Here is a 72,089-nt window from a genome sequence, read left to right on the forward strand (position 1 = left end):
TCCTACCCCCCCCAACATATATAATGGAGCTTCATTTCCAGAGGGACAACTGCTTCGACCAAATGTTTCAACAAGTTTACCGTCTCGCATAACTTCAACATTTCTAGAAGTGCATTATGACAGCAGTATGACAAGTGTCACACATTACGCAAATCTATTCTGCATACACAAACTAATAACACTAACGTTACTGGTTACACTGAAGAGGCTCGATCGTACACTTCTTGTACTATTCTATACAAAGGCAAACTTCGCAGAAGTTTTATTAAGCAACATTTTAGGTTTTCAACACTAGAATTTAGTAAGTTATAGCTAAAATAGACAAACACTAGGTCTACTGTACAATACATTTCATCGTACGTGCTGAAGGTCTTCACATAAATATTTTCAGTACAAATTAAACCAGTATGTCCATTAGAAACATCGTGACGCGCTCTAGACGGTTTTGGCAAAAAACAATCTGTCTGGATTTTATATACCAAACATCCAGAGACCCACATGTTGGCATTCAATGTGTAACTGTAGGTCAGTTATATTCAGAATATAACGTGTTCGGAGAGCTCCTGTTTTTAGAAGCTCAGATGCTGCCTTGACTGTTCCATTTATGTGACGACGATGATGATGACGACGACGATGATATTCCAAACTCGTCAAGTCACCTGAATATACACAGACCCGTGCCGGCGTCATGTATGGAACAGTTCAGGATGAGAAAGGCAGGGGACTTTCAGAGCTGCAGCGTGTAAGTTATTCTGCTTCCTAAAAGTTAAAGGAGACACTGTTAGCGTTCGTTATCAGATACATGCAGCTATGGGGTTTATTCACTAAAGGGTGTGTTGGAAGAAGAATTGTGGTTTCCACTCTCTCACTTCACTATTCATTATGAAGGGCCAACACTGGCTAGTCTCTCCTGCAAGAGAGGCTGAGGTGGCGCTGTATAACGTATAAGGTAGAGAATGAAGAAATCGGAAGGATTCATTATATACTATACAGCAGAAACTCATAATGTATAATAAAATCAAGGCTCTGAAACACTCTCCTGCAAACTCTCCCAACAACCCTCCATTTAATTATATAAAGTATGTATTAGTGTGCCGTAGATTTTTGTGAATTTTCCCCAAATGTATTTATTCAAACATAGCAAGAGTGTTTTACCAATTAGTTCATTATAACTGAATTACATCCTATTATCTTTATAGGTCACCTGCCATCATAAATGCCATAGTATCCTTTTATGTTATATACATTTCAATGTAGATAGAGTGCTACCCAGACAGCTAGCAAACATTCAAATGAAAATGTACCTAATATTTATCTTCTTGTAAGATATAAAGCTACAAAAAGCTTCCAAATGGACTGTGTTTGCATTTACTGCGGTTCCATAGTTTGTTAATGTTATAAATGTCGTATTGTAGCTGGAAATAGCTAATTTTTAATGGAATATCTTCATAGGCGGACAGAAGCCCTTTATCACTCCTGTGTTCCAATGGCACATTGTGTTCGCTAATCCAAGTGTAAGAGGCCAATTGATCATTAGAAAACCCTTTTGGAACCGTGTTACAGCTACAAATGTCCTTGTTGTCAATAAAGACAGCTTAGTGACCTCAAACTTTTGACCAGTAGTGTATTGATCCTCTCAAAGCATGCAGTTTGCGTGACTGAGCAACACTTAACTCCACAGAAGTATTCCGGCCAAATTCTCAAGCCACTCAGTAGTAGTCGGGGGGACACCTAAGGCTAGGAATTTAGATCAAAAACGTAACTGAGGCTCGGAGCAAATAGTTTTGTAAAGCTTCACATCTTTGCTCTGGGGCTCAGTTTAAACAAAATGGGAGTTATTTCCAGTAAAACTGTTTATCACCTGATAAACATTCCTACTTAACCAGTGCAGCACGTATCACAAGGATTGAATAAACTAAAAATATAAAACAACCGCAGACATATTGTATGCGAAGTGCCCACTGAATTCCAAATACAGAACGTGTTATAATTGGCTGCGTTTGTAGCTGCGACAACGTAATCGGCCATTAACAGGAGGCATCAATCAGTACTTTCGAGATCAAGAAGAAATATGGAAGAATCTGGAACTGTAGAACATATTAAAAATAACACAAAGAGATTAACTGGAGAGAAGGGAAAATAAGAAGAAAGATGATCTACTTGGAGCGTGTTTAGACCAGAATTGGGTAGATTAAGAGCAGACACAGAAGTCTGTGGGGTTTTTAAAAAGAGAACCTCTCGAAAGAACCAAACTGATTTATATGAGCCGATGTCAAGTGGGATTAGAGGATAGCGGGTTAAGAGGAAACACGATCCAGCCATTGCTTCTGGTTTCATCTGTGGGAGATGAAATGGATGAAGCTCGCTGTTCTTAAAACTAAATACATTCAGTAAAGGTAATTTAATAAAATTACAAAAAAAATGTATTGTGATTAGTCGACTCCTAATGTTCTCATACATGTGTTTCACATCAGCAGCATTAACCTGCAAGACTGCACATGCGTTGACCCTCTGAGTGCCAGCAAGGTAGAATAAGAGAAAGCCAGGTCTGCTTTTTAATAATCTGTTTATCATCTCAGATGGTTCATCAATCTCTTTAAAGATATTCAAATATTAAAATTTCTAAAAAGTTAAAAATGATGAGCTTTCCCCATCTTGTTCCATAACTGATGTTACCATTTATTCTCAATAATACAGCATCCTTTGAGAAAAGACCAAAGAAGTTGATTCATTTGGAGAGATTATGTGTAATGGATTAAGTCGCATCACCTGTTTATCATCTTCGGTGTCTCCCTGTTCCCTTGACTGCTTCCCGTCAGATGGATGTCCGGCCGCCAGCAGTAATGATTCCAGGTTTGTAGAAGACTCCAAACTCAGAGACGGTTGCTCATAGGTCTCCCCGCTCACATCGTGGTCGCTCGACACGTGCAAAACGCTTGGCTCCTGGGTCTCTGTATCTCCTAGCGTAGGCCCCAGATACGGCTCACAGACGGAGCTGCTATCTCTGCCAGATCTCTGCATTAAAGGCCGGGTTTCTGCGGGATCTCCGCAGGCCGGGTGTGAAGTTGATCCAAGAAATGTTGGAATCATTCCTGATACAGAATCTACATTCCTGGGGAAAGAAAAAATAAAATTGAAAAGATGTGGCAAAGGAATGGCTTAATGAAAAAAACAAAGAATTGTTACACCAAATGAACAAGGCTGTATTATACATTCACTGCCTCTCGGATCCCACTCCTCATGTAAATCGAAGGGAGCACCGGCAACCTTTAGAGCAAGCCCAGTATTGCCATTTGTGTACCAGTCCATTACAAAACAGAATTACAGAAAGGAATTAAACTAGAATACCCATAAATGGGACATGGAAAGGATCCAGCCTTATTAATCACATTACATGAATTATGCTACCCCCCCCCAAATCATCAAGCCACCCTTATATACAAGTATTCTGCCATATGTCCATTTATTTGTAATCCATATTGGTCTAAAACGTTGCATAGGGATCCCCAGCCTATATATAATATTTACATTTTACACAAACCTATGTCCATCAAAACTTCGCAAAGGTTTAAAAATACCTCTCATATAAAGTGCCGTGGGAGCGGAACATGCAGCCATGATCCACGCTGTCTTCACAACACAAGGATGGTATCAAGTGTACAGGGCCTAAGGTGCAAACATTATTATTAATAACTTTTATTTCTATAGCACCATTCAGTAAAACATCATATCGGCTTCAACAACCGAAGACTCCGAAGCAAACTCTTCTCAGTCTATGCACATTTTCTATTTATTAAGCATTGCACTAAATACGCTTATTCTTATTATAACTAAAAAACACGTCATCAGTCTGTGGTGTCAGGGGCTTTAATTCAGTTTTGCTGATTATAATGTAACAACGTGAATTTTTACTTTGTGTAAAGAGACAAACTATAATCATATGCACCGTAACACAGACAATAGCCAAGCTTCGTGATAACACATGTAACACATCAATTAATCTGGAACCAGCGGAAGCCATCAGAAGATAAAAATTGCTCCAAAATATATTAATGTACTTTTCCTAGTTTGGAAGCCACATCTTACGCACGTGATTTCCATCCTGCATAGCTTGCAATAACGCAGTCAATTTCCTACAAAGGGTTTGTGCAATTGCTGGAATACAGCTATACCTCACATGAAGAGGACGCCAAAACCAAGTCAAAATTCCACCCGTTAACTAAACTATCCTCATTAATCTCAGCAAACTCAGAATTCTGAATCCCACCAAACTCCAAACACACAAAAAAATAACGTTAGCATAGGCACATATATAATTTATATTTAACTTTTGATATTTCTGACTTATTCTGCTTGGCCATAAGTATAAGGCAGGGAGAGGATCAGATGATTGTATGCATTGGTCCACATTAGAACATCATGCTAACTTTCTAATGTGTAATCAGCCACACAGTCTACATTGTAAGTAAAACAAGCTATACAAGTAAGCGTGCAAATAAATAATACAATAAACAAAAACATCTTACCGCACGTCTGCGACTGATCTTGCTTGCACCGGCAGCACATCCTGTGCCTGTGTTCATTAAATTGCGCTCCGTCAAAGCACGACAGCTCTGATCCAGTGTACTGGAGCTCCTGTGATCTGTTTGACCCTATATAAAGCGTCATAGAAAGTATATTTCCGTGTTACGAGTTTATTCTTCATGTTCATTGAGTTTCAGTGCATTTAAGTCCTCCTCCAGCCGTCTCTGCTGGAAGCAGGATGCATTCCTGAATATGCTTCCACCCTCAGTAGAATCCCATTCCAATCAACAGGAGCTGAGCTCCCTTTGAAATGAGTGGTATTAGCAGCAGCCAAGCCCACGTATGCCAATTGAACGCTGATGTTTTGCTAGCACATATGTGGCAGGCTGCTGGAAATGCATAAAAACACATTATCGAGTATAATACTTACAGCCTGGCTTCTTTTCCACAAATTGTCTTTTACAATAAATGACAGACAGGATCAGCAGGGCTAGGAGGACCGTGGCCAAAGCACTACATATCACCGCAGCCAGGGCCGTGTCCCGGGGGCTCGATGCTGTTGTGGTGATCTTGTCGACGATTGGGGTCCTCTCAAAGTTTATATTACCTGTAGAAAAACAAACTTTGTAACTTTCACTCCATCTGTGTTACCAAAACAGGCTGGTTATTTTCACTACTGCATTAGATGGCCAAACTCTGTACCTGCGCGTTCAAAATCAGTGCAGCCAATTAAAACTTACAAAAATAGAGGAGATCACGTCTCAACCACATACAGATATCAATCTTAAATAAAATGACACCCATCGCAACATGTACTCAATATTTTTTATAATTAGCTGATTTTTTAAATACAACAGATGTAACTTGGCATCTTTTTTCAATACAAAATGTAACATACATGCCTAAAGAAGCAGAAGTTGGGGGAAAAAATGCTTTAGAAAGCCACATTTCTTTGTGAAAGAAAGGAATTAAAATTAGACACTTTTTTTTTTAAAATCTCAAATCCAGTATTTAACAATCGCGGTTGCAGCAGCATTTACTTCCCAGCGCCATTTGACGTTTTTATCTACCACGTAATAAGCAGCTTTGCTGAGACAACACAATCGCTTCGGATCTGCAATCAAATACATATTTTCAGATGTGGCCAAAATCCAGGGTTCACGGGAAAACCACAGTTTCCAAAGCGTGCTCTGAAATCGAACTATAAAAATAAGCGGCGCACCACCGTGGAAACCAAACACCGCGCTCACAAATCCACTACCAAGTAAGCACATTCTCCTTCCTAACACTACATACTTTAACGGAGCCGGTTTTTAAATAGCCAAGTGAGCCGTGACAAATTAATTTGCAGTCCAACATGCTGTTATTGTGCACTGAAAGATGGGTTTTAAAGGTATGCAATAAAATAAATGAGCTTTGATCACGGTCACGAGCATCAAAGCCAGAAGCAATCACTTGAAAACCGGTTGGCTGATGTGAAATAGCGTGTTTCTTTAGGGGAGGCCATTTATCAGGCATTCCTGTCGGCTGTTCCACACGGATACTTTCGATATTTGTTTAGTTTGGGTTATAATCCAGCGCCTCGCTTCATCTCTCTTATGAAGAACTTCACAGAATTAGGAAATGAAATTCAAATGGGGTTACAAACTCTACTGACAGGCATACAGTTCTTTCCAAATAAAACTCTGCAATCACATTCTAGGCAAATACACTCCAGCCATCACAAGCGCTTTAATGGATTTGGTAGCCGAGTGGCCCCTTTAAACAATCGTGTTGTCCTCCCCCACTTGCAAACGGATGGAGGGACTCTGCAAAACACCTCCATGTTTGCCTTTTCCCCAGCTCTTTGGCCAGTCATGTCCATCACAGGCTCAACAAGGGTTCCGAGAAAATTCCTTCCTGCTGTTAAATGGCCGCTTCCAGCAGCCAATCAGCAGTGCAGAAACGGGACCACAGAGAGTTGTTGCACTGCAGCGCTAAAGCTTCAGCTTTTCCTAAAGCGAAGTAATTTTATTTATTTTAGACATTGACGAATGCATATGAAAGTACTTAAAAAGTAGTTGAATAGTTGATCGTTTATATATTTTTTTGTAATAATTATATATATATATATATATATATATATATATATATATATATTACAAAAACAAACACAGTATAATAATGTTTCTTTAGTAGAAAACATACAACTTCATAGTAGCAAAGCTTTTGATTAATAGCAGCAGCAAAAAGCCAAACACAAAACACATGCACCATGTATATATAGTATATTATTCAATTTCCACACTTGAAACGGTTTGGCGGTAACTTAATATAGTTTGTGCACATTACTAACTTAACGCCGCCATCAGTCACGACAACCTATACTACGTTTGAAGAAAATCTCGGTAGGTCAAAAAATAGCTTTGAACGTCAAAAGTATAGATTTTTATGGCCAGTGACATGTGGGCCTAAGCAACGCTAAAAGCTTAGGTTTGTTTAATAAATTCAAAATTGCATATGAAAAACACCAAAATTTGTTTATTATCTGTAATCTTTGAATTATAAAATGGTAACAAAAATAAAGCAAGAACAATGCTAAAAAGGTATAATAAATAATAAATGCTTGCACCCTGGGAAGAATGTCGAACTCAAGACTAACACTGATCTGAAGAGACAAATCCACTCCATGATATTTCCAGATCATTATTCCTGTACCGGAAGGGTACCACGGGACACAAATCGTGGCATACCGCTCCAATCTGTGTTACACAAAATGCCCACGGCTCCCTGGCAATTGGGCAACACAGTGGTGTACAGAATTAAAGTGAATACGTAGTCCTTTAACACGCTGATATTTCATAAGCGGCGTATAGTATGGCCATCACATACACTCGGGGAAGCACCCGTTCCCCGAACCAGCGCCGAGCTTACTGGAGGCGAGATTATCACGTGCTGAACACATCTCCTGCATGGAGAGCGGCTGGGGTGGGGGAAAGCAGCAAATGCATATGGGGGGATTCTACGGAAAAAGGGCCACGCAGCCATCGCACGCATTAGAGTTCACATGATGGCTGGCGTGTTCCTTTCATTAGGAGGGATAATCTTGCATAGCCTGAAAACAAAGTTAAAATGACTGCGCCCACAATACACATAAAGTACGTTTTTAAACACACTTATTTAAACCTGGACACAATGATACACGTTTATTTCGGAGCATATGACCGTCATACATAAGATTTGAGGAAAAAGCGACGGGTGCACTATTTTCCCCTAAACAGCATATGTATGTTATGCCCACAGCATATAGGTTAAGATGAATTGCTAAAATAGCCGCGGTTAATCGTTAGAACACAAAGGCCTGATAGATGTGTTATTTTTAGTGAATCAAAGTGGTTCTTACTATGTTACATGCAGGTCCCGGTTATGAGCGAAACGATTCCTTTACACAATCACAGTGCCCTTTCCATTCTAAATAGAAACCACAGGCCATGCATGATACGACATGATCAGACATACGCTGCAGAATTATTAGCTTAACCAGAACGCGATACACAATACCTAAAGATAACACATTGTTGGTCTTAGATTATTGATTAATAAAAAGGTCAAAATAGGATCAACCGTAATGAAAATATTTAGATTCGAGATAAAAGCTTAGATTCAACAAATATTGATTCTGGATAAACAGATCATATTTTAGCAAAAACCATTGTTCTTGATGAATATAAGATAAAGTTTGTCAAGTTTTATTCTTAGACATTTTTAACCTTGTACTTTGAATCTTGCGCACATTTTAACTCTTTCACTCTTTCCATAAATATGTTGCACAAAGTAATGCTGTATATACATACATAAAATTATATATATATATATATATATATATATATATATATATATATATATATATATATATATATACACACACACACACACATATACATACATATACACATACACACACTGATTTAGTGTATATATGTGAAAACGGATACTATACACAATTGCAAGCTTCTAAAGTGTATATATGTGTGTGTGTGTGTGTGTGTGTGTGTGTGTGTGTGATATCACACACATTTTTTTTATAAATTTGAATAGAAGACATGGTATGGTAGTCATTGACACGTGCATACAAAGAAATTAATAATTAGATATTATTGTAGTTATACCAATTTATATATATATATATATATATATATATATATATATATATATATATATATATATATACATATACATATACATATACATATATATATATACAATAATAAAGCTCCAAGCATTTTTATGAAAATAGAAAATAACGTTTTAGGGCTGGTTTCAAATCCTTACCACAACATCTGTGCAGTAGGAGAAGAACCCAAATGGCTTTTGTGTTTGAAAAATGTGAGTTTCCACAAGGATTATCCAAGGAGGCTGCCAGCTGGGAGTCAGAACAAAGATAGCAATCAGAGGGCAGAGATTCAGACTGCTCTGTTCAGACTCCAAAACATTCTTCCAATGCTCTGATCCCTGTAACTGCAGCCTTATAAAAAAAAATTACAAAGGACGGTCTACATCAACAAGAAAAGCAAAAAAAAAAAATCCAGTAAATAGCATTTTTAAAAACGCTGTAAAGGTGACAGTAACATTACTTTCCAGCCTGTAATCGGCCATCGGATTTTAATCTGTCCCATTAAAAGCTCATGGTGTTACCACGTCTCAATATCATAGACATAAATATCCATTTTATTTTCTATTTTATTTGGCACTATATTTTATTTACAGAGCGCCATAAGGTTCTATAGCGCTACTACAACAGAGAATAAAAAAATTACAAAAATATTCGATTTAAACACACATTGAGACAGAGGTTCAGAATGAGAAGGGGTGTCTGCTCTTACAAGCTTACATTAAATATTTCAATGTTTTAGGGATCAAAAAACATGATAACTGGCCCTATAACTATAATCCTTGGGTGTCTAGGATTGTTCATTAGCATGCGGGGGATCAGCCAGCTGAACTGGGCATATTGGGGAGATCTGGAGGTCTGCCTGGAGCCCCCTTTTTTGATACCCCATATAATGAATTTAATGATTACAGTTCCGTGTAGAATTTGTGCCTAATGGTAAATTAGATAACAAAATCTGGTTAAGCTGCTGCTATTGGGAAGCATACCTGGGAACTCCCCAACTATGTAAAGGGCAGGGCTACACACAGAGAGGTGGGGCTTGCCGTGTAAGGGGTGGGGCTAGCCCTAAATTAGCTGAGGGTAGAAGAGCAGGCATGGCCAAACGCCTCTCCACTGTCCGGAGAAAATGCGATGGTGACCCGGGGAAAGCATCACTTCACCCAGAGAGTTCCCAGATGCTTTGTGAGAAACCCATCCTCTGGTATCCCAGCAGAAGGTCTTCCCCATCATTGAGGTCCTTCACCATTTATAACATTGGACACAGATATCCAGACACCTGGACGGCACTTTAATAGGCACACGCAAGGGCCTGTTTCCTTAAACAGGACATTATTGTTTTCTACATATCCCCATTAGCTTATCCTCATAAAAGTCCACTAACACATTAAGATGCTGAGCTGAAGTATGTGCCAGTAAATCTCCTCCCTCCTACCTATTCCCCAAGTTATGAATGCTTGGCACACGCATTGTTTGGCTTGACATTACATTTATGGCTTTTGTAATTGGATAAATACACACAGCTGAAGGAGTCACAGAAGCACAAAGAAGCTCTTTAAAAGCTCATTCTTTCGAAGGAGAATACACCGATTGTTTTAGAGCCCAAGAGGAGATCAGACATAAAATGAAATGTGATTCCCCAAACCTCAGATACTGAACAAATACCAAAATGCTGCGACACATGCAAGCAGTTTCAGGCTGCCCTGATGCGTCCGATGCACGACTGCTCCTGCGGTGTATTAGAATTTAGTAAAGAAAAAAAAAAAAAAAATCTTTAACAATGATCAGAAAACTTCTACAGAGAAAACGTGGCTTTCGTATACACAGAGCCAGCGAAAATAAAGAAAAAAAACAAAACTTTAAACGCTAAAAGTGTTAAGCCAGGTTCCTGTCTTAGATAACATTAACAGAATCGCACATGGTATGTTTTTGAACGCAGAAACTTGGCGTATAATACAGTTAGTGTAGGATAGAAATGCAGCACATAGTTAATTTGCCATATGCTTCATTTCACTGAAATACAAAACCATTGGAAGAAGGGGTGCGCGGTATGACAATTACTGGTTACGAGCTGACCAGCTGTATAATGTTAGAAGTGTAGTGTTAAATGTGTAGAAGTCATTTGGAGATTCCAGAGTTCATTGTTGGGAGTGATCATCATCATGCCTTTCTAGCAGCCAACTCTAAAGCTTGGTCCAGTTTTGGTAATCTCTACCAAGAAGGAGAATAAGACAAGCTCCTAACCATTTGGACCTGGGAAGCGGAGATCTATGGAAAAGAGGTGGTTTAAGTAGTAACTGAAGTTCTCTCCCTTCTCCTCACCCCGCCATTAAAAGGCTGTCTTAACCAAAACAACAACAATCAAAGCAACAGCGCAGTGATGCTCAAATGTTTAGACTACCTCTACGCTGTTAATAGCTGATAGATAATCCCCAATTTTAATGTACTTCACTAAAAGAAGGATAAACTAGGAAAGCATCAGCACAAACAAATTTCTAAAAGTATAAAAAATGTAAATATATGTGCCAGCACATTTATTGAAAATGTTAGGTTTGTTTGACAATTAAATATTATTTTTGTGCTATAAAAGGCCTCTGAACGCGAGAAAAGCTTTGTCTTGCAATTTATCTTTCAAGTCTTTACCAGAAAGCTAATAAAGGGATGGAGCAGAGAGGAGGACAAGGACATGACAATGTTTACTGGATTCAATATCCATTGGAAATATTGCCAGGGTCGTAAAAAAACGGAAATTTTTTACTCACCGTAAATTCCTTTTTCCTTAGTCCAGTGGCAGTACAAGTGGGTAGTAATCTTCCTCGGGACAAGTAGAATCTAAAGTGAATAAATAGTTAAAATGTACGCAGCCCCTCCTCCTTACCCATAAAACCCGGCACCTCTCCAGAGATGGCAGTTAGTAACAAGAAACACAGAAATGGATGCAAAAAATAAAGTTTATTATCAAGGAAGGGAGGGAAATCCGTACTGCCACTGGACTAAGGAAAAAGGAATTTACGGTGAGTAAAAAATTTCCGTTTTTCCTGTCATCCAGTGGCAGTACAAGTGGGATGTAACAAGATCCCGGAGAAGGGGGGGAAAAATGCCTAGGAGACAACAGCTCGAAGCACCTTGCGCCCGAAATCCGCCGCAGAGGAGGAAAAGACGTCTAGCCGGTAATGTTGTATAAATGTATTAAACGAGGACCAGGAAGCCGCCTTGCAGATCTCTTCAGGAGAAGCCGAAGCCTTTTCTGCCCAAGAAGCAGACATGGCTCTAGTGGAGTGAGCCTTGACGGGACATCTAAGCAACTCGCCATTGGCCTGGTAGGCCATACGAATGGTGTCAACAAGCCATCGGGAAATGGTAGCCTTTGAAGCCGCCTTACCAGCCGAATGACCAAAATAATTGACAAAAAGGTGGTCGGTGGTACGGAAGGATGAAGTACGCTTGAGATAAATGTCCAAAGCCCTTTTAACATCCAAGGAATGCCATTTACATTCGTCCGGGGAGGAAGGAGACGGAAAAAACGAGGGAAGAACCAATGGTTGATTGATACTCGCCCTGGAGATGACTTTCGGAAGAAACGAGGGTTTTAAATGCAACACAACCTTGTCCTGATGGAAAACAGTGAAATCCGCCGAAGACGAGAGGGCTTGAAGTTCCCCCACTCTCTTGGCTGAAGTAATTGCCACCAAAAATATCGTCTTGAGGGACAGGATCTTCAATGAAACTTCCTCCAATGGTTCGAAAGGAGCCGAACAAAGAGCCTGCAGGACGAGAGTAAGATCCCAGGTAGGAAAAGGAGACCTTGACGGGGGACGCCGAATAGTTGCGGCTTTAAAGAAACGTCTCACCAGAAGGTGAGAGGCCAAGTCTGAAAGAAAAAAATGGTTAAGTGCCGAGACCTGACCCTTTAAGGTAGAAACGCTGAGACCTGAATCCAAACCATCTTGCAAGAACTGCAGAATAGAGCTGACATTCTGAGGGAAGACCGACAAACCTCGAGCAGAGCACCACAGAAGAAATTTTTTCCAAACACGAAAATAGATCCTGGATGTAGAGCGTCTGACAGAATTCAACAGGAGATCAGAAAGGTCACCGTCAACACCTTGGTTCCGCAGAATCATCCTTGCAAAAGCCAGGCCGTCAACCGAAACATCCGAAGGAGGTCTGGAGGAAGCTCCCTGTCGTCCATCAAAGGCTCCGACGTCGGAAGTTCCCAGGATGCCAAGGTAAGTTGTCTGAGAAGGGCAAACCAACTTCGACTTGGCCAGCAAGGAATGATGGCCAAGACCCTGGCCCTGTCTGAGCAAATCTTTTGGAGAATTCTCGGGATCAAGGCCACCGGAGGAAATATGTAGGCCAAATGGAAATTCCACTGAATTGAAAGACCGTCCAGAACCTGAGGATAATCCAGCCTGTTGAGGGATGCAAAAACCGGCACTTTCCTGTTTTTTCTGGTAGCCATCAAGTCTATCTCTGGAAGGCCGAATCGTGCTACCAAGATGGAGAAGGTATGAGCGGTCAGGGACCATTCCGCCTGAGACCACTTTGCCCGGCTGAGGTCGTCTGCAATAAGATTGTAGCAGCCTCTGATGTGGGTTGCCGAGATGTCCTGCAGATGTTGTTGGGACCACTTCATTAAAACAGAGCACAGAACCTGAAGCTTTTGCGATCGCGTCCCTCCTTGCTTGTTTATGTAAGCCACTGACGTAGCGTTGTCCGACTGGATTCTTACAAAACGACCCTCCACATGGGGCCTGAAAGCCATGAGGGCCAGAAGGACCGCCTTTAATTCCCTGTAATTTGAAGACTGATGAGAATCTTCCGGAGACCAAAGTCCCTGTCTGAAGAGGCAACCTAAATGCGCCCCCCAGCCGATTCTGGAGGCATCTGTGGTTAGAGTTATCCAATGTCGGGGTTGGAATGAGACACCCCCGGAAAGATGGGTTGATTTCTTCCACCAGTTCAGCTGAGATAGAACTTGGCGTGATATTGTGAAGATTGCGTCTAAGTCTTCTTCCCTTCTTGACCAGTTGGAAAGGATCTGCCATTGTAAGGGACGCAGCTGAGACTTTGCCCAATGGACCGCAGGGATGGACGCTGTAAGAACACCCAGGACACTCATAGCCCTTCTGACAGAGCCGGTAGGATTCCTTTGAAGAAAGGAAATTTCCTGTCGTATCTTCCTGATCTTTGATTGCGGGAGGAAGATGCACTGGGAAACTGAGTCCACCATCAACCCCAGGAACTGAATCCTGGTGGAGGGAAGGAGATTGGATTTCTCCTTGTTGATGATCCAGCCATGTTGTTCTAGAAAATGAACCGTGGTGTCCAAGTCTGCCAGAAGTTTTTGTGTAGAGTTGGCCTTGATGAGCCAGTCGTCCAAGTATGGCACGAGAGCGACACCCCGGAGCCTTAGGCTTGCTGTCAAAGGGCACAGGATCTTGGTAAAAACTCTTGGAGCCGACGAAAGACCGAATGGGAGGGCTGTGAATTGAAAGTGATAAAGTCTCTTGTTTACTTGAACCGAGAACCTGAGGAACTTTTTGGACGCTTCGGCCATAGGCACATGAAGATAGGCGTCTTTTAAATCCAGTGTAACCATAAAGTCTCCTCTTTGAAGAATCTGAGTGACCGATTTGATGTTCTCCATACGGAAGTGTTGATAGCGTATACAACTGTTGACCCTCTTTAGATCCAAAACTGGACGGAAGGAACCGTCCGGCTTTGGAACCAGAAAGAGACGAGAGTAGACACCCTGGAATCTGTGACGAACTGGGACCTTCTCTATGACTCCCTTCCGTAGCAGCGTAAGGCATGCTGAAAACAGGGCTACATTCTTGCTTCTCGCAGGATAGGAGGAGATGAGAAAACGGCTCAAAGGAGGTCGAAAAAACTTGATTTTGTATCCCTCCGCAATGATCTTCCGAATCCAAAAATTTTGAGTGGTCTGCTCCCAGGCGTCTCTGAACCATAGCAATCTTCCTCCTACTCTGTCAGAACTTCCTCTTTTCTTGCTTACCAGGACGTTCTTGGAATTTCCTATCTCCGTAGAGAGCGGGAAGACTGGAACGGTCTGGCATTCCGAGAAGGGTATTTACGATTCCATTTGGGCCTTCTATCTTGAGGGAGAGCTCGTTTGGTATCCGACATCTGTCTGATCAGGTCTTCTAGCGGAGCTCCAAACAGCTTCTTCCTCTCAAAAGGTAAATCACATAAAGAGGCCTTGGATGCTGAATCCGCTGTCCAGGATCGTAACCACAGGGCTCTTCGTGCCACTGAGGACAATCCCATAGTTCTGGCCGATAATTTAAGAGATTCTTGTGATGAATCCAACAAAAAACTATTGGAAAGCTTCAACCTATTAAGGAGTCTGGAAATCTCAGAATCTGAGTCATCGGAGAGACATTCTCCCAAGGCGTGAATCCAAATATTCTGGGCTCTAGCCACCGCCGCGCTGGCCATCGTAGCCTTGCACTGCGAACCAGCAGCCTGAAATATGCGCCTGCACGAAGTTTCTGCCCTTCTATCCATGGGGTCTTTAAGACCTGACACCCCTCCGATTGGAATGGTCGTCTTTTTGGAAAGTTGTGCAATCTGGAAGTCCACTTTAGGGGGATCATCCCACGTGTCTTCCCCTTGCAGTTTAAACAGTTGTCTGAACTGTTTTGAAATAAAGGCTCTTTTACCCGGGTGCTTCCATTCTCTTTCCATAAGCTCTGTAAATTTCGGAAGAACCGGAAAACCTTTAACCTTCTCTGAATCTTCCTCTAGCAACAGACGTGAAACCTCCTTAAAAAACTTACGAAGCTCCTGAGGAGGGAAAAAAACCTCATCTTCTGAACTATCACTTGAAGTAGAAAGAGATGAGTGAGAGATTTCACCGGAGGAAAGGTCTGATCTAGATGATGATCTGGACCTCTTGCGCTTATGCGAACTTTCCTTCCTTTTTTCCTGGGAATGAGCAGCAGAAAGTTGAAAAGCTTCAAAGGTCTGGGCCAAGTTCTCCTGGAACCAACCCAGGAAGGAATGCAAATCTTTTTGCTTTTCAGTAGCAAGTTGTTCCGCTGAGCATGAATTACACAATTTCTTACGACAACCATCCGGGAGAGGAGTAGCACACTCTGAACAAGCCATATGCTTGGATTTAGAAGTAGCTTTCCTGGGAGCTGGTGGCCTTTTATCTTTCTCCGGAATGTCGGTAGGAACCGGGCTAGACATCTGATAAGAGAAAACAGAGGTTAAAAAAAAAAAATATAAATTTTTTTTTTTTTTTTTTTTTATATCCGAGGGCAGAGAAAGTATAGAGCCAAGATAAAAAAATCTTACCCTAAACTCCTCTGAACCGTGTGGGGGGGCTGGTGACACGGTAATCCTGTACTGGCAATGCCCCTGCAGTCAGACAGGAAAAAGCGCTTTTTATAGCATTCAAAAATGCCGCCCTCCGGAAGATCCGATTCGCGCATGCTCAGTAGCGCGATCGGATCTTCAGTGGAACGCAACGACACCCGGGCGTGCGTTCCACAGTAATGCGCATGCTCCCGCATCCAAATACAAAAGGATGCATCACAGTCATCTTCCGTAACGCGAACCGCTACGGAAGGAAAAGCCTCTCTCTGCTCACCACCCGGGGAGCAATCGGAGGAAGAGGGACCCCCAGGCAGCAACCCGTGCGCCTCACCAGCAAGTCCGTCCGGAACAGAAGATTCTACCGTCCGTCCCTGAAAGGGACAAGAAAAAAACTGCCATCTCTGGAGAGGTGCCGGGTTTTATGGGTAAGGAGGAGGGGCTGCGTACATTTTAACTATTTATTCACTTTAGATTCTACTTGTCCCGAGGAAGATTACTACCCACTTGTACTGCCACTGGATGACAGGAAAAAACAAAAAACTAACGACTGGACATCTGGGGTCTGAGTTAGACATAATAAGGTGGGAAGTCATCGTTCCAGTGGAGAAAGACAAAAAGCTTTATTCACTAAAGGGAGCGTTGTGCTTTCAACCTCCTCGCTCTACTATTCATTATGAAAAGACAACAGTGGCAAGTTTGCCCAACAAGGAGGGCTAAACCGTGCCTGTAAAATGTAAATGCAATGGGCAAGGAGACTAGAGTTAAATCAGAAGATTTCTTCAAATTACACAGGACCAGCCAAGGGTAATATTTACAGATGTCATTTTCAAACGATTATATCATGATCATTGCAGTCAGGAATTTGGTAGATTTTCACTCACGTTTAGTAAATGATGAACCTTCATCTGTTGCATCTTGACATTTTATGCAACATTTATTTTCCAACCTCAGTAAAAGATTCCAAATGTCAATAACCACTGAACAAAAAAAAATAAGGCCACAAATAACTTATATAAAAACATACAACTAAATCCCCTTTAAAAGGAGATAAGAACCATTGAGCCCATCTAGTTTGCCCATTTTACACCACATCATAGTTTGAAAAAAAAAAAAAAAAAAAACTTGTCTGAAATAAAGCCAATCCAAATTACAACGGGGAAAGGAAGTCCAACCTATTTCACATTTCCTTTTCTGAGCCTTCCAAGTTCTTGGCCTTATTTTTAGAAGGAAAAAAAACAAAAACGGACCGTGCAATACTTAACAAGGACGGCAAATTAGCAAACACTCTCATGGAAAGTTGGCCGCGTACGCTCAGCATTTGGCCACCATGTACCTCTGACTCATCCCCAGCTCCCTGCTACAACAAAACATTTTATTCCTTTCTTTAAAGTGGTCTTTGAAAACAGAAACCAGTTTAAACATTTACCTCCCTGCTGTAGCTTTACAAATCTCCGAGACCGGTAGTGGTGGATAAAAGCGAGGAGGAAGATTTATTGCCATCTGGGTAATAATCAACTTCGACTAGCTCTCAGAATCCCTGATCAAAGTGCTGATATACTCGCTACTCTCTATAAAGCCTTTACCGCAGGAAGTTCATGCCCCTTACAAGTGTTCATGGGCAAACAAAACACATGCCAAAGTATCTCACCATTAAAAAAAGACATTGTGAATTTATGGAGCCCACAGGCATGTACACTACACTTTTATTTGCCACCAAAGCACTTCAATACAGACAAATATTTGTCTTTCTCCTCTATTGAAGGCCAAGACTGAAATCTGATATGTTTGTACTGTCCAGCAATTTATACACTTTGGCTGGGTGTAGGTTATCTTTGAAGTACTATTATTAGAGAGTAGGAATAAGGTGACGGTTTTGAGAGTATTAAGCAGCTCCCCATGGGAAGGCAGCGTAGATGTATCACGACTAAGCCGGGTGTTTATTAAGTCCGTTTATTTTTAGTTCTGCGTTTATATGTTACAGCTGGAAAACATGGCTAGCCCCCTCAATGGTAGAGTGTAAAATGTAAATCAGAGGTCAAAAAGTTCATTTAAATGGTATATCTAGAAATAAAAAACATACATTAAAAAGATAACCAACCACTGGATCTGTAGTTTGGAAAAACCCAAAACATTCTAGAAGTGTGGGAATATATACAGTCACAAATGAGCAATATTCAGACACAAGTAACACCTGCAGGGATCCTTTGACCACTCACAGAGACCATAACCGAAACACAATAAAACATAAGAACAAAGCAGTAGAGGTTAGACTTGGGACACTGGCATGGAGCTTGGGGAGTTGACAAAGATCATTCCACCAGCATAATAGGCAGAATTACCATCAGGAAAACTGTTCATTCTTATTTGAAACCTGGCAAGTTTAAAGTAGGTCTGCAAACTCCTTAAATGCTTACATGATGTCCTTGCCTACATGATTATCGCACCCTGTGTGCTTATTCAGCGCAGGCATTGGAGATGATTTATCCTATAAGTTTTAGATAAAGAAGTGAAAACAGAGGTAAACCTATATCTCCTGAATAATTGCATGCTTAAAACAGAAAATACACAGCATAAGAAAGTTTCTAAAAGGTACAGGTAATCATAAACAAGTCAAAGGAGATATAAGGAACACCACCATTTCAAAGACAAGAAAGAAAATGCCAACTGATTTTAAATCGCTGTTAAACAACATCAAGGAATCAATTCCTGCCTAAATGGTAGAGCACCCTAAGGGCATATGTCATTGTAACGATTTGTAAGACAATGGATGGTTTGGTATTACTGGTTATGATGCCTGCAAAGACGCCTGACAGCCGCCAATCACATTCAGCTCTCTAAGTAAAACACAAGAGGCCGGCCGCTTCGATACTCCAGTTTTGCAGCAGCAGGTAAGATCTTTGATGCATAGAACAAGTGAATAATTGGCCACAAAACAGACAGGTGAAAAGTGTAAACGCTATCATACATGTAATAGTGCGCTCAAACCATCTACAGTCTCTTAAAGTATGACACAAAACATATTAACAGACAAAACTGGAGATACTCACAGTGAGGTTCATAATGAGGCGGTCGGTCTCCACATGGGACACATTCCATGTCTTGAAAACCACCGAGTTTAGTCTTCCTATAGAATCTGCAAAGGAAAAAGTAGTAAAGGGTAGTGTCACAGCACGATGGCACGGTCTGGCGTCCAACTAAAAATACACTGGTAACAAACACATTTACTTATTTAATGACAGAAGATGGCGAGACCACACTTTGGTTCTTCTGCAAAGCCTCAAAGTTTACGTAGAACAACGTGGGATGTACAAAAACAAAAGCCAATTTTCATTGCATACTAAATACAATCTAGAAACTAACATTTATGTCTTCAAAATGTATTTTCTTTCTCAAAGTAAAAACCTGTATCTGTAGAGGTCCATTGGAAAGGTCATTACCAAATCACCACAAGTGATCTTTTTTTATATTCAGTTTAAAGTTAGGGTAAAGAGATGGCCCTGTCTATGCCACTTTTTGTCACAGACCTCATCTTTCATGAAATAATCGCTTACTTTTAAAGCCAGTAGCTTTATAACAGTTAGACTGGTGAACACAAAGCCAAAGCTACGCCAAAGGCTGCAGAGATGACAGATTCACTTAAACGTCTGTCATGTGCAGTTAAAACATTCATGTTAAATACATTCCCCCCGCCGACAAAGTGTGGCTGGCTTCTTGGTCGTGGTTGAAGTTTAATGGAACCACCAAAGCAGCTTTGTGGAGGTTTGCAATGTGTCGTAGGGATGAACAAGTACTGCTGACAACCGGTGCTTTGTAAGTCTGAAGATACAGTTGCAACTACTTGAGTAAACAATCAAAAATATGTACGGAAGCATTCTCTTTTATCCTGATAACACAGCAGAACAGCGATTATACTGTAACATGTACAAACAGTCTACCGCATGCCTTAAAGCATGTCCGTTGTGGGAAAAAAAGTACCTCGGATCTTTTGGAATTATAATATGGCATGAGCGCCATAACAAGCAGCTGTGTCACGAGGCTACCCCAGTAAGGTGGGCACATATGGTGTAGACCCCAGGATTTTCTCTGTAACCGGCAGTTACAGATGTCATAGCAACATCATAATTACAGTGTTTACTAAGGTTTTCTTTTTTCACTTTGTTCCTCCTCACTTTAATGCATACCATAGCTCAGTATCATCTTGTAATTATTATTTTTCATAGATTAAAAAATACGTTCTCAGAAATAATCTGCTGTTCCGGTTTTGAAAACCCTTCTAGTTTTTGCACAGTATAATATTTTTTAAGGCAGCTTCATAGTAGCCATTTGTATGCGTAGCTCTGTTATCTTAACCCAATCTACTACACAGAGATTCTGACTGTGCGTGATGAACAATCCAATGCCTCGTTGTTAATCAACGTAATGGACATTCTGACTAATACATAAGTATTATACTATTGTATTGTATATTGGAGGAATAACTTCATTAGCATTACCATAAAAAAAAAAACAAAAAAAAAAATCAGCTCAGTGTTGTGCTTCAATCATCCAGAATATAACAAGCCCAAGTTTATTAGAACAAAAAAATAAAATAAAAAGTAAAACAGGTTTTTTGACAATGATAACCAACATTTTCCCGAATCCATGGAAGGATTCTCCAGAAACCCCTTTTGCATCTAGCCTGAAGGAGGCTTGTTGGTGACACAGATCTTCTACTGCAGCTTCTCCTTAAGTAAATGTGTACATAGCTATGCATTCTATAGTTGTGAAGCTGTCTGGGACGCTAAACCGTCCCTTTAATATAATATGTATCACTGAATGGCCCTTTACTAGACATTTAATTAAATAGCTACAGCTCTCAGTCATATGCCTTCAAGTTACTTTACATAATACGGGAAAACAGATAATACAATCAGTCACGTGGTCACTAAAACCAAATGATTTCTGTATGTTTTCCTGCCTATCCTTTATACTACAGAGAAATGGGTTAAGAATTTCTGCACGGTAATACTCTTCATACGGTGACCAAGTGATACATGCACAGAAAGTAGGATGAACGCCCAAAGTCTTATAATATTGGCCAATATGCATTTCAGATATAGCACTTCACTTTTTATTTAATGGTTGTGCTTGGTCTACTCACCCGGGTAAGCAGTCTCCGCACAGGGCGTTGCCGGTGGGAGTGCAGTTTGCTTTCTGGTAACGGTTTACCGTAGCACAGTCCAGACAAGGTTTACATTTTTGAAAACCCCAATCGTCTTTAAACCTGTTGGGCCTACACGGCAAACACTGTGCATCCTCTCCATATCCAAAGCCGCATTCCTGAAAAACAAATGTCACAAGTAACTCCAACAAGTTAACAAAAACAACAGCTAATCATCCAGAAAGTCAATAAATATCTGCAATAAGCAGTCAGCAACAACTCTTGGACGAGAGAGAAAATATAGAAGTATAGGGGTTGTATAAATTAAGCAAAACCTAGCAAACAAAGCAAATACAGTATATACAAATATTTAAACTAGCAAAAAAACAAACACATAAAACATGATTGCATAAAGTGTTCTGGGAATATAGTTAAGTGTTTTTTTCTGGCATATATACTGTATATAAATGCAAAAAAAGTAAACTGAGCTGTGCAGGGGAAAGGCGGGAGTTGCAATTAACAAAAACCCTTATTTTTATATAATGTAAGTAGACTTGGCTCTTTAACAATTGCAGGGCTTATTGAAGACAAAGAATGGTTCTTTCAGCGGACCCTGATATGTTTTTCAGTGCTAATAATCTCCCTTACTTCTATAAGCAAAAACTAGTCATCCACTTTATTCGAGAAACCACCGAGCATTTGAATGATAAAAGCCCTTCAAGGACTCCCACTGTTGCATTATTACCAGCTTATGGTAGAGCCCGGCGAGGTATCTGTTTTCTAATTAAGCTGGGCATGTGAACGTTCGGAAGCTGGATAGAAAGCTTGTACAGCAGTATTCCACTTAGCCAAGAATTTAGGATTACAAATAAAATCCACACCTTTCCAATTCTATTGCCAAAGGGAATCACATGCAATGCTGGCTCGGGTCAGCAATGGTTTCAAAAATATACACAAAAACAAGACAATGGTAAAACAAATGAAGAAAAGCAGAAGGGAAAAAAACAAAGCAATGAATATAAAAAGTAACCAAAAGAAAAAAAAATCTCCGAGGGCCTATTTATGAGCTGCTTCACATTAACGAAGCTAAAACTTGGACAAGTGTGAGTTTCTTGTCAGAATTTACTGAAGACCTTCTGATTCTTTGGGGAAGAGAGTTTGGTAAAGCTGCTGGCAACATTCCCCCGAGCTCAGCATCGTTCTGTTTCTGACCACTTGGCCTACATAGAATTTGATGACATTCAAGGAACATTGGTTACTTTAATCCCAGAGTCAACCTTGACTTAACCTTATGTAAGGAGATGACAGCCTTTTAAGTTTTTCATGAGCCAAATGTGATTTTTATAGAAAAGGAGTCAGATGTCAAGTTCTGCAGACATTTAATCATGCAGATCATTTCTGAAACGAAGCACAAGCTTGGTTGTATATAATTCCAATTAGCAGCAGAAAAGATCTGTACACCTATTGAAGGGCCGCAGTATCATAAAGATGTAGAATCCCTTGTTTTATATTGAATGCACAACATAGGACCTACTTAAATATCTAAAGGCCAAATCACGATCAGCGTAGTATGTGGGTTTTGTTAAAAACAAAACAAAAAAAAAAAACTAAAGCAGGATTTAAAAATCAAACATAAAAGCAATCATGAAACACAACTCTGCTTTCTATTATCTACCAAAAGGAATTTTGCGGTTTCCCGACTTGATAATGACCATGTGTTTTTGTAGTGACAGATGCTACTAATTCAAAGGTTTCACTGCCAGCCAAGTTCTTAATTTGGAGAGAAGCAATTATATGCTCCTCTGCTGGCTGGGTAATCAGTATCCTTCTCATGCACAAGTGCTAAAGAGAAAAGCGGATAGAAATGAAAGAGAGAAAAAAAAAAAAAAAAAGTGGTCAAATCTCTAAAACACTATAAAAATATGGTTCTCAACACACATTAAGCCAAGTAAACACAAAAAGGTTTCTTTAACAGGTCTTAAGTATTATTACATCAGAACACTAGCTGAACTTGGAGATAGAACACTGTGGTTATTTCTAAATAACTTACTGGCTCGGCTTTAAGCCAATATTACTTTATAATGTGCGTCAGTGTGTGGCCCATAGTTGTAACATTACTGAATTCACTGAAATGCATCTAAGTATAGGTGCTGCCTATAATCGCACACTTTATATTCAGCCCAATGAATTATATAATATAGACTGGGCTTTCCCCCAGATTTCTTACTCAATTCTCCGTTTATTAAAAGGTATAAAAGCAAAATACAGACATGTCAGCAGTAGCATACAGACATACAATGGCAATGGTCTATGCACAGTCAATGGCATCAGGCCGATATCAAAAGAGAGGCAAGTACAGCTCAAGTATAAGTGTCACATTACAGCGTATAACACGTGCCCCAGTACACATAAGAAGCGCGACTAGGTGTCGTATCGGAAAAATACAATACAACAGACGAGAAAGTCACCAGCGCCTACAAAGGTACATAGGCGGTGTGCAAACATGACATTTGAGTAGCTCCCCCAGATTTCTTTATCCACCAGTGAAAATATTTTAGTAAAGAGACTTTACCATGTAGTGCACCTAGTATTAGTAACCCTCCAAGACCCACTTGAGGTTTAGTCTTTACTTTGCAAGAGTGGGACATCAGCCATATGAAAAACTAGTCAGAAGTCTTTACGCGATAGAACTGCTACAATTTAATCAATACGTTTCAAACTGAAGCGCTTTCAATTGCCAGTCACCCATGTTCCAGGTTATCATCATGCCAAGCTATACTATACCTTAGACAGCTCGTTTCCAGGGCCACATTGTCTGCAAGGTTTACAAACCCCATTGCTATCTAGAAATTCTTGCTCCCTGCAGTCTCCAATTTCAGAAAACACCTGTCTGATCTGTAAAGTGAAGAAAAAACAATCGTCAGGTTAAACATGGAAACATTGAATTTGACAGATAAGACCCATTTGGTTCATCTAGCCTGCCCATTTAAAAGATGAATGTCTATAATAGACAAAAAAAGAAAAGCGAACCCTTTGGAATTACTGGGTTTTCTGCATTCATTGTTCATAAAACGTGATCTGATCTATATAAAAGTATAAACAAACACACAAACAATGATAATCTTTCATGTCTTTATTGAACACATCCATTAAACATTCACAGTGCTGGTGGAAAAAGTAAGTGAACCCTTGGATTTATTAACTGGTCGAACCTCAAAACCCTCCTCCAGTTTCATTCATTAGACTCCAGGTTTGCTAAATACCGACTCCAATTAGCTTTTGTTGAAGTGATTAGCCTGGAGGTTTGCATACTTTTTCCAACCCACATTGTGGATGTCTGAATGATGTATTAAATATGGACAAGAACAATATAACGTGCGTGATATTAGTTATAGTGGATTGTGTTTGTTCATTATTTAAACGTAGATTAAGATTATTTTAAGACAAACGTATACATAAATGATGGCATGCATTGACATGAGCATGTCTTGTTAAATTGGTAATATATACACACAACATTTTTTCTGCATTTGTATAGTTATATATTATATACACACACATATCCTACTAATTAAACCTTCTAATTTTGCTTGACTTTACTTTGCTTTATCACTTGGTAATTGTCCCTGCAGACTGCTATTGACTTTTTCCTTTTTTTTTTTGTTTATACATGCATACATGAAAACAAAAATAGTATTTAAGCTTACCAAGCAGAACATCACAAGTAGCAGCATCATAAGAGAGCGAGACCTTTTCTTTTGGGGTGGGATGTCCATTTTTTTTTTTTTAATGTATTTATTTAAAGGAGTAGATTCTTTCAAGGCGACCTGAGGGAAGAACAAATATCAGCATTAACAAAACGATAAACTATGTAGATTGTTTATTGGAAACGCAAACTGATTTTTAACAGAATTCCATGGACATAAGAATCTTAGAAAATATGGCTACAAACCCAGTTTGTTCTCTCTGAGAAAAGAAAATGAAGATGAAATGCTGTGTGTTTTACCTAGAATTATTGTTCTGGCTTAATAAAATGTTATCACAAGGTACCACTTGCTTTAGGGAAACTGCAGCCATCACATACATCTTAATACATACAGCCAACATGTCCCTTTAAATTTTTGCAATGGGAGCCATCAATAAGTCAGCTCCATCACAGAGTGGGGGAGTTAAAGAAATTATATATATATATATATATATATATATATATATATATATATATATATATACACACACACATATACATATACATACATACACACACACGTCCCCCCCCCGCCGCCCCCCCCAAAAAAAGGTGTCATTACTAAATGTAACAGTTTAGTAATAACTTTGGTTCTAAGTAGTTCTTTAACACAGTTATTACAGTTATGTTTAACATTCAGCTCGGTACACCAAACATTCTTCAAGCTCAATTAAAACACTTTAGTTTCCGTAGTCAGAAATTCAACTTTGTGCTAAAACATTTTCCGAATGTATTTTGAGCTAAAATAATAAAAAAAAAACCTATGTTCCAATTTACAAAATAACATGTGGTTGTTATTTTGTGAGACCAAACCCGCCTGACACTTTTGATAAGCGCCGATAGCATTTTAGCGCCCCTTGCAGAACAAGCCACCTGAGACATCAGGAAATCAATGCTATTGTGTTCTGAGAAGCAGACTAAAAAAATGTGGCCAGCCAACTTTGTGATTTCCAAACATCGACCCGTGGGAAAATCGTCTATTAATACATACAACAATTCCGCTGCTAGTTTATAGTTATTTTCCATTGTTGGTCTTCTGTGAAGAACTGCAGTAAGCAGTCCATAGACCAGAAATATTGAAAAACAAATATAAAACTCATATCCATGCTTTTAATAAGTAGCTCACACAATTCAAGAAACACCAAGACATGAGAAATTTTGCATCAAGACATAAAGACACTGCCACAAAATTGTTCTGATTAAAACAAATCATGTTCTCCTCAATATCATCTTCTATCGCAACAGGAGTCTACGTAGGACAACCTAGACCTTTGCAAAAACAAAAACAATTGCTTCCTTTAAATATTTCCTCCAGTAAAATCCACTGTACATATAAAATAAAAAGCACCCTCCAAAGTAAATTGGAGGAAGTCACTTCCTTGCAGCAGAATTCCCACACACACAAAAGAGAAGGATTCTCATCTACATAACTAGATAATTGGAAGGTTGGGGCTGAAAAGACTCGTGGCCCGGGCCACTCGGCACAGTGTCAAGACCTGCAGCTGAGAACATTCCCCTGCTGGCTGTATCCTGGTTGGGTTCAGCTTTTTTAAAAACATTTCGGGCCATAATGATCACTTTCATCTCACAACCCCTCGGGCTATAGCTACAACGGCAGCTGACACCGAGCCAGGAGGCTGGAAGAACAGGTACTGGTGTTTACAGACAAATGGTTGCCTCTAAGAAAAATTAACCCATAGTGTACAGCATGGGAGATTGCCAAATAAAAAAAAATAAAAAAAAATAAAATATACATTCACATGATGCCGTCATTGAGAGTCTTTGCTGGGATTTCAGAATTTACATGGAGATACACTTGTGTAGCTGGTAAGCCTCAAACGTTTGCACTTTAGAGCTTGTGTTGTTTACCCCCACTGCACTCCATACTTTGTTGTTTCTTTAAGACCAAATTGTTACCCGATGCGGTACTTATGTCCTGTTTATCCATTGTACAGCGCTGCAGAATATAATGGTGCTATATAAATCAATAAATAATAATGAAACTAGATTCTCCTTCTGGGATTCTAGGCATCCGCGAGCGCCTGGCACCTTGTTTCCATTGATCTCAGCTTCCAGTGACAATCTCTACCCTCTTTTAAAAAGGCAACCTAATTAAAAAAACTAAGATTTACTCAGCATTATCAACACATATGCAGCTGAAAAAAATAAGGTAAGGCTAGGTTTCCACTTGGGTTTTTTTAGCTAAAAACGCCTATAAAAACGCCAATAGCGCCACCTGGCGTTTTTTTGTGAAAAACGCATGCAGCCAGATGTTAGCTGTAATTCAATGGGAAATCGCAAAATGCCATTTCCACTTGGCGTTTTTCTGTTTGGCGTTTTTTCAGTCCTCTTTGGCGTTTTTCTGCTTTTTTGGGCTCTGTGGCAGTTTTTCAAAACTGCAGCATGTTGACACTCTGGCGTTTTTTGCAAGAAATCTTGGCTTTTTTTCTCCAATAGAAGTCTATGGGAGAGAAAAAACGCCATGAAAAAGCCATGTGGGTTTATTGCCTTGGCGTTTTTTATGGCGTTTTTTCCACAGTTACAATGCAGAGGATGGACCCAGTATCTGTGTGTCCTACGAGAAATAGGCTGAAAACAAACAGTTTCACACAAAACAAAGTCCTGGACTGGTTCATATTGAATTTTACACCATTTGGAACAAACATGCCATTACAAACAAACATACGCGACCAGATCCTGCGTGCCAAAAGCAACAGCAAACAATTTGCACCATCATTTGGGGCCAATCTTCCCAGAGGAGCAGACATTCGAAATAAAGCATGCCTTACAAACCACAGAAAAGAGACAAAAGGGTCTACCAAGTAAATGACATCAGGAGAGGGCAGATACTTGCCATTTATCCTAATCCCTTTTAGCTGGGTGAAACTTCTAACTTGTAAAGGCTGGAAAAACTGCCTAAGGTCAAAAAAAGCAATTTCCACAGAAAGGCTAAAACGCCAGAAAAAACTGCAGAAAAAACGCCAAAACGCAGGTAAATGCAGCGGCAGTTTTCTTGGCAGTTTTCCTGGCGTTTTTCATCAAGAAAAAAACGCCGGACAAAAACCCAAGTGGAAACCTAGCCTAAGGAAAGAACTATTACTTTGGATGTTTAGCAATTGCTATAAATAAAGAATTAAGACCATGCACTGTATGTACTCATTTCTCAAGCCATACTATGAGTATGCTCTCAGGTCACATGGCTAGGTGTCAAACGCCATGCTCAGGATAGCCGAGGTGACTCTTAGCCGCTTTGCTCATTCCCGCGGTGAATGGAGACTCAATGATGATGCTCAACTGATGACGGCACCGAGAGGGACGGGATGCAGGGTTGCCATGACAACGTGTGTTTTCACAAGAAGTTACAAAGACGCCCAAATCAAAAAGGTATTAAAACCCTGGCCTCCTTATACACTTTGCTGAGGTATCGGTTGGTTCTGCTCCCTATACCTTAGTGTTCTTTTGCCATTTGGATTGACTGCGTACCAAACCCTTTGCCTTTCTATTGAACGATGATTCTTGCAGCCTGCCTCGGCCTTGGCTTCGTGATCAGACCTGGATGTTTGTATTAACCCTTCTGATACCTCGATGCCTTGTTTTTTGTTGTGCGATTTCCTGGCAATAAGAACCTACTCTGTTTACCGGCTCATGGACAGATGTGACTCTAGGCGTGTATGTATGACATGATCTAATGGTTTAGCGACCAGCCACTGACTAGCATACCTGGGAACTTCCCACAGCTCTGGGAGTAGCATTGTGAATGACAGGAGTAGCCGTGTATACAAGCTAGCCTCAAACAGCCTTTTCTGTGTGCAGAATGTGCAGGGAGAGGGCATTGCCAAATAAAAAAAAAAAAGAAACTGACGTTGGGAAGCAAGCAATAATACCCAAAATGTCTCCAGATACAGTCGAGTAAGCCAAGTGTGACACAGGACGAGAGGAGTTGGGGGTTGAACTAGACAACATGCCCAAATTGTCAATTGGGTCCAACACAGAATCCAACTTGAAACACCTTGTTTGTGCCGGCTTGTCCTACATCCTATAACTAAACTTTTAAAAATTAAAATCTTTACTGATTTTAAGTTTAAAATACTACACAGTGGGAAATGCTGCACCTAAATATATGGATATGAAAGAAATAAAACTTGGTACCCAGCCGCCATTTGGGATAATAGGGTTGGTGGTATATTTAGTTGTTTTACTTCTACATCCTTCCTAATGAGCTGGGCAGAATCTGTTGTTGGGCTAGAGCCAGTGCCACCTTACTCAGCCCGGCAGACAAATGCCAGGTGGTGATGTCATACTATAGAAAGACACAAGGAACGTATAATAAGGAATTGCAAATGGCAGTAATCATTTGAAAGCCAAAAAGGACTTTGCAATTTATTATACATCCATAAATGTGTGAGCGTCTAATAGACATTCCGGTTTTTGTCACAGATCCTATAATTAAAACAATGGAGGCAATTATGGCACCACTTGTACAAAAGCAGTAATATTCTTGTAAGGACTATTTAGGAACACAGCTGGACTTTCCCAGTATAGAAAATCCAGCTCCTAAAGGCAAGTTAACATCAATAAATCACAGCACACCATGGCTAGTTTCAGCTTGCTCTTTGTCTCACCATATCATTAGCTCATCTGCCACTTAGTAGTCAGTAGCATCCAGAAGTCCAGGCCTCTGTTCTTAAAGTGAGAACGGTTTTGTAATACGCAAAGGGACAACTGCTGATACTAAGAGGATCATGCCAATCGCACCTTACTAAGAGTATCATGCCAATCGCGCCTTACTAAGAGGATCATGCCACTCGCACCTCCAGGCCATTGCTTACCATCCTTGTGTCTCTCTTAAGGGTAGCACTTTACATGTGCCGTTAGCAATACTTTACATTTGTGTGTCCTGGAAAGCATGGATTATGTGGTCACCCTGTTTGGTGGACATGTTTAGGGCTGTGGATCACTGATAGACAACTGCATAAACAATTCAATTTAATGGTGTCAATAAAACGTATTTTTCTTAAATGACTCCACACAACTGTATAACAGATCTGTAACAGCAAAACACAACCTGAACAAGTTTGGGCCTTCTGGGTATCCAATGTTTAATAAAGATATTTTCATTTCAGTTTTATACTAGGTACATTGTGCCAAAAGTGTTACTGTTATGGTGCACTCATTTTAGTTTAAAATAAAAAAAAGCTACATTTGGGGAAAACCCCAAACAAAAAAAAAAACACACATCCATACAGGAAAAGACTGATAATTACAAACTACTGGTGTATAAAGTTATTGCACGTGCTTGAAGCAGCAGCCAAATCACATTGTATCAGAAAGCGTGTGCATAATGAGAGATGTGTCATTTTCTAACACCAATAAACTAAAGAATGGCTGAACCAATTTGCAAAACAGACTCCAAAATAGTGCCTGAGTGTTCGTTCAACATATATTGTGTATTTACTACAGTATACCATAAAATGCCATGGGAGATTTAAAGAGAGGGTGTCTTACGTGAAAGGGTGCCGTCATTCATAAGAAAAAAAAAAAAAAAAAAGTGCTAGATAAACCACTACTGCCTATTCTATTGCTGTGATATCATTACATCAACATCAGTTATTGTTTTTATAAAAAAAAACCCTACATTTTATATATTTCCTATTTAAGTAATTATATATATATTACACACACACATAATATGGCATTCATTATGCATGCATATTTTGATGTTACAATATATTTGTTCTCTTAGGCTACATGAGGCAGAGTACTTGCCTGTGGAAATATGTCACAGATGCCCACCTGTGATTGCCCACCTATAAGATTCCATTAACTTTACTCAATCCATTTTAAATACATAACTAATAACCATATAGCATTACGTTATATTCTGCATGTCTGTCATTTTCACCCATATAGGAAATATATAATCTTAACAGTGATGAAAAATATCTATATTGTAGAAAAAAAAAAAAAACTGCATCAAAATCGAAGCAAGTCCTACGACAAGTTTCTTAAAGATTATTGAATTACACGAAGAATTACCATCCTAGATCTATTTACAGCATCAATGCCAATACAGGAACAATGAATCCATGCCAGCTTTCTGTGTATTTCTGGAAAGTATCCATACGGATAAAGTGACTTGTTTAAGACGTTACTTCCATGAAAAATGAAATCAACTAACACACAAAGATATGTGACCTCTCTCATCTCCGAGCAGTCCTTACTGCGGCATCAATATCCTGATCACATTAAGTAGAAGCAATATTTTCAATAAGACGGTTCCAAACAATGGTCAGGCTTTGGTCCACAATAAAAGACTTTGTCGTGATAGAGTGAAATCACAGGCTAGTAACATATTATCCCGAATGCGAAACTTATAAATTCCACCAAAAAGGAGCAGCGTTCTGTCACATGCTGTTTGTGGGCAGAAGGTGTGCCAGGAGCACAAAATTCATCTTCACACGTGTGCTCAGTATGGGGATGAAGTTCTCTCTGGTAGAGTCGTCTATGAATGGATTGAAAAATTTGAAAATGGCTGTACTGGTGCGACAGATGAAGAGAGCAACGGACATCCAGCTACAGCCACGACCACGAGGAATGAAGAAAGAACCCTGGAACTATTTCTGGAACCCTGGAACTATTTCTCGAAAACGGAAGAACAGTTGAAGAGGTTGCAGGAAAGCTGAATGTGAGCGTCGGATCCGCCTATGCCCCGATTCATGCCGGCATTAAGTTCAGTAAAATGGGTGCCAGGTGGGTGCCTAAGCAGCTGACGGAGGAGCAGAAGCGCAAGCGCTTAGACGTTTGTTCCTGACACATGGCCCATTAACGTGAAGATGGTGATGATTTTCTGCAGAAGAAATGTCCATATACAGCAAGCTGCTAGAACATGTATACAGCTTATTTTAAAATTAGTAAACACTATCACATAAGTTTATGTTGTGTGCTGAACTACATATGTTAGGTTTGGGAAAAGCGACAGATCTCCTTAAAAGACAGACAGATGCTTGGTCCTTTCAGCCAGAGGAGTTTTTATATTTATCTACACAGCCCCCCCCCCATTGACAATAACAATGATGTAAGAAACCAACGTAAGCATAATTACGAGTATATCATATTACACTTATATAGCGCCAGCAGAATCCATAACGCAGTTACAATAGTGGACAGTGAAACTATTTAACAAAAGACAATAAAATGAACACACTGTACAACTGTACAAAGGGGGGAAGAGGGCCGTGCTCGTGAGATGCAGTTTGCTCCTATTAAACACAATTATTTTTTTTTAAATGGTTATATTAGCAGGTTAGAACTGGAGCAATAAGACCAGTTAGGTCTGCCTAAATATAAGACAGGTTTCGTTTGTAGACATTTTCTAAAGTTTTATTGATCAGCAATCCCTGCATGCGGAAATCAATTAGTCTCCACATGAGCCATCACAGCCCGCAGCTAGGGGTTTGGATCAATTACTGGCATCGAGAGATCAATGGAAGAAAGCACTGCAGAAACGACCAGTTAATGAGGTATGGTCTTCATTGGGCCATTGTCTGGCTGCACAATGATCTGAGGCTGATAGGATGTTATTGTATTAGGACCTCAGAGATAAAAAAAAAGACATTCACAGAGATAAGTAACCCCAATACAACAGGGAAAGCACGGGCTTATACATCATCACAGTGATGGTACAGACTTAGAATTCATTTATATTATCCGCTCTCTGATATTTGCAATTGCAAGTAATTTTGTGTTGTAGTCTACCTCCTCCTGTTGAATATGCCAGTCTCTCTCTTAACAGTGCCCAAAAGGGTAAATGCTAAACAAAAGTGCCTACCCAGCCTTCTTAAACACAAGGCGCGGCATTCAGGGGCAGTCATCCCCCAATACTCTTTTTCAAGTTGCAGTGAAGGAAATGGGACGCAAAATCCTAAGCGTCTGCCGTTGCGATTTTATAACACAACAGACTTTAAGACGAACACAAAGATGTTTGAAATATTGAACTGCTCAAAACGCAACAGCTATCCCCAAAACGGGTTGGCGGGCACAACACAGGAAAATAGACAAATAATCAGTTGTACTATAAATAAATGCACAATAACCAGTGTACTTATCCAATTACAATACACCCAAATCTAGCAAATTATCTCATTACAAGCCTTAATCATTAGAATAAGCGATACGATAATCGGCTATACCAGACAACTTTTCCAAACGACCTTCAACATTAAATTTAGCAAAGACACTCGTGACCACAAGAAAAGAAGAAAGTTTAGACACTTAGTTTTCTTTTTTTTTCACCATTACCAAAAATATTTAAAATAACGCGTCTATTATTTTTCTTATGGAAAAGTCTTTGTGTGATTTCACTAAGTTTAGTGTTGAGGGTGCTTTGAAAATAATCAACTGGTATAACTGACTGTTTGCTTGAAGCTCGAGACTTCTTTATCTATGTTTTGTATTAGATGCCAGTGGATGTTCTGAAGATGAAGTATCCCAGCAGTGTTTTGTATGAAATTAAGGTTCCCGATGGATCTTTCTGAATACAAGCTGCACTAAATACACAACTGTTCAAAAGTTTGGGGTCACTCAGCTGTTTTCATGGGAAAACAAGGTAATTTCTAGGTGTAACATAATTGCAAAAGGGTTTTCTAACGATCAGACTTTTAAACCTGGATCAGTGAACACAACGTGCCATCGGAACACAGGAGTAATGAGAGTAATAAATGGCCTCTGGATGCCTATGAAGATATTCCATTAAAAAAAAAAAATCAGCCATTTCCAGCTACAAGGAAGTTTGTAAGCGACCCCAAACTCTGATTAAAGCATTGGTTTAAGTTTTTCCAGCTCCTCAAAAAGTTTCACTTATGCCGACAATCATGAACTGCTATCTGAAAGCTTGATCTTCTTTAAAAACGCCTTCAGCAATGTATGCTATCTAGATCTGCCGAGATTAAATGAAGCAAAGGCTTTGGCTGCAAGGATTCTGCCATCTTTTAACTGATTGCATTTTGTTGATGTCTCAATTTAAATAAATATTTGATGGGGGTTTTTTTTACCTTAACAATTAAATTTCTTACATCAACAAAATAATCAATTCAAATAATATTAATTTGTTATGGGTAAAAAAAACCATTTATTTTTAATATATTATTAAATTAATACATCGGCAAAAGAAAAAAAAACAACCACTGTAACTCGCACACTTAAAGATGGCAGAACCCTTACAGCCTTTCAGCTATTGCTTTATTTCATCTCAGCAGATCTTAAAAGGCAGAGATCCAGCATTCTGATAGCAGGTCATGAATACAGAGAGGCCAACATTAGCTCATGTTCAAGTAATCACACACAGATCTAAAGCTTCCCGAAGGAAACATACCAGTGTTCTCAATACGAGTTGCTCAACCAGATTACATTGAAACAGAATTGGATCAGTTACCTCATCGCCATGAGCCCTACAGCAAAAATATCCGAAACCTTCTTAAGAAAATTAAAATGCTTTAACCCACAGAGTGCCAGTGTCTGTCAACAGGTGGATATCAGACAATGGCAATAGCACAACGCTATTGTCGAATTATACCAGACGTGATTAAAGGAATTAGCTTCCCTGGTGTAAAAATAGCCCCTTTATTCTGAGCACAGGCTATAAACGCTTAATGCAGTCAGTGAATATCACTTTAAGGACCCTTACATTATAAATAACTATAGTTATATGAACATGACTTAAAGCTACCCTCTTTCCTTTCTGCTTTCACACAAATATAACAGCAATGCCAGATTATCACCAAGAAGCCACTGTACACAGTTAGTCGGAATAGCAAAAAATAAAGTTACTGTTTATTTCTCAAGTTGGAAATAATGCCAAATGCTGTAAACATCCCCTGTCGATAATTAATAAAAAAAAACATGATTTTTTTTCCATTATATTTATACGAATATTACTGGATAATGAATTCTTTCACAGCAGCCTACAGTAAAGTCATGTAAATAACATGGAAAACCGTATATTAAAACATATACAATTTACCAAAAAAACTATGTATTGATAAAGTACATAATTCCTTATTATACTAATAACAGAAAGTAGAAAGACAATGCCAAACTACTCTGTATTTCTTCAATTCAAATAACTTACCCAAGATACAAACCCAACAGGTTAGCCACACGTGTCTGCTGTATTTGTACACATTTGATGGCCCACTATTAGTTTAAATTGTCTTTTGGGGGTCTACAAAGCCCAGAATGAATTGAACCCATACTCAGTTCAGCATCCCAAATGAGAACAACTTTTTTTTACCAGCTACAAATGACAACCTTCCTTCTGTCCAAACAGTTTATAGATACAAAGTTATTCTATTAAATGTATTATCTGTATTAAACATAATAAAACACTCCAAAGTCCTTGTTCAATCCAACAGTAGCACAAGGAAAAGCAGCAGCTAAATGGTCGGCTGTCGAACCCAAACACCAATAATATTCTATCCAGCTACAACGGCTGACAGAAGACATTATTACAAAGGAAGATGCAATCACCATCAGTATTATCAGAAGCGATCAATAACCTCATGCCATACGATTGTATGTTCCAGATAATGCTGCAGTACAGAGACCACCTCAACTTGGGAAGTCCCTACTTAGAGTACAGACGAGGTCAGAGGAAACATCTACCCAAGTTATACTTAGTTCTCTTTCCACCCAACCTCACCAACTACCATGCAGGGTAATTCACTTACGGGTTGACTCTAGGAGTCACAGTTTTTTCAATTTATAATCAATCTGTGTGAATGATCAATGTTTTACCCCAAGTCTCTGGTTCTTACTCTAGCTTCAGAGGTTCATGGTGAAGTTCGAAACCGTCAAAGTGCCTGGTGCTGCCTCCGTCCAAGATAAAAACATTTCTAGACTCCTCCGATTAATTTTTTGGAAGAGAAGAGATGGAAGAGATATCTGCTTAATCCAAGAAGTCTAGATTTGTATCTGCTCAGTGATTGGTGTGTTAGAGGCTACTTTAAGGTTGGAAAGTTTAAAACAGAAAAAAGCCTTTTCCACAAGTAGAATCACCTTGGAATCAGATTGTATTCAAATAAAAAATTGAATCAGGGAAGATACAAATCTGCTCAGAATATTTCTAATATAATTATTTCATAATTGCCGCTTAAATAAAAAAAAAAACATACAAAACAAAAAAAACAACTTAATTTACAAAAAATGCAACCTATAAAACAGCCACAGAAGGAAGAGGAGAACTTTAAGAAAACATCTTTAAAAAACAACAAAACTGAGAAATCTTTCTACAAACCCTATAACACTCACTGCTACGTGTAATGTATTATATTGTATGGTAATGAAATGCATTGTAATGTAGTGTAACGTGTTACAGTGTATTATAATGTAATGTATTGTAATGGAAGTCTTTGGTGTTCTGTATAGAAGCAAAGGACCTACTGAAATATCACAATGAAAAAATAAATAATACCCCAATTTGATTTCCAATGAAAAGGTTTATGGTTCTATAGGGTACTCTTTCTTTCAAACGTCTGCATACATATTTCACTCGCACAGGACGGCAAGGCTAGACTTCCACCTGCTACCGGGCAGCAACTCTCATAACTCCCAGCAAGTTACTGGGCTGGTTAAGGGTAATAAGAGCTCCAAAGCAACAACAGCCAGCAAGATACAATCCAATCCATTGCTGTATACCCCAGCACGGTGACCTGCATGCCCCGGACCCAAGTGCAGCTCGCCCCCCACAGCCAGCCCTCCAGTGCAGGTCTCCCGCTATATGCATGTATTGCAGCGCTTACTCGAACTGTAAAACGGACGCCCACCTGCTCCAGCCAGGCGCCCGCCGAGGACCCCCGTGCTGTATATCCCTGTTCCGGACTAAGGACGCGGTGTTCACGGAGCGGCCGCCGTTGCTTCTCAGCTGCCCATCAGCTCCTGCGCGGCTGCCCCGTGCATTAAGAGAACAGCCGGAGCAACAGCAGGAGAGCTCAGGGGCTCTGACGTCTCCTAGGCGACAAGCCCGTCCCACTTCCAACCACCCCCAGTCTTCAGCCTCACCGCTAGGAGAATACAGCTGCCAACCAAATGGCGCTCGCTGGGTCACGTGGGAGACGGCAAACCTACCAGCAGCCCCGCAACAAGGGGGCGTGGCTCTTAGTATTTGCTTTAAAATTATTATGTGGTGACAAATGAGTTAAGACTGGAAAGCGCTGTAATAGCTGCAAATAACAATACGGCCTCATTATACGGAGTAACAAACCGCTTTTCTCCGTTATCTCTCATGTCGTGAGGTATTTCTAATAAAGCAAGTACAAAACAGTATTTCCCACCTAAGTTTACCTCCAAATATATAAAATAGGCCTTGTATGGATAATTATAAATAGTGGCAATTGAGAAGTTTGGATGCGCTATACGATAATTATAAAAAAAAACTAAATAGAAGAAATAAGGTTCGTTCACTAATTTCGGAAAAAGCCGAACGTCATAATCATGCTTTATATATGAGGTGACCCAGGGAGGCCTCAACTATTAACTCTTTAATACCCAACTCCCCCTAGTCAAAAAAATAATATAATAATAGTCAAGGAACACCAGTCCCTCAACCTTGTTTACACGCTTGGCAAATGTAATTCATACGTTTCCAAACCAGATATTTTTAATTAATAATCACTGCTTGTCTAAACAGATCAAAGCAAATCTCCGGCCAGTCGATTCAGATCAAAGTAATTGAACAAGGAGGCCCAATTACGCTAAACTAGCTGTGAAAATGGGTCCAGATCCCCTTGATAGGAATTGAAACACATACAAGATACATGCAATCTTTACGCATACATTTAGGATGCATGTCATATGGATCTGTTTTGCATAGATATACGAGTAGTATTGTAAAAGGTGCTGCGTACATTTTTGGCGCTATATAAATAAAAGATAATAGTAAACATATATGATTTAATGTGAACATTTAATGGATTAATGATAGCAAAAAATAATATTAAATATTTAAAATGGTATCTGGTTAAATATTGGAATCTTGGCATCTTTTCATAAAAAAAAGAGATGCAGGTATTAATTGTATTCATAATTATCACTATCATTTTTATTATTTTATTTTTACATATGCTCTACATAACTATACCATTCTGTATTGCAATACTGAGTCTTTAGTGGAAGTTGACCTTTATTGGAACAAACTTTTGAAATATTTAAAGTTACATGAGTTTTGAGGACATCAAGGGTCTCTTCTGACAATATTTCTATTAGCTTTCAGTGAAGCATTTTTAGCGGTTGTTTTCTACATTCACCCCCTGAAAAGTTGATTGAATCGCAAATCATGCATCATTCATCTCTGTTAAAACCAATTAACGTTTTGTCACAAATCAAACCCAATGTATGAGAACCATTACTTTTAAGGATAATTTTATTTAAGCTTGCGAGCCGGGCTCTCTCCACCTAATGTATCGGTTTGTCTTAGTCTGTCAATTCTAGTCTTGTCGTACCCCTTGAATATATGTATTGTATAAACCGCTGGGTAAATTGTTGGCGTTATATAAATAAAAGAATAATAATAATAATAAAGTTAACAATATGCAAATCTCAGCTGTGATATACATGTAATATAACGTACATGTGTAATATAAAAGACTCAGTTCCAGACTGTGTGATCCTGGAAACGTGACCATTTACCCCAGACTTTAAAGAAGTCATATGGAAAGAGATGTGCTTCTCAATGAGCAGAAGATTCAGTGCTGTATACAGTATTGTAGGTCGGCATTGACAAACACCTGGGTTTATCTCATTTTGTTCCAAAAAAATTCCTTCATCAGCAGACCCGGAGGCCGCCATTGTTGCTAGTCATGTGATATTTTGAGTATCTTTCCCTGCTCAGACACCACGCTGAGCTAATTCTTTATGGCAATGCTAATGAAGTCTGCTCCTCTATATACTTTAATTATTCATAGTATCAACCTGGGTGATTATTGTTTATCGCAGCCAGTATGCTAAGGAGTCAGAGTGTTCTCTAGAATATTGGGCTAATACAACAGAGCTAAAACACACAGAAATGACTAAAAACATAATGTGCAAAGAACACTTTAATGCATAAAATAGCTGTGTAGTCCCTTTAAATTTCATGGCATCCCCTTTGCAAATGCATGGGGGATTCTTCAGAATTCCCACAAATGCATTTGCCTACTCTTAGCTAGTTTCCAACTTTCCATGCAGGAGATACGTTCAGTCAAACACATCTCCTTACACATGATAATTTTACCAATAGGCTGTGTGTGTCCCTCAGTCCATAGGGTATAAAGTAGCTAAAAACCTCAACCTCAAAACTCAAGTTTCGCATAGCAACAAAAAAAGTGAAGAAGGTTCATACTAAGGAGTTGTAGTCATTGGAAACTAGAATGCCAGATGACTACACTTTAGAGGCAAGCCTCTTGGAGAGATAGTTTGCAGCACATGTGGAAGGTCTCTGTCCCTGGCTAATACTGTAGTACTGAACATGCTTTGGTGTTGCTAACAGCATATACTTTTGTTATTGGCAACTACATTATACATGAAAAATGTACAAATCACATTTATTATGTTATATGAAAGCAGCTCCAGAACAGAACATTGGATTTACTCTGCTTCTTTATACACCCTACTCATTTTCCCAAAACTTCCTTTTGAAGGGACAGAAATCTAAAGCATATTTAGTTAAGTTACAATATAAAGCACATTCAGAGAAGTTCAAATATGTGCATAAAGTCCTGAAATTTCGGTGACGTGGCCAATTACAGATGCTCGAAAATGTGTGTGGAAGAAAGTAGGAAATTCTTTAGCTAATGCACACATATGTAAATATTCAAAAGTGAAATACGTAGATTTATGTTATTTTTCATTTCAAAAGTTCAAAAGGCATATATTTGAGTCCAAAGTCTAGAGTGAATCACCAGACACAGGTAAGACTCATAAGGTCTAATTGAATCCCCACTGATATCCTTTACCAGGACAGGATGCTCAAAATAAGAACAAAAAGAGTTAAACTACCACTTCTAGAAACCCATATATCCAGTATTACCTCTATTTACACTAGAAAAGTGGTAGTTTGCATTACCGCTGACCCGCAGATATATATTTACTAGATTAGGTGTGAAGTCATGCTTCATTCTGACAACCTCGGAAGATGTTTCAACTGCTCGGCAATTTATTCTGCAATTTGTTTTACAGCAGAGAAATAAATGTTTAGGTCTGATGACTGGACTTACTCTTCTTGCTGCAAGATACTTCTATATTTTATATAGTAGTCATCCAGATAGCACACAGACAGCATTAACTATTGCTTGGATTGGGTGTGTTAATATAAGAGCGGTCAAAGCAGACCCCCAAATACACAAAACTTCAACCACAGTGCTGCTTTTCTGAAGAAGAGAAGATACGTAGATTCATATTTGCACACATGGTTTAATCTTTACGGGTTAATGTTCAAAGCGTCCTAAAGTTGGTGAAAACTTTGTGTCTTCTTTGGAACTCAAATCCCTCTTTCCTCTACTGAGGCAGCTCATCATAGTGTACTACAGTACTAAATTCCCAATTATTTGCATAGAAACCAAACCATCTGAAACAACAGTGGCCATCTTCAAGCATTTCAAACTTTGAGACCAGCATTAATTAGGAGTTGAATCGTCAAGTAAAAAAAAAATGAATTAGTCAGTTCAATAGTTCTCAGGTTTACTCTAGTCACCTAACGACCAACTTTTCTGTAATAAGCAACCTGGAACAAACCTAAAAATACATAATATGTCATGGAAATCATAGCCTATTCAACACTACAAGAGTTGGCTTATGAGTGAGCAGAGGCCCTAGTAGCTTAAACTATTCTACCTGTACTTTATCCTCATGTTCCATGTTCATGTGGTTCTCACCCTATACCCTTTCTATATGTTTTGCTTTTATTACCTGGCCGGCACTAGTGGTCTATATGCATGGAAGGATTATGAACTCTGTCCCTGAATGGAGGTTTGGAACAATGTACCTGTGCTGATCCCGACCACGTTACCTTGTAAGAATTATAGCGACAAGACCAATTGAATCAGTTTTATATATTTCTAAGATTACATTTGCGTAGCGCACCTTGCTGAAAGAAAAAAAAATAATTATCACTCAGTAGCAGTTAGTCCACCATATCTTGTTACATATAAAAGTAGATAACAAACACAGGATGGATAAACTAAGCTTTAAAGGAGCTTAACGTTTAATGAGAAGCAAATGTAGTCTTTAGTTGGATTTTGAGGATTTATTTAATCTTGAGGTAATTGAAACCTCATTTTGTTTACTATATGTCTTGAATATATATTGCAGATTATAAATCACGCAAGATGTTAAAAAATATGTAACGCACACCTTATGCTGAATATAAGCAGCTATCTTCTTAAAGAAGAACTGTCATCATCATAGCTTGTCCTGTCATAAGTAAATTATGACAAGCAATCTGAATGCCTGGCAAAACTAACAAACACATTCAATCTAACACACACGCTAACATACACATACTTACACATGGTGCAACCTGCCACACTATTACCGCTGGGCCATGTAATGATTTCAGTTCAGTGACCCCATTGTGCTCCCACTTCCATGAGTGGGCCAGCTGGAGCGGGACCATCCCAGTTTGAAGAATTTTTGAATAGTCCGAGATCAATTGCCCCATGGAACAGTTTTTTTGAACTTGCTGAATTCGATTACCTTAAAGGCCTCAGATTTTTATTATTTAGGCACCTTTGTAAAGCTATACATACTTGTTGCTATGTGTTATCATCACATTAGATTTCCATGTTTGGGAATTCCCACTTTTTTATTATAAAAACTTTTATTGAGAATTACTGTATAAACTTGCATCCATTTGTATTACACTTTTGGAAATAGGGGCATCACTATAAACCACAGAGCCAAAAAGTTGTGTCCTACATTGCCACCTTTGCCCCCCCCAAATAGCTTGTTTGTGCCATATTTGCCCACAAACTGCTTGTCTGTGCCGTCTTTGTCCACAAACAGCTTGTCCGTACCCCAAAAAACGTGCCATCTTTTGTCCCCATGCAGCTTGTCAGCACCCCCAATTTTTATGGCCACTGTCCCAATGTCCCTCATAGCTTTTGACGGTGGTGCAGATCATGGGCCATTAGGGGAGATCCTTTGATCATCTATTCATGCCCAGGGAGCTGTACAAATGATGTAGTTCCCACATGGCTTAGCGCCACAAGGTGGATATGGCCCTTACCCCATCCATTTATGTAGACAACCCCCACTCCTGACCACATTCTCCAATATAAGTCTCCTTATTCGGATACCCGAAATGTTGGGACGTATGCAGCTAGTTAAACCAGCTACAGTATGTGCAGCCCCTGTGCTCACTGTCTGCCATGATGAAACACAGACCTCGTTCTTCAGACAGGCAGGATTGCCAGCCGCTCCACCAACTCAGTGCCTGGGGGCCAGAGTAGGAAGTTTGAAGGGCAGGATGCTGCTAACAGATGAGCATCTGTTTTTGTAACAGAGCTTATTTAAGCAACACTGCCACACTTGGGCTTAATGTTCTAATTAGCATGCCTCTCCCAGTACAACATGTACATACAAATAACAGATGGCTTACCAGAAAGTCACCATCAAACTATTTCATCCAAAGCCTTATCATTTGTTTAGAATCATCCTAGCTTTGCTTTTGCAAACAATGTTGAGTAATTCTTGGAAAAAAAAAATCTACACTATGCAGATTCATACATAAGCAACTATTTCATCATAAATCTCATCCACAAAAAAAGAAAATCTGAGAGGTCTTGCAAAACAAGCTTGAATGTATTATCTAAACTTCTGGCAAACTTTCCTAAAAATAAGAAGATGCAAGACCAATTTCAGCACTAACTGGGCTGCATTGTGTGTGCATATGATTTATAGTGTATGATGCTATAAACCTAATCCATGCGCATGATATATAAATTCTGGACAAGATGCAGACTTGGAATTTGACATTTTAAATACCCTCAAATTCATAATTTAAATCAAATTGCGAATGTGATATTGTAACCTTTGTAACTGTAACTACAAATATTGCTACACATAGCTACAAATAGACCAGGAATAATTCACCACTGATTGATATATGGATCGTTGGTAATGCTTTCCATATGGATCATACCATTTGGCTTTAATTAGAAAAATGTTATCAGTATGACAGAGACTTTCTTTTCTTAAACAAATGGGGATAATTAAAGTTCTTGTTTGTAATCTGAATGCTGATAGAAGCCACCAGGGGCAGCTATAGAAACACTTGAATATAGGATTTAGTATAGAAATATCCCAAAAAACAAATAAATAAAGGTTTTCATTGTGGTGCACAGGTAAGTAGTGGGAACAGCATATAGAGAATAGATTGTGTGCTAAATATGGGATATTCAGAAGCTATTGGGCTACTTTTAATGCCTCCTACCTCTCTATTATGGCAATCCTGAAAAATGGGCGTTCTAGACACATCCACCTGATGGAGAATTCGGCCTTTTGTAGGACCTAAATATTCCATCTGTAGAACTGATTTTTAAATAAGGTAGAGTTGCAGATATTATATGGTAATTGAATCTCCATGGCAGGTTGACTGTATGACAGGAACATGAACTATTTTATGTCAGGTTTGTAATGTAAAACAGCCAATGTGAATTTTTTTTAATCCATATCTTGAATCAGTCTACATTAGGTAACCCCAATATTCTTCAAGTCCCCTTCTAATCGTAGAGACCAAATGGTTCTAATGCGCAATGTGTGTCTAGGCCTTGTTTGACGAGGCTGAAAGGACATGAGGTAGCTAAAATTCTTCCACTTGATTAGGACTTACCTTTTGTCGCAAGCAAGTGGTTAAAGTGGGTAGAAGATGTCTGTTTTGGGACACTTGGTGCTAATGCTTTGTTTCTCAGAAATGTAGTGATATAAAATCAGTATATCATTCAAAAATGCCATATATGTCAAATGATCCATTCATATAAAAAGTGCTTATTACATGACCGCCCTTCTCTAGTACACCTTTTAAAAATTCTTTTACATTTATTATCATGAGCAATGCAAATCCGGTAAGCATGAATGCAGGCTTCTGGATTCTTCTTGTTCTTGTAAGATCTGCAGGGCTGATTGATGGGGAGTCACATGATCGTAGAATTCTAGCAAGTAGTGGCTGTTCCCTGATTGTTGCTTAACATCTAAAATAGGAGCCAGAAATATACAGTCTACTATTTGAGATGGCAAACCTGTTGCCATTTCCTATCTTCACTTTGTCTATGGCCAAGATGTTGTATAAATCATGATTAAACAGGAAGGAGTGGAGAGATTGTGTAAATATACAGTCTACCAGTGCATTAACTATTTTGAATGCCAAGCTGTAAATATCAAAACCAAACAATTTCAATGATTTAAATGTAAACCTTCTCCAAATATGTATTTAGCAGTAAGAGTTTAAAATTAAATAAAATGCCATATTCTGGAATGTTCTATCAATTTCTAGAATGTAGCACTCCATGGGGTTTAGTTCTTGGTGGGTGACCCAAGGCTTCTTGCAGATGTAGGCCCTTTGAAGATATAGGTAATGACATCTGCATTCCAAGTGACTTCAGTTATTTTTTTATTAGCAGGTAGGCACAAGATTTCTTAAAGGTCTATTTATGTGCAAATTTGGCATCCTACATTTATTTACTCCTTAATATAAGTGCATAGCAGTGAAATGCACTGAGGAACAGCCATGTATGGCCAAACTAGGGTTCAAACAATTCTAGACTCTGTATTTCATAGAATTCTAGTTCAGAAAGTGATCCACCTTGGTATTCCATGCACGTACTGATTTACCTTAAAATATATTTGTGTTTTCCAGAGATTCACCTTAAGAAGTCCAGGAGACCACTGGTGGTCAAGGAAGGACTGATAAATCATGCAGCCAAAGCATCAACTGAATATAATGGTAGAACAGACATTTACATTAATGTACACTCCAGTCCAAAAGGAGCAGTCAGAGGGGATAAAAAATAAACCTAAGGTTAATTTGCTATAATAAATGAATACATGTTTCCATTTCTATGTGGTAAAATCACAAAAGGCGCATGCAAAATATACCAGAGTCCAGGCAAAATGGGCTCTTCTGTTCATTTTACTTAAGCTGTGAGGTGGAGTGTTCCTTTAATATTTTTAAGCAATGAATGAATCCCTTGCTTTATGTCAACAGAATCAGAGAAACCACTAATTTACAGTAATACCTCACTTGGGACAACTTCAAAGGTGTAATATGATAGTAATATTCAGTTTTCAGTGCCTTGTTTGTGGATAACACATTGTTTTAGGAAAGTTCATTGATGTGAAATGGGAAAAATTGCTGCTTGCATTTATACAATGGGAATGTAAAACAAAAGCCCCTGCTCCATTACAGATTTGGCAGGGAGGATAGAAAAATGACCAGGTAAAATAGCCTTAATTTTGAAAGCTGTAATTAGTGTTGTTAAAGCAACAGGAAGGTATGAACAGTTATTTGTTCTTCTTTTCATAATTTCAATTAAGTCGAATACATTTTAATGCGCCTCGATTTTAGCTGCAGTTTTCCTTTAAGTGTGTTTTGGGTACAGCAGAATTCTAACTGTGAAACAATGTGCACTCATAACTGAAATGTTGATTTACGAAAAATGATCATAATAATAATCAGCCGGGACACCATTTGGGAAAAAGCTAAGATGCTCAAATTATACAGTAGATGAAACAATGGATGATGCAGATGACATGCACTGAGATAATGGCTGCGTCTCAGGGCATGTCACTGCTGTGCCCTTATATTAAGGAGTAAATAAATGTAGGATGTCATTATCTGTAGCTTCAAAGGGTCCACACCTGCACCCACCGAGAGCTGAACCCCATGGAGCGCTAAATTCTAATGATAGAACATTCAAAAATATGGAATTTTACTACAAGTACTACTACTAAAGTAATGCGATTCCCTTCTTCAGGAGGTTTGTTGTGGTACAAAATATTCTCTTTAGTACCAGCCACAGAAACATGATAAAAAATTTTATTATGTAATTTAATTTAATTATTGTTCTTCTAAATGGCATATTCAGTTACATAACTAGCTAGATCAGAAAGTAAATTAACCAGAACCTCCAAAACAAAACTGTTGCATCTCTAACTATAGATGTATCTCAGATTGAAACACAGCTTAGATGAAATTCATGTAAAACATATATAGATGGAATTTTTGGTTTATTGACCTCATGGGATGGATGTCACCTTCTAACCTGGGAGGGGAGTTAAAACCAGACCCCCCCCACATACTAACACAAAGCATAATACGCAGAATAACACACATACACTTGAAAACAGACTAACCTACATATACAATCTAACTCACACTTAAACACAGGCTACAACATACACACATATTCTGATACCACACTCACACTATCACATACACTCACAGTAACATACACATTCAATCACCTTGTGCACAGCCTGTATTAAGCACAGCTCTTGAAAAGTGTGAGTTACCATGCTACTTCCACATGGTCGCATAACGTGGCACTACGTGGCCCCAGTAACCCTCTGTCTCCACAAGTGGGAAAACCCAATTCAGACTGACACTGTTTAAAGAATCTACCCCCCAGAGCCATTCTACCCCTAATTAAGCTACTAACCTACTGGTCACTCAGAAGCAGGTTACGCATTTCAGTTTTTATTTAATAATGGGGAAATGCTGGCAGTGACCTTAAAAAACGGTTTGATCACCAGTAGGGGCAAAATGTATTTTGTCAGACATTACCAGAGCAATATAGCAAGATCATGAGAATGATCTTCATTAAATAATTTGGAGTTTAAAAATGTTCTGTGCAAAAATGTCTATATTGCAGCTCTCTTGGCATGAAGACCTTGGCATGTTAAAGCAGATCTGTCACTTTTTTCCAAATATTACATTTTACAGTTCACTACACTAAGTAAACCCATGTAATGGTGTTTACAAATTAAAACAAACAATATATATGTACTAGAAATCCACATTATATTAAATTATAAGACTCAGAACAAGAAATCTGGGGACTTTTTGAATGCCTTATTTATGTGATGTAAACCTTTGAGTGCCGGGGTCAGGGGATTCTGTATTCTAGCTATGGGCATATTTAGTTGACAGTTGTATAAAAGAAAAAAAAATGTAAGATAATGAAGCACTGCTTTTAAGCAAGGCTTTTTTATTTGGGATAAATTAACCTATTCATACATATCTACTGTAGTTTAAGAGCAAACTGTACATCTGATCAAATACTATAGGGGTAAAAACATAAAAAAAAACAAATTGCCACTATTTTCCCATACCTTTCAAACTTAATGGAAAACTTATTTTTTTTTTAAAATGGAGACACCCCTTAGTAAATTTATCATATAAAAGTATTGCTATATACAGTAGATTACACAAAGAGCAAATGAAGGTGACAGTAGATGACATATCACAGGATAAGTAAATATTATAAGGTAATTTACAGAATTATGTCAAAGACAATATATATATATATATATATATATATATATATATATATATAATGTCCACATGTACAGTCTTTGAGCTTTTATTTTAGTTACTTTTTTAAAAAAAAGTTATTGGGGAAGCTGGTTACCTAGAATATAGGTAACCACCTGGCTTAATCTTAGTCCCTCCAACAGCTCCTGGCTGCCATGTTAATGCAAACCCAGGTATTGTACAGGGCTATATCTGCAGGTCACTCCGCATAGTTACAGTTACTATGTGACACAAGAGGCCTATATAAACAATAGGCTTTCAAAACCAATGTACACTGCGCTTTACAGTTTACAGTATAACAACGGGAAACTACAGTTATTCATTAAGTATTGAAGTCATACTGACATTACGATAGAGTACAATAGTTATGTAAACAATGTAAGTCTATATTTATTAGTGGCAGATCATGTCCTACAGTCATACCTTTGGACTTTCTGGCTCCGGCTACCCAAAGCCCCCCTAGCAGAGGGCAGGTAAGAAGTCTCGCTGAAGTACTGGCTGGGCCCAATGGCCTGTGTGTGCCAGAGCCGCTGAGTTATCCACGGTCCTGACCACTAGTCACCCTAATCTCCCACCAGATTAAAATTATATATGTGTGGCCGCCTACTGGATCCACACAGCCGCACACCACCCTTTTGTATTCTCATAGCATACAGAAGGGTCTGATTTTTAACAATTACAAGACACAACAGTGACAAGTGATATCTGCCACTGGCCAACTGGACATTTGACTGGTTTGCCAGATAGTCAGTCCAAGCCTTAATTAGTGTGAAATAGTAAAATGTAATTTTATCGTATAGTCATTTGAATGCCTGCTTGATGGTCCAAAGTACAAATGCTAACCCCAGCTAGCACACCAGCTTTATAAAAGTTATTTTTCGAAGTATTGCAAAACCTTTCTATACATAACACAGTTCGAACAAGCACTAACAATGATATTTTCTGATAATCCTGTCCCCAAAGCAATGGGGCAAAAAACTTCAGTGCATTTTAATAAATGAAGAAAGGATATGAACTGTCAGATTTATTAATATACCTTACAGCAATAAAGAGAGTTCCTGTTGATGTGTTTAATTAAGTAACATGCTCTGGCAGGGGAAGAATAATTATGCAAAATTAGAAGACAGTACGCACCATTTATAACTATTTGTATAAATTGGCAGAATACCTAGAAAACCTGTTTATTTTTACAGGTTATCAATTCACTTACAGGCAGAACAGGCAGACAGAAATACTCTTGTCAAAAGAGTTCTGCATTATGACTATGGTCGCCACCTTCCCAAAAAAGTAGTGGCAAGGTTATTGCTTTCCTAGGAAGTTTGCTTGCCTCCCAGTGAAGCATCAGATTTGTAATAGTAGAAATCATTATGGGTGCAGTTATCTCTAAGAAACTGATGGGACATCATAGCTATGGTAATAAAGCTACTTTTTAACTCTTGCACTAGAAATGCTATTTACGTATAACTCCTTATGCATAAAGATCTGTTTGCAGGGTCTGCCAAACAATATAGGTGACCTTAGGTGGCTGCTAAGGGCAGTGGGCTTTGAAAGGCCTCACCAACACATTCTTGATGTGTATAGATTTACCATGCTAAATATGAAAAGTGGGGCAAGTGACTAAATACCAACTATAACTGCATAAATAATTTTTTTCTTATACCTTCAGGGATGTTCAGTGAGTAATCATATTCACTAACATCACAAAATGGTTCTCACCTCTCCTTTGGCACTCAAGAACAATTATGGCTGCAACTGTACGAAAGCATGCACATTAAATCAATAACTGTATTTCACAATAGCATGCTTCATGAATTCTTGGTTGTCAAGTGGTCTAACAATGGACAAAAATCTATAGTTTACACAACTGTATCAGCACAGACATCTTACTCATTATACTATGCTCATTGTACCATACTAATTATCAGGTTAGGTATACCTGAGAAGTGTATTCTTTCTAGGGGCAGGGGAACGGTGTTTGGTCTTATCTACTCTCTGCACACTACCCTTCCAGTCCACATAGGTTCTTTGGATCCAGCGCTGCCCCCACATGGGACTAGCCCTACCCCCACAGTGGACTGCCATGGGAAGTGGCTATTATGACAGTTTAAAAAGTTTTGACTATGTTCAATGACCAGCGACATAATATATTATTGGTGTATACGCAGGGGCAAAATGTCTGTGGCCAAACAATGGGGGTTCTTAGCGCTTTTACTGATTTAACTAGCGGGGCACCAAAATTATGGCATTGCTTATGTTTATATTTCACTTTTAAAGATTATCCTTCCAAGTTAACATATCACAAAACAAAATATAAAAAGTCTTGCCTAGCTAGTCCCAATTTCTGTTGTGCCTGTTCAAAAGTTAACCCCCAATCATTGCCTCTGTAGGCCAACATTCAAAGCACTTGAAGCGAACCATGGTCTATGGAATAACATATCCTTCTCCCGGTGGCATTATCATAATATGATGTTAAATTATATCACATTATACATAGAGCACTCTGTTCCTCTTAAGTGTCTTGGTGAGACACAATGGTATATTTGTTCCAAATAGCTGTAGTTTTTTTTCCCTAAAACTCAGTAAATCACATAATTAGTTCTTGGTGCAGCTGTACTACTGGGAATAAAACTTTAATTAAGTATTCAATTTTCATAAATCTATGCCAGAATTTCCCGTGCTAATGCCTGAGCAATTTTTGATCCAAGACATTTGTCATCTTTTTCAGACGATATAAGAAAATACTAAATGCATTTAATTAGCTGTTTTTTAGACTTCTAGGTGCTCCCTGAGGGATTTCAAGAATTATTCTTTGTGATGGAAACATGACTCAACATGGATGTTTGGCCTCTAGCTCATTAGCTGTATGCAAAATTAGACATCAGGGGTGAAATTCTTTGAAACAAATTAGGAAGTATTAGAGACGGTGACAACTGAACTGAACGCTCAGAAAGACAACCTGAAAAAAAAAATAATTCAAATGTTCAAAAGACTTGTATCCATCTACTCCCTTGCCTGAATAACAGCTTCTTAATCATTTGAAGGTAAGCCAATTAAACTTGATGCCTACCCCGGGGGTGTCAGAAGTTGTAACATAGCTACATATAAAGGAGAGTTGCTCAAATGCTTCACTTCTGCATTTTTGTCCAGCGAGACATTACACATGGAAGGGTAGCAGGTCTAAAAGTCGCTAAATTGATTTGACCACTTAAGTGATACATTGGGATTTAGAGGTCAAAGGTGCGTTTGTTGAACGGCAAGGCCGTTATTAGCTAGGGATGAACCACGTGTACTTTGAACAATAGAACACTCAGCTTTGCATCAAATAGCAAAAAAGCTCTGTTTTTTTTTATTGGTTTGCATTATTAAAATAAAGACAATAAGGTAGAGCAATGACATCAAAGTGTAAATGATAAGTTTACTTGAAGACAAACTGTGACCTTCACAGGTTTTAGCATAACAGACTGATTTATGAAAACTACCCACATGTAGTTTAAAACTCATGGACTATATTATCCTAGGGATATAAGTTATTTTTGGCAAAATGTCTCTGCCCTGCCATGATCTTCTGTCACACATTTAGCAAAGCTGCCTAATCATTTGGCTGGCGCAAAAGGATTTAATAACTGTAAAAAAAAGAATGATAACATAATAGTACAGAGTAATCATTCTAGTCCAAAGATAAGATGCCTACTCCTCTGGTATACACATATGGTGGGTTTTAATCTACATATTTGGGTAATTTTAGACCATAAGTATTACACATTACACATTTTTATTTAGGGTAATTATTTGGAAAATATACACAGGGAAGAAAGGTTAAGCTTATAATAATTATATGGAATAAAAGACATATTATTTTGTAAAATGATATTGGGATTATAGACATTCTAGTATATATATATATATATATATATATATATATATATATATATATATAATATTTATAAAAAAAGTGACTCAAATCTGTTTATATTTAGATTCAAAATGTGGATATTATTTATAAATTATAATCGGATTGTATTTTAAATTCCTTTAATCCATAACTGTGTTTGTTGAAAATTTTGCTAAATCAATTGAATTGTGTTGTCTGTAGGTGTGATTTCAAAAATGTACCTACAAAATGTTTAATGGAAAAGTGTATTTGTCTTTTAAATTGTCGTTAAGAACTATAGCACAGATCAGGATATAATTCCAATGCAATGCAGAGACTGGTAATGCTGTCTGGAATATCACATTCCTTATTTCCTCTGGAGATAAATCTCCTGAGTTCACTCAAGTATTCTTCATGTTATAATGGAGATGATTTACTTGGAATTGAAGAGTGTTTCCTGACTGAGGTCTTATGATTCTTTTAGCTCTGGTTTCCCTGTTCCTGAGCACCTGTATCAAAAAAAATTTACAGTTTCCTCCAGAATAGGAGAAATTGTTAATATCTCTTAAAGCACAAGCCTAGACGAAGCATTAAATCTAGAAAATAAAATTAACCAGACAGATCAAAGCAGAAGCACACTGACACCAAATGCCTGTAATCGGAGTAATGATCGCTTGCCAAACATCAAAGGCTGTAACATGAACACAAAACTGTTCCTTCCAGCGAATACAGTAATCAATGACTCTAACTTCAATTTCAGTTCCTCTGTGTGTGTGCGTATTTATCTGCAAAAGCCGAGATACTAAATTATTTATCTCTTTATTGTGCATGAGAACAGAATTAGTGTGACAAAAGTCCACTGGCAGGACGATCGGCGCTCTCTGAGTTTCTGAGGCTGCATTGAGGATTATGTTTTGGAAGCCTGCCTAGTGCCAGCGGGTTTCACTTAATCCCTTTCATGTTTCAGTGAGGCAGATCCCATGACATCAGTTACTGCTGCCGGACGAAAGCCTGTGGGTGAATTTCACATAACTTCTTCTGTACCTGTCTGTGGTGCTTGCAACACATTTCTCTAACACCATCTCTTACCCATGAACCAGTTTATCTATCTTTACATATACACATATAAAAACCCGTGACAGTGGGAAAAGTACCCGTCTGGGCATAAAGCCACTTAGCATTAATACCCACTGACCACAAGGCATGAGGAGAACACATTTTGTTTTTTGGCATTGCCTCATTAACAATACCACAAAAAATGGAGGGGGGGCATTCTTTATTTTTTTGGACGTTTTTCCTTCATGGACGTATTAGGTACATATCTTAAAATGAAAAAAATGGGAGTATTCAAGGAGAAATTATGTCTTCAAATAATCTGTGGTTTTGCTATGTGACTGAAAAGTTGTCATGCTGCAAAATGAATTTGGGGTGAAGGGAAGTAAGCATGACGAGTCTTAGTTCATCTGCTGCACTAAGTTTCCTCAGACTGCATCCGTGGTCCTCAACAATGCTCGTTTCTTTGTGCTTTTTCAAAACAGCTTGGGGGGAAAAAAACACCGTCTGCCTTGAAATTTCTGCCTGGGAGAGACTTGCAGTATGGTTACCTTGTGTATTGTTGCTGTGTTCAGTCTTGCCATGACGTATGGCTTTTGACATTAAACTATGTTCAGCATCCTCACCTTGTAAATTGGTTAATTATTTTGCTTTAACCAACATATTAAATCAATGATCATTGGCACCTGTAGGTATAATTGTTTAACCAATTAAATCCCTGACGTAGTGCAAGTGTACCTAGATGAATTTAAGCTTTTTTTCACACCTGAGTAAAACCTTTGTGCAGTACTCTATATTCTCAGATACTATTAGAAGATATCCAAAGTTTTGCCCAGTAGACATCTATTGACTTATAGTTCTGCTTACAGAAGACAAAGAGGTGAAACCAAGGTCAAACACAGCAGACCTACCTGTTGCATTCTGCGCATCAGTGACATGCCATCATAACAAGAAAAAAACAACCTGTAGTCAGACCATTTTGATTTTAAGCTTATATCAACCATATAATACAGTGGGACCATAGGGTTAAGAAATAATGAACTGTAGGTTGAGATGCGGCTCCATAACTATATATTTTCTTTCCCATTTGGTAGATAGGGATTAGTCGATGTCATTTCATGATGTCCAGGAATGCATTTGTTCCACATGATTATTCTAATGCTTTTCTGTTGCAAAATGTACATAGTATAAACTTTGATAAATCATAATTTCCCAGACTACACTAATCTGTGTTTTGTTTCTTTGAAACCTGAAAAATTGTACCTTTCTTGCACCTATGAATTTACATTTGAACCTATGAAGGACATTTTGGTTGGTTAATAATTTATTTTTATATTTTATGTCACAGCAAGAGTAGGACTTTGTCAGTAAATGGTTAGAAGATCTGTTTAGCTATCCGTTTCTATGTGATGGATTGATTGAGAGAAATGTTGCTACAGTGTAAGATAAAAGCATGTACTTATGTCTTATAGTTTGGAGTTTGGAGCTGTATTCGTTGATGGGAAGAGGCAATCCCAATACCCAATGATGGATGTGAGGGCATGGTGCTACCATCATATAGTAGTATAAGAGGTTATAACATTTTTGGAGAACAGTGCCATCAAGTGAGTTTTTTGTGGGTGGTATACCTTGAGACAATTAAAGAGGAACTGCTGCCATCCTTTTAATTACTTGTGTCAGATAAGAATGTGTTTTTAGAAATATATTGCAGTTTGCTTTTTTTAAAACAACCCTAGTTTTTTGCATAATATAATGTTTTCAGGCAGTGGCATATTAGCCACTTGTGTGTGTGAGCATGCATGTGTGGGGGTAATGATGGCACAGACCAGTTGTTGAAGTTGGGGGCCTGTGGCAATTCTTTCACACCAGGGCCCTGTGGTTTCTAGTTACGTCCCTGGATGTATCTAATGCTTAATAAAAAAATGTATGGCACTGCCCCTTTAAGGATTCAAATATCAAAATGGTACTTAAAAAAAATATTTTCTTCAGTGTCTTATCTGTATCAGATTGCTATGCATGGCAGAATCTAGAAAATGACTGCTAAAAAATGCGGCATTGAATTATATTTGAAGAATCAGCACACAGTGCATGTAAAATTTAGACATTTTTGTGCCATTTTCTGGATGATCAAAAACCACATCTAGAAATGTGTAGTCGGGTCCAAACTCAATTAACAGATGGTTACAAGGAATGTGTAGAGGAGTCTTCTATAAAATGTTAGTAAAGTGTGCAGCTGATGTGGACATTATTAGCCAGAAATTCTCTGTGTGTAATATCAGAGTATACGTTTACTTAGCTTTTCAAAGCATTCTCATATTGTTATTATAAGAACCAGGAACATAGCATACTTCAGATTGTATGCTATATGAATCTTGTGTTTTTTCTGGAACATTGCACTTTGCAAACCGTCCTACTGTATGAATTCCAAAAATGTATTTTCCGTTAGTCTGGATAAACATCCTTCGCCCACTCAGTAGTTTCATAGTAAATTTCTATATGATCCTTAAGACTGTCATCTGCTCATTATATATAATAAAAACCCTCTTACTTAGATATATGCACCACAACTCCCAACACATGTAATCGACAAAAGCAGGCCAGGACTGGCCATCTGATTCACCAGTCAAATGCCTAGTGGGCCGATAGCCAACAGAGCCATAGCATCACCCGCTTTGCTGCTTCACATTTATTGAAAGTTGATTGTTTTATCTCACTATGCAGGGCCACCAAAGTATTACCTACAAGAGAATTTCACAGTGCTTGCCCCCAATTATAATTATTATATTTTATACTTACAGCGCCAACACTTTATGAGCGCTTCTTATAATACATATATATTTAAGGGGTATGACAATAGTGATGGTATCTTCTGCTTTTCAGCTTATTGAATACATCTCAAATGGTACAATATACCCAAAAGCAAAGCATGTAACACTTACACTGTAGAGAACTGTAAACAGAAGTTATCTTTTTTTTATCTAAATGTGGATTGTTTAAACATCAGGAATATCTGTATATCCATAAGGCCTTTGATTTCCAAGCGTGGATTTAACCATTGTAATCAATAATGTTAAAGTAGATTACACTTTCCAGCAGTAGCTGTGGCTCCAGAGGTTTATCCTTAATGTGTCAAAGTACTTATATTTTAATAGTTCTTTTATTGTTATGGTGACATCTAGTGATGATCCCAGGTTACAACCACTGAAATTAAAGAGGAACAGGCATGATAAAATGAAAAAAATATATACCGTACATTTTTAATTCACACAAAAACACCCCTCCCTTGGTTATTAGAATTATATAAGTAGCAACAATAAATAAGTGGAACTGTGACATTTTTCATATTTTTTTTCTTTTTTATTTAATTTCAAGATAAGAACAAAACAAAACATATTCATAGCAATACACTGATATTCTTTTTCATAGTAATGCAATAATTTGAATTGTTAATATTGCATCACAATTAACACATGGGCATCAAATTAGCTCCACTTTTACAAGTAATATTTAACTTATAGTTGCCATTGACCTCTACTTAAGGAGAGGAAAGGAAGAGGCACAACTTAGATCAGGGGGCTGAATAGTTTATTTATCCATTTGTCCCAATTGATCTTTTTAGTTTTAGCGTATGGGACTAGCCTTAACCTGGCCCATTCCATTTTCTGTTGGTATAGAACTTGCATTTTTATATTAAACCGAGCTACCTTTCTTATTCCTAGCAATTACAATTAGAGTTCCTATTATTAAATGGGTCATAATTGAAGTATATTCCCAGGATGTCTTGAGCCAATTTGTTACCACTAAAAATTAATCTGTAGATAGTTCTTAATTTAATCCTGTCAAGTATTTTGTTTGATATTAAACCATTTCCCAAATACAAAGGTTTTTTTTTACATTCCCCCTATATGTGTAGGTATGTACCATTTACAAGCTCATATCTCCAACTTAGTGGGGATGAATTTGGGTATCATTTAGCTGTTTGGGTTGGTACAATATACAACCTACTGATAAGTTTATGAAATGTTTCTAAAAGATGCAAGCAATGCATTGACTTCTTAACTATATTAAAAAATAAGAGCCATTCTGATTTTGTCACTGCTCTGTCTAAACATTGACTCCATGGTTTTATCGCATGGATATCTTTTTTAGGCATTTTATAAGATGCTATCTCTTTCCCATATCTTATATGCTACATATTTTAAGGTTTACAAATTAAAATAAGCAATAAGTATGTATTACACGCTCATCATTTCAACTATAGGGGCAGAACTCTTAATATCCTGTTGTGATCTTTATGCTTTATCTCCCCATAAAGTTATATCTCAGCTATTATGTAGTCCCTGATCATCCAACACATTTTGCTCATTTTAAACTTGTGCTGAGTGTGGAGATCTTCCTGTTCACTTCAGTACATTTCAAAATGATCACTAACCCTACCCATATCCTTTAACACAAACCCTAATCCCATACACTAATCCTAACCCAAACACCTTACAATAACCACACACAGCAGGGTTCAATGGATGTTTAGTGGAAGTTATTGCCCAAAGCCACGAGTTGCACATTTTTGTTTGAAACATTTACAAGTTTAAACCACTTTGCAGTCTTATTATTTGAGGTTCTTTTGGGGACTTGGCACATTGAAACAACACATACATCTTGTATATATGTACTAAGGAGAAAGTGAATATTATTTATTTAATGTTTTCTTCCGTATGAGACATTCATCTTTAAATGCTGAGAAAAAAATGTAGGGGGGGGTATTTAGATTTTTGAAGATTCTCAAAATGTTGTTAGCTGAAACAACTTTGTAGGTTAATATAACACATATGGGGTTTTTGTGGTTTGGGGGGACTTTAGGCATGGAAAAAAATAATTTCTTTTTTTTCTTGGTTTTGCCATTCCCCTCATTTAATACAATATCACCTTCCCATGTCCAAACTCATGTCTTGGGAATTCCTTGTCCTATATACTCATATTTCTAATTTAGTATTTTATTACCAACATATCAACCAGTCTGTATTGCTCTGTTGAACACACTTTTTTCCACCAATGACTCTTCCAAGTCTGTAAGTGTGTAAATACCCTTTATAATGCAGTGTGCATTTGAGAGGTCTATAAAGCTGAGATCTATAAACAGCTTTTAAACAGCTTCCGTAAACAGTTTCTTCAACATGGTCATGGACTGTATGTTGCTAAATGTGAAAGGATCTAAACTGGGTTTCATGTATTTTTTTCTCTGTCTCCCCAGGAAGCCAAATGTAAAATGAGATCTAGGGAACCCCATAAAGTCACAAGGATAAGGGAGCCAGGAGAGGCTCAGTAGCCAGATTGAGGCCAGTTTTCCTACCAAGCAACTACTTGTGTGCCTGAGCCAATCTCACTTAGTTATTAGAAAGTTTTTTTTCTTAAATATGAGGCTTCAGTAGTTTTGTGTCTCCATAAAGCTTATCACAATACAATCAAGGGAATAAGTAACATAACCTGTCCCATCCATCAAAATAACAAACAATGATTTAAGTCCAAACTTTTTTTGGCAATGCAGAGCTTCCACATGGGATTTCAGGCACCATTTCCAGCCTCGCAAGGAGAAGATAGAAGAGTATCAGATTATCATGGGTAGATGATTACTCGTGTAAAACATAAATGTAGTGAAAATATAGATTTTCTCCTTATAATCCTTAGAATGGGAGCTGTGACTGATTTCACTGCTTATTGGCTGATCAAGGTGTGTCAGATCCGTTAGTCTTCATAACAGCTCGTGATCCCCACTGCCTGCAAGAGTGGGACAATGAGGCAGCTTGGCAGGGCAAAACCTGAAACTGCCCAAGGAAAACTAGATGGTTGGGAGGAATGTTACACTGTTGTTCAACTTTCTATAATTGTAAAGTGTGAACTTCAATTAACAAACACACAGAGGTTGGCAATGCATTACATGGATCCTACGTATCAACAGAAGATTAATCACACATATGCAGTTCATTGAAGTTAAAATGGATATTCTGGAAAAGTCTTACTTGTCTTGGATGACCAGTGATAGTCATGCAAACTAATTAACTAATAATGAAAGGAAACACATGTAATGGTAATTTAACGTGAAGCAATAAAACATAAATTACAGGTTGTATCCATGACAAAACAAACATAGTGTGAATGGTTCCATGTGTCATCAGTTTATAAATTTCTATGCCTAAAACATAAATCTTTAGAGATCTAACATTAGGCCATTACCTGCTTCAGTGGTTTGACGGGAGAAATGCAGTGTGTAATTGTATCGCAGTGTTATAATGTGGGTGGGTAAACAAATGCAATAAACAGACAGAAAAAAGATATTAAGAGCGGAAATTAGGTTTTGTTCCGAACTATACCAAGCGTGATACATAAATCTTTATAAAACGTGGGAAATACTTCATACTTAATTATTTAAAACTGTTTCAAGCCAACAGCATTACTAACCACTAACCTAAAGCCTGGTTTGGATTAATTTATTTCCAAGAATAATAAATGTATGTATGTGTTTGTACATTTAGTATAAACTAAAGAATAAGCCATGGCATAGAACATTTGCTAAATAATACTCGCAACTTACTGCTAGGCAATATGATCATTGTAAATTAAGCACAGGCGGCATTATTAACCTCAGACATAAAACACAGATCAAAGATCATTCTAAAATAAAAACCTTTGCAATGGTGTATGCGGTTGAAGTGGTTTGTCTCCAATTCCCTGTGCTTGCTTGCAGTGTTCTTGATCTGGTGATCTATGTATATGTCTGATCAAGCTATATGTAACGAGGGCTGGACTTGGAATTAAACCCAGCCCTGGAAATAATTCAATATGAGCGCCATAATTCATTGTGCCATTTTTGGACACATGGCACATGTCGAGTTCTGGCCCCAATATTTTTTGTTTAGAACAGAGACAAACTCTGCATTATGAAGTATATGTGAAAAACACATTATTCTTATATAAGATACATATGAAAACATATAGTTCCTAATATGACATGACACTATATAATGGGATGGGACTAACAGAGAGCCCTGTTTAGTATAATGCAATTACTTTCCCCAAACAGACTGTCTGTAAAATATTTGCCCCCAAACAAATTGTCGCTGCCCCAAACAAATAGTTTGTGTCATCTGTGCCCCCAGATTGAATGTGCCATGTTTGTCACCAAACAGCCTGCCCCCCAGGAAAATTTTAAAAGAATAACTCAAACGCAAATAAATAGACTAAACCAACTTTATTATTAAATCAACATCTGCAGACAGAAGCAAAAGATACATATTTACCTCAAAGGTTTTTAAACAAATTGTCACCTCTGGACTCACAAAGAGTCATTCTTCAGCACGCAGGAAAGGAAAAACCCCAATTTATTGGGGGAAACCTCTGGGGAACCATGTCTGAAGAATAGCCCTTCCCTCTGGGCACTAAGAGGTTGATTGATTACATGTGGAATGTTTTAGAATGCAGTTGTACTTTTTAAATTTTCACATGATTATTTCATTATTTCTGTATGCTCCAAACTTATAAGGCTAGTGATGTTTGCTTTCCTTCATTGTAACTAAGACTAAGAGTAAGAGATGTTGGCAGTAAGAGGCTGTCCTTCGCTTGGGTGATCCATGTTGATTTCCTACAGATGAGAGAAAACTTAGGGAAAAAACAAAGTGAAAATTTGCAGACACCCTAACCACGGTCACCTACTGATGGTTGTGCAGAAAGACCACCAGTCTCAAATACACGAGTACCATGATCGCCTCAACCCGGTTGTGAAAAAAGACACCACTGTCGCCTTTGGGTCAGTCTCACATAGGCCTTAGGCCGGATGCGCCAATAGACACAAACGTCGCATTTGACCAGATTCACATACACCAAGACCATGGTATGCTTAGGCCAGATGCGCCAACAGACACGAACGTCTCCTTCGACCAGATTCACATTCACCCACGCCTCAGTTGCCTTGAGCCGGTTGCACAGAAAGACATCACTGTCGCCTTCGACCAGTCTCAAATACACCCATATAACAGTCAAAATAGGCCAGTTGCACCAACAGACACCACCGTTGCCTTTCTTCAGTCTCACATACACCCATATCATAGTGGCCATAGGCCAGATGTGCCAGCAGACACCACTATCGGCTTCAGCAAGTCTTATATAGACCCAAACCACATTCGGTTCAGGCTGGTGGAGCCAAAAAACACCACTGTCGCCTTCGGCCGTTCTCACATCCACCACTACTATGATTGCCTCAGGCCAGTTGCTCCAACAGACAACATCGTCCCATTTGGCCAGTTTCACATATACCCATATCACAGTCGCCTTAGGCCAAATGTGCCAACAGACCCCACCAGCATGTCTCACATACACTCAAACCAAGTTCGCCTCAGGCTAGTTGTGCTAACAGACACCACTGTCGCATTCGGCCAGTTACCATTATCACATTCATATATTATCACAACTCATATACTCGCATACACTTATATCATAGTCGCCTTAGGCCAATCTCACATACACCCAAACCAAGTTTGCCTCAGGGTAGTTGTGCCAACAAACACCACTGTCGCATTCGACCAATGTCATATATACCTATATCACGGTCCTCTTAGGCTGGTTGTGCCAGCAGACACCACCGTCGCCTTCAGCCAATCTCACACACACCACTTCCATGAACGGTTCAGGCAGGTTGTGCCAAAAAATACCACCGTCGCCATCGGACGGTTTCACTTCCAACACTACCATGATAGCCTCAGTTCAGTTGCATATACCCATATCACGGTTGCCTTTGGTTGAGTGTGTGAACAGACACCACCATCGCCTTCGGCAAGTATAACATACACCCAAACCACCTTCAGGTCGGTTGTGGCAAAAGACAGCATTGTCGCCTTTGGCCTGTCTCACATCCACCCATATCACGGTCACCTTAGGCCATATGTGCCAACAGACACCACCGTCGCCATCGGCCGTTTTTCCGATGATCGTCTCAGGCGGGTTGTGCCAAAAGCAACCCCCATCGCATTCTGCCAGTTTCACATACACCACTACAATGATCGCCTCAGGCTGGTTGCGCCATTGTCGCATTTGAACTCATACACTCACATACACTTATATCATGATCGTCTTAGGCTAATCGCACATACACCCAAACCAAGATCGCCTCAGGCCAGTTGTGGCAACTGACACCACTGTCTCATTCGGACATTCTCACATACACCCATATCACGGTCGCATTAGGCCGGATGTGACAACAGATACACCTCTGCCTTCGGCAAGTCTCACATACACTCAAGCAACGTTCGGTTCAGGCCGGTTGTGCCAAAAGACAGCACTGTCTCCATCAGCCAATCTCACATACACCCATATCACTATCGCCTTATACCGGATGTGCCAACAGATACCACCGTCCCCTTTCGGCAAGTCTAACATACAGCCAAACCACATTTGGTTCAGGCAGGCTGTGCCAAAAGACAGCATTGTCGCCTTCTGGCGATCTTACATCCACCACTACCATGATCACCTCAGGCCAGTTGCACCAACGGACAACACCGTCCCATTTGGCCAGTTTCAAATACATCCATATCACAGTCGCCTTAGGCCGGATGTGCCAACAGACACCACCGTCACCTTCGGCCAGTCTCATATCCACCACTACCACGATCGCCTCAGGCCAGTTATGCCAGCACACACCACTGTCGCATTTGTTCAGTCTCACATACACCAATATCGCTGTCGCCTTAGGCCAGATGTGCCAACAGACACCACCGTCGCCTTCAGCATGTCTCACATACACCCAAACCAAGTTTGGTTCAGGCCGGTTGTGCCAAAAGACAGCACTGTCTCCATCAGCCAATATCACATACACCCATATAACGGTCGCCAACAGACACCACCATCGCCTTCAGCCAGTCTCACATCCACCACTACCATGATCATCTCAGGCCGGTTGTGTCAAAAGAAATCCCGGTCACATTCTTCCAGTTTCACGTACACCATTAACATGATCGCCTCAGGCTGATCACAACAACAGACACCAGTCGCATTTGTCCATTCTCCCATACTACCATTTCACGGGTTGCTTTAGGCCGGATGTGCCAGCAGACATCACCATCGCCTTCGGCCATTCTCACATCCACCTCTTCCACGATTGCCTAAGGTAAGTTGCAACAACAGACACCGTCTCATTCTGCCATTCTCATATACACCCATATCACGGTCTCTTTTAGCTGGGTGTGCCAACAAACACCACCATCGCCTTCGGCCAGTCTCCCATCCACCCATATTATGGTTGTCTTAGATGTGCCAGCAGACACCACCGGATGTGCCAGCAGACACCACCGAAGCTTTCAGCAAGTTTTGCATACATCCATATCACGTTTGGTTCAGGCCAGTTGTGCCAAAAAAACCCCACCGTTGCCTTCGGCCGGTCTTACATCCACCACTACCATGATCGCCTCAGGCCAGTTGTGCCAACAGACACCACCATCGCCTTCAGCCAGTCTCACATACACTCATATCACGTTGCCTAATGCCAGATGTGCTAAAAGACACCACCTTCGCCATCTTTCACTCACATATACAAATATCATGGTCGCTTTAGGCCAGATGTGCCAAAAAACACCAGTGTTGCCTTAGGCCACTCTCACATACACCCATCTCATATATGCCTTAGGCCGGATGCGGCTACAGACACCATCGTCGTCTTCGGCCTGTCGCACATCCACTACTACCGTGATCGTCTCAGGCCAGTTGTGTCAAAAGAAATCCCGGTCGCATTCTGCCCGTTTCACGTACACCACTAACATGATCGCCTCAGGCTGATCGCGACAATGGGACACCACCGTCACCTTCGGCCAGTCTCACATTCACCCATATCACGGTCGACTTAGGCCGGTCTCACATACTACCATTTCACGGGTTGCTTTAGGCCGGATGTGCCAAAAGACACCACCTTCGTCAAGTCTCACATACACCCAAATTACATTACGGTCAGGCAGGTTGTGCCACAATACACCACCATTATCTTCAGGTAGTCTCACATACACCCACATCACGGTTGCCTAATGGCGGATGTGCCAACATACACCACCGTCGCCTTCGACCTTCACATCCACCGCTACCATGTTCTCCTTAGGTCATTTGTGACACCAGACACCACTGTTGCATTCGGCAAGTCTAACATACACCTTAACCACGTCCAGTTGAAGCTGGTTGTGCCAAGAGACAACACTGTCCTATTTGGCCAGCCTCGCATACACACATATCACGGTTGCCTTAGGCCGGATGTGCCAACAGACACCACCGTCGCATTCGGCCAGTTTCACATACACCGAAACTACATTACGGTCAGGGAGGTTGTGCCACAATACACCACGATCACCTTTGGGCAGTCTCACATACACCCACATCACGGTTGCCTAATGACGGATGTGCCAAAAGACACCACTGTCGGCTTAGTCCACTCTCACATACACCCATGTCACGGTTGTCTTAGGCCGGATGCGCCAACAGACACCACCTTCGCTTCGACCAGCTTCACATCCACCACTACCATGATCTCCTCAGGTCATTTGTGACACCAGACACCATTGTCACATTCGGCAAGTCTAACATACACCTAAACCACTCGGTTCAGGCTGGTTGTCCCAAAAGACCCCAATGTCACATACACCCATATCACGGTCACCTGAGGCCAGGTGTGCGAACAGGCAACACCGTCGCCTTCGGCCTGTCACATTCATCCCTAGCATGATCGCCTAAAACCAGTTGAACCATAGTCGCCTTAGGCTGGATGTGCCAACAGACACCACTGGCGCCTTTGACCAGTGTCACATGCACTCCTACCAAGATTGCCTCAGGCTGGTAAGCCAACAGACACCACTGATGCTTTCGGGCAATCTCACATACACCCAAACCTTGTTCGCCCGAAGCCGGTCCTGCACACAGATCACTGTCACCTTCGGCAAGTCTCACATACAACCATATTACGGGACATACTAAAACGAATGACAAAATGGAATGCCCATAGACTATAATGGGGAGGAATGCCCATAGACTATAATGGGGAGGAATGCCCATAGACTATAATGGGGAGGAATGCCCATAGACTATAATGGGGAGGAATGCCCATAGACTATAATGGGGAGGAATGCCCATAGACTATAATGGGGAGGAATGCCCATAGACTATAATGGGGAGGAATGCCCATAGACTATAATGGGGAGGAATGCCCATAGACTATAATGGGGAGGAATGCCCATAGACTATAATAGAGGGGAAAAGAATAATTGATTTTTAAATAAAAGTTTAAGACATATCTAGATCTTTGGCACACATTCTCCCCAGCACAGACACAGGATCTAAAACTCAGATTATGTGGGATTATAGCTGTTTTCTATGGAATGACAGGTGAATGACAGTTTTGAGTGAATGCCCATAGGATAGAATGGGAGAAAATCAAACCTGTTTTTCAGACAAAACCCTCTGAAATATCATATAGAACTTTGGCACATATACTCCCCTAGTACACACACAGGATCTAATACTCATACTTTGTGGGATTATAGCTACTTTCTATGGAATGACAGGTGAATGACAGTTTTGAGTGAATGCCCATAGGATAGAATGGGAGAAAAATTAAACTTGTTTTTTAGAGAAAACCCTCTGACATATCATTTAGATCTTTGGCACATATACTCCCCTAGTACACACACGGGATCTAGAACTCATACTATGTGGGATTATAGCTGTTGTCTATGGAATGACAGGTGAATGACAGTTTTGAGTGAATGCCCATAGGATATAATGGGAGACAAATTAAACTTGTTTTTTTAGAGCAAACCATCTGACATATCCTATAGATCTTTGGCACACATGCTCCCCTAGTACACACACAGGATCCCAAACTCAGATTTTGAGGGATTATAGCTGTTTTCTATGGAATGACAGGTGAATGACAGTATTGAGTGAATGCCCGTAGGATAGAATGGGAGAAAAATGTAACTTGTTTTGCAGAGAAAACCATCAGACATATGATGTAGATCTTTGGAACACATACTCCCCTGTTACAGACACATGATCTAAGTGTCAGATTAGGTGGAATTATGGCTGTGAATTATGACAGTTGAATGACAGTGTTGAGGGAATGCCCATAGGATATAATGGGAGAAAAAACAAACCTGTTTTTCAGAGAAATAGATAGATTTTTGTCATGTATCCTCCCCTAGTACAGTTATAGGTTCTAAAACTCAGGTTATGTGGGATTATAGCGGTTTTCTATGGAATGACAGGTGAATGACAGAATTGACTGAATGCCCATAGGATATAATGGGAGAAAAATCAAACAGTTTTTTCTGCAATAAAACCATCTGACATATCATATAGATCTTTGTCATTTTGAACACTGGTGACACTTGTATTATGTTGGCAGTTTTAAGGTGATTTGTAAAAGGCATGCTGCATGATACCATTGGCAACAGAGGCAGCATAAAACCATGCAATCAGAGGGAGAAAATGTTCCTGGGCATGCATCCTCTGCACATGTGGACCATCTGCTACTCTCGTTTTGGAGAAGAGATGACAGATATGTAACCAATGGTCTTTCAAAGACAGCGACATTCATGTTCATTTTCAGAAGTGCTTTGTGCTTCTTACTATATGAACCACTGCTCCATTTTTTCCTGTTCTGCGTTTTCCATTTGCACTCTTTGTGTTGTGCTATGTTAACAGTAGGGCTGAAACAACTAATCGATAAAATCGATAATAATCGATAATGAAAATCGTCAGAGTGGAGTATGGGAGGGGAGGACTCAGAGTGGTGTATAGGAGGGGAGGAGCCAGAGTGCTGTATGGGAGGGGAAGGAGCCAGAGTGCTGTATGGGAGGGGGAGGAGCCAGAGTGGTGTATGGGATGGGGGAGGGGCCAGAGTGGTGTATGGGAGGGGGAGGGGCCAGCGTGGTGTATGGGAGGGGGAGGAGGCAGAGTTGAGTACGGGAAGGGGGAGGAGGCAGAGTGGAGTATGGGAGGGGGAGGAGGCAGAGTGGAGTATGGGAGGGGGAGGAGGCAGAGTGGTGTATGGGTGAGTTATAGTGGTGTATGGGGGTATAATGAATTTCAGGGTAGCAGAGTGGTGTATGGGGGTGTAATGAATTTCAGGGAGGCAGAATGGCATATCTGGGGGAGTTAGAGTGGTGTATAGGGGGAGGTAGAGTGGTGTATGGGGGGTATAATGAATTTCAGAGTGGCATATCTGGGGGAGGCAGAGTGGTGAATCAGGGAGTATAATGAATTTCAGGGTGGTGCAGGACATTTATGGGGAGCGGAGTGGCATATCAGGGTGCACAGTGGCATATAGGGAGGTATAAGCATTTGCTCTGGAAAAAACCTTGTTTTATAATCTGGTAAATACGGTATATGTGATATTGACACACCTGGAAATTTCTAAGCTTGTCACCCAAACATTTTTGGCCCTCTCATACATTCTCACACATTCTTATTCAATCGAGATCCCCATAATTAATTCCTGTATATCTTAGACCACGGTTCGCATAACATAAAATACATAAGCCATTTCCCATAGTGTAACACAGTGGATACATCCCAACCACATGTATCGATAAAATGGGCCTCTCACCCTTAGACAAGTGATCCAAGTGCACTGTGCACTGCTTTAAACCCCAAATACTCCAGGCTGGGAATCATGAACAATAATAAAAGAACGAAATTACAACATGTCCTGGGGGCGGTTGCAAGGAATTGAGATTGTATTATTGAATTATTGTATATGTGCAAAGTTTGCGTGCAGATCACGGATACAGGCTTATTTTATTCCCACAGTATACATACGTTTTGATTGCTGTAAGTTTTCAATACCAAATGATTGTAATCACTTATGTCTACAATAACAGATTTAAACACCAGGGAAATAAAAAGAAAAGCGGCCACCTATCTATGGCAACAGCCTATCAATGTCTGCGTTTGTGTCCCATGGCAATTAAGAGTTTGTGGCAAAAATTATAAATGACACAAATGTTGTAATGATATTTCTAATACTACATTTAGTTACAAAATTGTTAACTTAATAAATAAAACCTTTGAACAGTATAGTATATATACTGGGTGTGTATATATATATATATATATATATATATATATATATATATATATATATTGTATATTTTTTTCTTAGCTCTCTGCCAACATAAACCTTCTGGTCCAGGGCAGGAGAACGTTGACTCCAATCCAGCTTCAGTCCCCTCTAGGTGGAGATCTAATCTCTGTTAATTAGCCGCTGGCATTTTTACAATGGAATTTATACTAGAAAAAATGTAAGAGGGGGGAAAAAAAGGAGCGTTAAGAATGATTCAAGGAGCTAACTCTATACCATAAACCACCCAAGATAAAAGAGGCCAGAAACAAAATCAGAGTCCTGTGGGCTATAGAGGCAGAATCATCTCTTTCCCAGGTAAATACACTCTGTGATTTACGTTCATTACATACAAGATTTACTAATACACATGTGTTGTTCAGGACCTGCCATTTTAGTCGTATACATGGGAAAAAAAAGTATAGGGGTCATACAGAGCCGGCCTTAGGTGTTCTGGCGCCCTGTGCGGACTACTCCTCTGGCGCCCCCCCATCCCAAAAAAAGAAAGGAATAAAAACTTGTAACAAAACTTGTAACAAAACCCCAATCACTATATACTACGCCAAACATTGATGTGGTGTAGGCCTACCACTTCACTGTCTGGCTTAGTAGTAGGGATGCACCGAAACGAATTCTGGACTGAAACCGAAAGTGCAGCATTTACCTGGCCAAAACCGAATATGACCCCCCACACCATAAAAAAATCTAACACTTTTATTTAAAGTAAGTAACACACCAAAATAGGACAAAACAATTAAATAACAATAACAATATATATATATATATATATATATATGATTAACAGCAATCACATTCCTATCATGCCCAGGCATACCCAGATTCCTGGATGTACTCGCAGACTTGGCATGATAGGAGGATGATTGCCCTATCTACCCCTTCTCACTCCCTTCTGCCCTATCTACCCCTTCTCACTCCCTTCTCCCTATCTACCCCCTTTCCCCTGTCTCACTCCCTTCTCCCTATCTACCCCCTCCTAACTATCTACCCTTTCCCTCTTTGAAGTTCACTTACCTTTCAGGAGTCCTGCGGTGGGGGTGCAAGGCCTCTGTCTCCCAGCTCTGCCACTGTATGGAACAGTATAGAGTGATGGGAGTTATGATGTACTTTTAGAGCATGAAAAAGACATTGGAAATGGTACAGCATAACACCCATCACTCTCACACACTTACCAATCCACACGTATACACCAATCCACACGCATACACCAATCCACACGCATACACCAATCCACACGCATACACCAATCCACACGTATACACCAATCCACACGTATACACCAATCCACACATATATATATACCAATCCACACATATATATACCAATCCACACATATATATATACCAATCCACACATATATATACCAATCCACACATATATATATACACTAATCCACACTTACCAATCCACACACATATCATTCCACAAACATACCAATCCACACACATACCAATCCACACACATACCAATCCACACACATACACTAATCCACACACATACCAATCCACACACATACCAATCCACACATATACACCAATCCACACACATATATACCAATCCACTCTCAATGAATGTTTTCCTACCTTTCCTCTTTTCTCCTTACAGCTCCTCTTCCTTCTCTTCACTCCTCTTCTTCAGTTCTTCTGTCTTCTTCCGGGTCAGAGGGCACGGACAGCGGTGGGCGCGGCTTCAGTGTTTTGCCCGGGATCTGACAACAAACCCCGGCGCACAGCAGCTGTTGCCGTGCAGATCACAAGGGAGCGGTATCGGAGGTCTTTAACAGACCTCCGGCTCCCTTGAGTGATTTTAAGCCGGGTTCAAGGGAGATCCTTGAACCGGCTTAAAATCACTCAAGGGAGCCGGAGGTCTGTTAAAGACCTCCGACACCGCTCCCTTGCGAGCCTGCTCCTCCAGCGGCGGACATTACTGTCCGTCTCTGGAGGGGTGCCGGGTGCCCTCCTGATGAGCGGCACCCGGTGCGGACCGCCCCCCCCCGCTAGGTACGCTACTGGCGGCAGTGTACCCCGCGGCGGCGTCGGACCGCGCAGCTGCGCCCCCTGGAGTGTGGGGCCCTGTGCGGTCGCACAGGTCGCACACCCCTAAGGCCGGCCCTGGGGTCATAGCTTTCTTATTAGAGTAACGTTTTTATTTTAGGATATTCTCTAATCCACCACCCATTCCCATGGTATGGGTATTGCTTTGAGGTTGATATTCTAGAACGCTCGTCTTATCTTATTTTAATTTTTTTTAACAAACACACATTTTCCTCTAATTCAATTAGCAATACAAATAAAAATGCTATTTTTTATATATTTTAAGGAAATATTGTTTAATAAAATAATGTCACTTATTTTGTTTGGTTACGGCAAAAAAATAGTGTAAAGGTGACTAAACTATCCTTCTTACATCCTTGCTAAACTATCCTCCCTAAACTATCCTTGCTTTTTGATGCTATTGTAGCGCAATATTTTGTCTTATAAATATCTTAAGAAAGTAATTATATATCGATAATACACAATTATTGAATTTCATTTTTAATAATAATAATATTTATTATTATAATTATCTTATATGGCACCATCATATTCCACAGTGATGTTCTATGGGATATATATATATATATATATATATATATATATATATATATACCTTTTCTACTATGTTTTATATTATGTTTTAGTTGCTGTTTTACAGAATGGCTCTGGATAACTCTGGAAGCGAGATGGTTGCAGACACAAACTCTGAAAAAGGAGTTTTTTCTTTGTGGGCTGAAATATGAAATGCTTAAGAGAGAGAGAGAACCACAATTTGGGCAACATTCTAGAAAGCTGTTACAAAACATGACACAACAAAAGTTTTACTGAGAGGGTGGTTGATGCATGGCACAGCCTTCCAGATGAAGTAGTAGAGGCTTAACCAAGGGTTGATTAATTTTAATATTAAGTTATACATATACTTGGGAACTAGCTTGGCACTCAAATACAACACTTCTGAATTAAGTCACCCGTACTCAAGCAGGGGTATGTTTCAATAATGTTCGTGAGCTCAGCTGTTCTGAGAAAAGTTAAAAGGAGCGCTAATTCACATACAATAACACTTTCTATAAATGTGTAAAATAATGGACTTTAATGGTTTCTGACTATGCTTGGCCTGCTGTGTGATTTTTAACTCAGGCGTGCAGGGACTTCGATATTCTCTTTCTTTGTAAAAGGTCATGTTATTACTCTTGAGTGGCAGTACGGGAAGAGGAAAATGACTACATTTTTATAGCAGACTATACAAACAGGACCTATGAGATCATCATGGTGTCTATTGCAGGAAGTATAATGCTGGTATTTGCCGTTATCTTATTGCTGGCAATCATAAAAAAGGTACGTCATGTGGCATTGATAAAGATTCTGCAGAAGACCCAGACAGATAAGGGTGATTTTAAGGATGGGGGATTATATACTTGTAATTTACTTGTAATTATATGTATGCCCTCAAGCGGTATTTATGCTTAAATGTAGCTATGTCTTTAGTTTTGCCCTGGTCTTATACATATTTGGGAGGCAAAGCAAGCCTTAGGTGTTCTGGTGCCCTGTGCGGACTACTCCTCTGGCGCCCCTCCATCCCAAAAAAAGAAAGGATAAAAAATCTTGTCAGAAAACTCCCCTTTCTCACTATCTATCCCCTCTCCCCCTTTATCACTATCTATCACATCTGCCCCTTCTCACTGCCTTCCCCCCTCTGCCCCTTCTCACTATCTACCACCTCTGCCCCTTCTCACTGCCTTCCCCCCCTCTGCTCCATCTTACTGCCTTCGCCCCCGCCCCTCTCCCTACTTCTCATTATCCTTACTTACCTTGTTGAGGCTCCGGAATATGACACCATATTTCGGTGCTCAGCATGAAACGCCGGCACCGCCACGGAGAGTGAGGGGTGCCGAGCGGTTGCTGAAAACTTCACGAGCGACTGCTCTGCGCCCCTGCCTGGGACTTAAATTAAACCATTGTTTTTTTTTGTTGTTTTAACTTTATTTAACATCCTCCATGTAAAATAAAGTAAAAAAAAAACTTTATTTAACATGGAGGATGTTAAATAAAGTTAAAACAAAACAAAACAAAAAAACCCCTGATGTTTTAATTTAAGTCCCGGGCAGGCGCCCCTGTTGCCATGGCACCCTGTGCGGCCGCACAGGTTGCACACCCCTTAGGCCAGCCCTGTTGGGAGGGACACATAACCTACCTCCTCATCCTTTTACTGAGCGTAATCTTGGAGTACCAGGACATGACTTCACATAATAACGTCTCCAGAGGTCACACAGGTTGGCCAAAGGGGTATTAGGGAGGTCTGTGCCTGCTGTGATGTCAAATACACAGGAAAGCCTAGATCTAGATTTTACTTTGCAGTCTTATTTATGAACGCGGGACGCCGTGATTTTGAAAACTGCCGCTAGTCCGATTATTTATTTATTCTATATATTAAAGTATTCATCTTTATCTCACCCTCGCCTCCGGATCTGTGCTTTGAAGAATTTGGGAGTAGTTACCTCGATTTCT

At 39.5% G+C, this 72,089-nt stretch overlaps 1 protein-coding gene and 1 long non-coding RNA gene across 3 annotated transcripts in view; both read right to left on the bottom strand.

Moving 5' to 3' along the window:
- Nucleotides 1-471: 471 nt before the first annotated feature.
- On the bottom strand, nucleotides 472-36,937 carry TNFRSF19 (TNF receptor superfamily member 19). Of its 2 annotated transcripts, none has more exons than XM_053456422.1 (10): nucleotides 36,702-36,937; nucleotides 24,869-24,988; nucleotides 23,946-24,056; nucleotides 21,162-21,340; nucleotides 19,069-19,154; nucleotides 4,955-5,131; nucleotides 4,527-4,652; nucleotides 3,579-3,666; nucleotides 2,770-3,112; nucleotides 472-759 (listed from the first exon to the last, which is right to left on the bottom strand). In XM_053456422.1, the coding sequence occupies exons 2-10, from the start codon at nucleotides 24,935-24,937 to the stop codon at nucleotides 748-750; spliced, it is 1,191 nt and encodes a 396-aa protein (XP_053312397.1). In that variant the 5' UTR covers nucleotides 24,938-24,988; nucleotides 36,702-36,937; the 3' UTR covers nucleotides 472-747. The 2 variants fall into 2 exon arrangements, with proteins under 2 accessions (XP_053312397.1, XP_053312396.1); XM_053456421.1 differs by having other exon boundaries at nucleotides 36,726-36,936.
- A 22,680-nt stretch (nucleotides 36,938-59,617) lies between these two features.
- LOC128474147 (uncharacterized) overlaps nucleotides 59,618-72,089 on the bottom strand; it is a 66,029-nt gene continuing 53,557 nt past the window's right edge. The window contains exon 2 of the long non-coding RNA XR_008346317.1: nucleotides 59,618-60,024. This is a non-coding gene — a long non-coding RNA (uncharacterized LOC128474147). The remainder of the gene's footprint in view (nucleotides 60,025-72,089) is intronic.

The sequence above is a fragment of the Spea bombifrons genome, chromosome 2, assembly GCF_027358695.1.
Source record: "Spea bombifrons isolate aSpeBom1 chromosome 2, aSpeBom1.2.pri, whole genome shotgun sequence".
NCBI classification, from domain to species: Eukaryota; Metazoa; Chordata; class Amphibia; order Anura; family Pelobatidae; genus Spea; species Spea bombifrons.

Coding starts and splice junctions, on each gene's coding strand:
- TNFRSF19 (XM_053456422.1), bottom strand. CDS start 24,937: ATGGACATCCCACCCCAAAAGAAAAGGTCTCGCTCTCTTATGATGCTG. Junction 21,341..23,945: donor CTGGAAACGAGCTGTCTAAG/GTATAGTATAGC, acceptor TTTGTTTTTCAG/GAATGCGGCTTTGGATATGG. Junction 3,667..4,526: donor AGATCAGTCGCAGACGTGCG/GTAAGATGTTTT, acceptor TTTGCACCTTAG/GCCCTGTACACTTGATACCA.